This window comes from Grus americana, unplaced genomic scaffold (genome assembly GCF_028858705.1).
Source record: "Grus americana isolate bGruAme1 unplaced genomic scaffold, bGruAme1.mat scaffold_778, whole genome shotgun sequence".
Classification (NCBI taxonomy): Eukaryota; Metazoa; Chordata; class Aves; order Gruiformes; family Gruidae; genus Grus; species Grus americana.
The window spans coordinates 65,835-135,323 of record NW_026561988.1 but is presented as its reverse complement, the minus strand read 5'-3'; the positions used below and the strand labels follow the sequence as shown (position 1 = coordinate 135,323).

The 69,489-nt window shown below is 53.0% G+C and overlaps 4 protein-coding genes and 2 pseudogenes across 4 annotated transcripts; 2 read left to right on the top strand and 4 right to left on the bottom strand.

Annotated features, from left to right (window-relative positions):
* Window positions 1-11,894: 11,894 nt before the first annotated feature.
* LOC129201098 (olfactory receptor 14C36-like) lies at window positions 11,895-12,874 on the bottom strand (annotated as a pseudogene).
* A 19,039-nt stretch (window positions 12,875-31,913) lies between these two features.
* Window positions 31,914-32,852, bottom strand: LOC129201114 (olfactory receptor 14A16-like). Its single transcript, XM_054812277.1, has one exon. It carries the CDS (start codon window positions 32,850-32,852, stop codon window positions 31,914-31,916), a length of 939 nt encoding a protein of 312 aa, XP_054668252.1.
* Window positions 32,853-42,346: 9,494 nt separating this feature from the next.
* On the top strand, window positions 42,347-43,299 carry LOC129201097 (olfactory receptor 14A16-like; annotated as a pseudogene).
* Window positions 43,300-44,792: 1,493 nt separating this feature from the next.
* Window positions 44,793-49,037, bottom strand: LOC129201096 (olfactory receptor 14C36-like). Its single transcript, XM_054812262.1, has 2 exons — window positions 48,777-49,037; window positions 44,793-45,722 (listed from the first exon to the last, which is right to left on the bottom strand). Exons 1-2 carry the CDS (start codon window positions 49,035-49,037, stop codon window positions 44,793-44,795), a joined length of 1,191 nt encoding a protein of 396 aa, XP_054668237.1.
* Window positions 49,038-57,162: 8,125 nt separating this feature from the next.
* LOC129201115 (olfactory receptor 14A16-like) lies at window positions 57,163-58,098 on the top strand. The gene has a single exon (XM_054812278.1). The coding sequence runs from the start codon at window positions 57,163-57,165 to the stop codon at window positions 58,096-58,098; it is 936 nt and encodes a 311-aa protein (XP_054668253.1).
* A 5,475-nt stretch (window positions 58,099-63,573) lies between these two features.
* On the bottom strand, window positions 63,574-64,182 carry LOC129201095 (olfactory receptor 14C36-like). The gene has a single exon (XM_054812261.1). It carries the CDS (start codon window positions 64,180-64,182, stop codon window positions 63,574-63,576), a length of 609 nt encoding a protein of 202 aa, XP_054668236.1.
* Window positions 64,183-69,489: the final 5,307 nt, after the last annotated feature.

The window sequence follows — 69,489 nt, the reverse complement described above, 5'->3', positions numbered from 1 at the left end:
TGGCACAAGGTGCTGCAGAGTCATCTCAGTCAGCAAATTCACAGATTCACAGATTCACAGATTGGTCGGGGTTGGAAGGGACCTCTGGAGATCAGCTAGTCCAACCCAATGGCTAAAGCAGGATCACTTAGAGCAGGTTGCACAGGATTGCGTCCAGGTGGGTTTTGAATCTCTCCAGAGAAGGAGACTCCACAACCTCTCTGGGCAGCCTCTTCCAGTGCTCGGTCACTCTCAAAGTGAAGATGTTTTTCCTCATATTCAGGTGGAACTTGCTGTGTTCCAGTTTGTGCCCGTTGCCCCTTGCACGGGCACTGGGCACCACTGAAAAGAGACTGGCCCATCCTCTTGACATCCACCCTTTAGATATTTAGAAGTACTGATCAGATCCCCGGCAGCTCCCGGCAGCACCAGGCCGCACGCTGCTGCAGTGCCCCGGGGTAGCTCAGTCTGGGCAGTACAGGAGCAATTCCACCTCAAATGCACGACACATTTTGCATTTGGGGTATCACCTGTATTCTATCTGTTTCAACATCGTGAAACTGTCTCAGTGAAAGGCCTTTGGGGGCTCCGACTAGAAACGATGACTCTGATATGTGGCTATATATATAATCCTTTAGACATAAACCGTTGGTCAAGTCTGGGCCTAAGACTGGGCCCAGCTGAATAAGGGAAACTAATTAGTGTAGAACAATTTTAAAACAGAATATATAGTTTGGCAACACTTGAGTCAGGCCGCACAAACTCAGGCTTCGCCTGTCTCATGCTCCAGTACGAAAGAAAACAATTAGTAAAAGAGTTGGAATGTAGAAACAGGATAAGAGAAGCCGTAAATTAGGGAACAGTCCTTGGGTATGAACTAGAAAAAGACACAAAGTCTGAGGCATCCTGATAAAGGGGGCCCAATATGCCAACAAGTCTGGGACCGTCTGGGCAGGATGGATAACAAGGTTGCTGAGCTTACAAAACAGAGAGAGAGAAGAAGAGGTCACCCAACTGTGTACACTGAAGAAGAGGAGAAGAGGGGAACTATTGTCCCCTCACCGTCATGTCCTATGACCGCTACGTTGCCATCTGCAAACCCCTGCACTACGGGACCCTCCTGGGCAGCAGAGCTTGTGCCCACATGGCAGCAGCTGCCTGGGGCAGTGGGTTTCTCACTGCTCTGCTGCACACGGCCAATACATTTTCCCTACCCCTCTGCCACGGCAATGCTGTGGGCCAGTTCTTCTGTGAAATCCCCCAGATCCTCAAGCTCTCCTGCTCAGATGCCTACCTCAGGGAAGCTGGGCTAATTGTGGTTAGTGTCTGTTTAGCCTTTGGGTGTTTTGTTTTCATTGTGGTGTCCTATGTGCAGATCTTCAGGGCTGTGCTGAGGATCCCCTCTGAGCAGGGACGGCACAAAGCCTTTTCCACGTGCCTCCCTCACCTGGCCGTGGTCTCCCTGTTTATCAGCACTGCCATGGTGGCCTACATGAAGCCCCTGTCTAATTCCTCTGCAACCCTGAATCTCGTTATATCATTTCTGTACTCAGTGGTGCCTCCAGTCATGAACCCCCTCATCTACAGCATGAGGAACCAGGAGCTCAAGGATGCAGCATGGAAACTGAGGACTGGATGTTGTTTGGAAGCATTAAACTGCCCATCTTCTTCTGCATAACAGCTATTATTTAACTCATTACAGGCCCAGCCTGTCGTCTGTAATTTTTGTTGGTGGTTGTCACGTTTTACTCGGAATGATGTTGTCATCCCCTCTCTAATTCAGTCTCTGCTTTTCTTTTCTGACCGAGTGGCTGTGTAAACGAGGAGCCGTGCTCTCTGTGTGTTTAAGTAAAATAAAGGACCCCGCAGCCAGGTGGTTTTTTTTTCTGAGATCCTTCCTCCAAGAGCTTTTGGAGCTGCAAGGAAAGTTCCTGTGTGCAGAGGTGGCAGGGAAGAGAGTCCTGGCATGGCAGCGCTGCCAGGAAGCACTTGATCTCCCAGAGCTGTTCTCTTTTCACTTCCACACTCTCTTTCTGATCCCTTGGCTTTGGTGGAAGGCCTGATTGCTCTGCAGCTTGGTCACAGTCCTGCTGCGTGGTCATCCTGTGACTGCAGGCAGGGACAGGCAACGGGCACTTCTGTGACAGAGCTGGCCTCCGTAGGAGTGGTTCCATCATGAAAGGGCATCTCCTCAGGGCAGTGCATGAAGGCTTTGGTCTTCCTCCAAAGTTGCTCTCAAGAACATGCCCAAGAATGTGGCCCACAGATGAAAACACCAGTGAACAGCTAAAGTGTGTGGGTGTGCAGGGTGGGGGCACACAGCAGTGTCCTCGCACAGCCAGCCCTCCTGGGACAGACGTGAAGGCCCAGCAGAGCAGGGTCTGGCCTGTGCCCGTGGTCACTGGACAGCCTGGGGAAGCTGCCTGTGCTGGTCTTGGCTGGGATAGAGTTCATTTTCTTCAGAGTAGCTAGGATGGGGCTGTGTTTTGGATTTGTGCTGAAGACAGTGTTGATGATACAGAGATGGATTTGTTATTGCTGAGCAGGGCTTACATGGAGTCAAGGCCTTTCCTGATCCTGACACCACCCCACCAGCGAGGAGGCTGGGAGTGCACAAGAAGCTGGGAGGGGACGTGACCAAGACAACTGACCCCACCTGACCAAACGGATATTCCATACCATATGACATCGTGCTTAACGTTATAAAGCTAGGGAAGAAGAAGGAAGAGGGGGATGTTTGGAGTTACGGCATTTGTCTTCCCAAGTAACCATTACATGTGATGGAGACCTGCTTTCCTGGAGACAGTCGAACACCTCCCTGCTGATGGGAAGTGGTAAATCAATTCCTTGTTTTACTTTATTTATTTGCGCAGCTTTTGCATTACCTGTTGAAATGCCTTTACCTCAACCCACCACTTTTCTCACTTTTACCCTTCCGAGTGTCCCCCCCATCCCACTGGAGCAGGGAGTGAGCAAGCCGCTGGTGGTGCTTAGTTGGCAGCTGGGGTTAAACCACAACACTCCTGTGATCACTGTCAGTGTTTTCACATAAGCAACAAAATTCAAGTCATCATTTCTACCACCCCCAAAAGAGGTTCTTCACATGTGAAGTCATTGTTACAGTTTTAGATAAAGGTAAGGACATGCAGAAGGTCTAATCACCGCTACCAGGTGGGAGCTTCCTACACGCTTCTCATTACAATCAAATTTATTCTGCATCCCAGGGATAAGCTTGGCAGAACACGGCCTGAAGGCCAAGCTGTACGTAGAGCATAGTAGAGGCCTGGGTCTGCTCAGGTTTTCTGTGACACTGATCACTAACTCCTGGATGTACCATGGTCTGTACCATGTACCAATACTCCTCTCTGCTCACATTACACTTTCTGGATTGTGCCCTCAAACGTGTCAGAGCAATCAGAGAGGTTCTGGGATCCTCAGAAAAGGCAGACATCAAACATTTCTTCAAGAAGGGCAAGGAGGAGGACTGGGAGAATTACAGGCTGGTCAACCTCACCTTAGTCCCTCAGAAGGTGATGGGCCAAATACACCTGCAGGGATTCACAGGCACTTGAAAGAGAAGGAAGGGACTGCTGAACCCACATGGGTAGGGACAAAAAGGGCATGTTTCGTACCTGGACCTTAGCAAGGGCTTTGACATGGTCTCCATAGTCTCTATACAGTCGGATTGGGCCAACCCTGTTGAATGTCTTTATTAACTCCCTGTATAATGTGACAGAGGGCATTTTCAGCTCCTTTGTGGATGATGCCAAACTGGGCAGAGCCTCTGAGCGACCTCATCAGGTTAACCCTGCCTTGAGCAGGATAGCCGGACAAGAGGAACTTCAGGGCTCTCTTCCAACCTGAGTTATTTGATGATTCCATGAGTCTCTCCCTTGGAGTACTTTTGGAGACAGAATCGACAGAGGAAGAAGACAAAACAAAGAGGCCGAAGTAGAGATAGAAAATGCAGCAGTAGAAATACAGCAGTTCCTCTGAGGAACATTTCTCCACTCAAATTGTTGGTAGGAAATCTACTGGATAAATTTGATGAAAGCAGCTTACTTTTACCTGCTCAGGTACTGGGCCACAAAGAGGGTGATGGTTGGATATGGTATGATGTGGTCAATTGTGTATAAGTACCTCATAATCCAGTAGGAAGCAAATGGGGAGGTGAGGTCAGTTCTGCCTCTGGAGGTGATAGGCCAGCAGCAGGAATGTGGCTGAGAAAGGGACTCTGAGGTCACTTCATTCTGAAATAGCTGATAGGCCAGACCTTGGCCCATGGCTGGGATATGTGCTTTAAAGCTCACATCTGCCAGTGTCTCTGACAGGCCAGCAGAAGGCACCGGGTTGGCACATTGTCTGTGAGATCCCATCTGCCAAAGGACCTAGGCTTAGTCCAGGAAGGGGGCTTATATCTTGGTGGTCATGTCTGTTCTGCCTGAGAACATGATGGGACAGCAGCAGGCACACGGCTTGGTCGTGTCTATCTGAGAACCTGAAAGGCTAGCAGCCTTGGGAGATCATGGTGAGGTTACTTCTGTCTGCTCAGCTGAAAGGCCTCAAGAAGACTGGTGGGTTGGGATGCCTGCCTGAAGGGTTGTTTCTCAGATGGTGGAGCTTTCCTTGGAGGTAGGAAACAACAGGAGAGAGAAACGCTGCCACACAGTGCAGCGTGGAAGGTGGAGACTGGACATGAGGAGGAAGAACTGTCACTCCAAGGGTAGTGCTGTGGTACAAGAAGTCATCCCGAAGGAGTATGAGATCAGTCCATCTCTGTGTGTTTCAAGGAACAGAGCGTGAGGGTGGACAGATGTCCGTGAATGTATGGAAATGCCAGGGTGAGAGCAAGGTGAGGTAGTAAGAGGGGTGTCTACAGTGTGCAGGGAAAAGAAGCAGCTGTGGGACAGCGTAGGACACGTGTGGTGGAGATGGCAAAGGGTGCTGGCAAGGCTGGAAGTCGCCAAGAGAACCCAAGTCTGTGTCCCCTTGGCAATCGTCTCTGCCACCAAGGTCTGTGAGGAGACATGTTGTCCTAAGGCACTGGGGGGGCCTCGTTGCCTCCTTGCACACCCCCAGTAAGGCTGGGAACTGCCATCCCGTTGTCCTTCACTCAGCATGACACCCCCCACATCCCACTGCCCCAGGAAGAGCCCTGAGCAAGGCGTGAAGGACAGGATCTGCCTTCCCAGGGGCTGGGGGTCAGGCCTTGGCCCTTCTGCTTCATCAGACAAAAGCAGGGCTTTCTCTGCATCTCAGCTGCCTGCACATTACCTTTGCCTACCTGCAATCATGGCCTCCAATTATCCCTTCTAACGAGTCCTCGGGGAGCCTTTGCTGGTCATGGTGCTCAGTGGGACTCAATGCTTCAAGGTACTCTGGGTTTTTTCCTTTTACACTGAGTCTTTGAGAGGTTTGTGCAATCTCCTCTCAGTACCTGAGGTTCGTTACCTAGCACCAAATACATCATGGGACTCATTAAAATAAAGCAAGTCTTAATGAGCCATCTCTCTCCCTGTGATTTTCTTCAAGTCTTCAAGAGTTGTACAGATAATTGGAGCTGTTTCCCAGTGTAGTTGTGGAGAAAGATTTCAAAGAACTGTTAATAAAGAGGAGGTTTTATTTCCAAGGGTGTATTTTACTACTTTTCAGTTTAGAGAAGAGGTGATGGCAGCATTCCCCAGTAGATATTGCTCCAGGGTCTCTCCTAAGGACGCCTGGACAGGAGGAAAAGCACTCCCTTGAGGTCTGACACAGCATGGACAGCCTCCACCTCAGCTCCCCAGCCCCACCATTTCTCTCATTGGCCACCGGGGACTTTCCCTTACATCAGACTTCTCCACTGAATTCTGCAGCTGGATGTTACAGCTCCTTTGTACCAACCCGCACTTGCTTTCCTTAGAGAAATGGCTGCACATATTATTTTTTTTTTGCCTATTTGCAAGCAAAGAAAAGTCAAGCACGATAAAGTTTCATCGACAATAAAACACACTCTGCACCATACGCTTACTACAAGCTGCCTCTAATGACGTTGCATTTCTCCAAGGGATAATCTTATGAGGAATGTTTGAGACAGGTAGGTGCCAAAAGCTAGATATAAACACAGCTAAAGAGTTGGCTAAAGAGCAAATTGGACTAGTGTCGTGATTTAATCTGGTCGGCACCTAAACCAACCCCACAGCTGTTCTCTAACTCCCCTTCCTGGGATGGGGGAGAGGACTGAAAATGGAAAAAAAGTAAATCTCTATGGGTTGAGATATAGACACTTTGATAGGACAGAAAGGGATGATGACGATGTTAATAATAACAACAATAATAACAGACTATACAAAACAAGTGATGAACAGCACAATTTCTCACCGCCTGAAGTCGATGCTCAGCAAGATCCCAACCTGCCCCGTCTCCTGGCAAGCCCCCAGTTCTATATGGAGCATGATGTCATAAGGTATGGAATATCCCTTTGGTCAGTTTGGGTCAGCTGTCCTGGCTGTCTCCCCTCCCAGCTTCTTGGTGCCCCCCAACTTCTCGCTGGCAGGCCATATGAGAAGATGAAAAGTCCTTGACTGCTTGGCAACAACTAAAACCATCAGTGTGTTATCAACAATACTCTCCAAAACACAGCACTATCCCAACAGCTAGGAAGAAAATTAACTCTATCCCTGCTGAAACCAGGACAGCTACTTAATCACAGGGCAAGCATTTAACTCCCTGATGTCAAAACAGCAGCTTGGGGTGGGTGACAGGAATGTGAAGGAACAAAGAGTAAGGGGAGGCGAAAACTGGAGCATAATGGAAAAGGCCTTTGTCTAGACAGTCTGCTGGAAAGATGACTTTAGAAATGGTTGTTGTTATCAGGAGAGGTGAAAATATAGGAAAGATCAGGGAAATTAAAAACTCCATATAATGGGCAGAGTAGTGATGATGAAGGTACAGGGGAAGATCAATATTTCTTTTGAATATCCCTTTTCAAAGTTCACAGGCTTGGTAGAGGTCTCTTGTGAGTGAGGATGTGCAAAAACTGCACCCGTCTTGGAAAGTGGCCAACATTGCAACCCAGGGAACCCCAGGCTGCACCAGCTCACTTTGGTGAGGAGTGTGCCATCAGGTAGAGTCTTCTCAGGTGACATACCTGGGCACCCAGATGAGAAGAACGTGTCCACAAGCCGTCAGCATGGACTTCCCAAGGGTATATCATGCCTCACCAACCTGGTTGCCTTCATGACGAACTAACTGCAGTTATGCATGAGGCGAGAAGAGGGGCCATCGTTTACGTCAGCTTCAGCAAGACACATGGCATGATCTCCCTCACTATTCTTGCTCCCACATTAGGCCATTACAGTCTGGAGGGGTAGACAAACAGATGGGTAAAACACCAGCTGGATGATCAGGCTGAGAGCGCAGTGGTGAAGGGGTCATACCCTACGTGGAGGCCAGTGAGACATCCTGGGGCATCGTGGGGCAGCACAGGGGATGCTCCTGGGCCCTGTGCAATTTATCACCTGCATCCATGACCTGGAGGAGGCAACTCTCACCACGTGTGTCAATGACACTAAATGGGGGGGGGGGATCGTTCCTGTGCCTTAGCGAAGCCGTTCAGGGGAAACGTGCCAGGCAGAAGGACTGTCCTGTCAGGAACTTCATGACAGAGAAGACAGACAAAGGCCAGGTCCTGCACCTGGGACAGACTGACACCAGCAGTGGCCGGGGCTGAGGAATGCCTGGCTGGGGATCAGCCCTGCCTCAAAGGCCCTGGTGGTGCTGGGGGACAAACGACAACGATCGATCCCACCGTGCGACCTGCTAGCAAAGGCCACCAGCGGTGTCCTGGAGTGTGTGAACTGGACTGTCAGCAGGAGAGTGAGGGAAGCGACTGTGTCCCCCTGCTTATCGCTCTGTAGACCATCTGTACGCTGCTGTGTCAAGTTTGGGGCCCCCCCTGGGGAGGAGGAGGAGGGAGTGAGCAGCTGTGTGCCTGCTGGGCTGTTGGCCAGTCAAGCCACCCCATGGAGGAAGATGTTGATAACTGGGAGCGAGCGCAGTGGGAGGCCTCCGAGATGCTCAGGGGCTGGAGCACATGCCTGGGAGGAGAAACTGAGGGGAAGAACCTTGTTCAGCCTGCAGAAGAGGCGGCCTCAGGAACCTCGTAGCAGCCTGCCAGTCCCTACGGAGACTTTTTCAGGAAGATGGAGCCAGTCTGGTCACCATGGTGCTCGGCAGGGGGAAAACAGACAAGAGTTAGATGATGGAATAAGGCAGGTTCAGCACAGAGATAAGGAAAATCATTTTCTCCATGAGGACATCCAAACATTGGAACTGGTTTCACAGCAACGTTGTGCCATCTCTGTCCTTGGGTGTTTTCCAGCCCCCAATGGATAAAGCCTCGAGCAATGTGGCCTGACTCCACATCTGATTCTGCTGCGAGCAGAAGGCCAGAACAGACACCTCCTGAAATCCCATTTAAGAAAGTCAAAACCAAAAAGATGCAGCAGTTTCTTGTCCTCAAGGTCTGCATTTGATGACAGCAGGGAATGTTCTCAGGTTCCCTGTGACCATGGAAGTAAGTCAGGTTCTTAGTTTAGTCAGAGCAGCTGCAGCTGTCATGCCTTGCTCCAGGCACTGCTGCTCAGGTGCAGGCCTGCTTGACAGGTATCCCCAAACTGTCCTGACCATTTCCTTTGCTTCACCATTCATTCCCTTGTCACTCCCTTCCCACTTCTCCAGCTCTACTCTATCAGCATTGTTAGACCCTCCCATACAAAAAGACAACCCCTTTTATCCATTTCCTCACAGGCCCTGCACGTGCTCACTTTGTGCCCTCAATTTCGTGTTTCTGAGATGGTTATCATGGTGCTTTCTGCCTTGATTAGCAACTACACTACACTAGTACTCTTTTTCTCATCTGTAGTGTCCTGTAGCTACCTGAGTTATCACCTTGTTAGAGGCACCATGACTCAGGATGAACATCAGCACAGGTACTTTCAGTGTTGGAGGTTCATTCCAGAGGGACCTCGATACACCTGGGGATTAGGCCAACAGAAACTTGAAGGTTTAGAATGAAAGGTCATCTCATGGTGCTTGACTGAACATGATGACCCTCAGCAGTGAGCATTCTCCAGCTCCTAGGCATGCACACAACATGGAAAAATCTTTTTCATCCCTGACTTGCAGAAGAGATGTCTTCCTTCCTGACATCTTCCCAGGACAAACCTCCTCCTCTTCCCCATACACAGGTACCAGCTGCTTTCATTTCTGGGCTCAGATATGGTTTCAGCATTTACTAAAATCATAAGCCGTCTCCTTGTTTCTCACTAACATCCCTTGACCTTCTCTCTGAGACCTACACATGGACAACCACTGCTGCTCAGGGTTTCTTGCTCTTCAGAAGAGGCCTTCACATTCCTGGTGCTTATTAACTATCTTTCTGGCTCCCTCCAGAGCTCATGGCAAACTTTTGTCTGTAACAGGGCCTTTATGAAATCGTTGTCCTTTTAAGAGCTTCTGTGCATAAAGAATAGCCACAGAAAAGCACCAAATACACCAAAACAGGTGTGGAATGAAGTGCCAGTGAGAAGGAGCTGAGCAACACCCAAGGCTGTGGCTTCCTGGCAAGGAATCTCTGCGGTTTGTCACTTTTTCTCATGAAAGAAACAGGGAAACAGTCTATCCCATAGAGCTCTGCAGAAGGAAGATGGAGCTGTACGTAGCGTGAGGTGATACGAGTGGGATCAGCAGGTAGAGAAGATTTTTGTAGGGAAGTCTTTACAAAGGAGTACCCTGACTTCACCCCAATAGAAAACAGAGACCAGTGCTGATGTGATGGGGAGAAGTGTTCTGGGGTAAGTGCGGATGAGAGAAGTTTGGAGACGTTTGGTTTGAAGAGATTTGAGGTAGTACTTTCCCGGTCTGAGCAGCCTGAGCTTTGGAGCCGAGGGAAAACAAAGAAGCTCTCAAGGATGTTTTGGACTTAGTGGTACTATCGCTGACGGCAGCAACAGGACAGTGCTGTAAGAGACCTCCTTCATATTGTTGCTGGTCAACCAATGCTCTTTAATTTAGGTTTTACTAAATTAGTTCAGAGTGGTTAGCCTCTGGCATGCAATTTTTAGAACAGTGCTTTAAGTTTGCACGGCAAGGTTTTGGTAGCGGGGGGGCTACAGGGGTGGCTTCTGTGAGAAGCTGCTAGAAGCTTCCCCTCTGTCTAAGAGAGCCAATGCCAGCCGGCTCCGAGATGAACTCACTGCTGGCCAAGGCCAAGCCAATCAGTGACGATGGTAGCACCTCTGGGATAACATATTTAAGAAAGAAAAAAAACCCCCAAACCAACAAAAAACCCCCAAAAACCGAAACAGAAGCAATTTTTGCAGTGAGAGAGATTGCAAATACGTAAAAAAAAAGAACCCTGCAGACACCCGGGTCAGTGCAGAAGGAGGGGGAGAAGGTGCTCCAGGCACCAGAGCAGAGATTCCCCTGCAGCCCTTGTAGAAGACCATGGTGAGACAAGCTTTTCCCCTGCAGCCCATGGAGGTTGATGGTGGAGCAGATATCCACCTGCAGCCCCTGGAGGACCCCACAGTGGGGCAGGTGGAGACACCTGAAGGAGGCTGCGACCCCATGGGAAGCCCGCGCTGGCTCAAACTCCTTGCAGGACCTGTGGCCTCGTGAGGAGAGGAGCCCACACCGGAGCAGGTTTTCTGTCAGGACTTGTGACCCCGTGGGGGACCCACGCTGGAGAAGTCTGCTCCTGAAGGTCTGCAGCCCGTGGAAGGGACCCACGCTGGAGCAGTTCGTGAAGAACTGAAGCTTGTGGGAAGGACTCCCATTGAAGAAGTTCACGGAAGACTGTCTGCTTCGAGAGGAACCGCACGCCAGAGCAGGGGAAGAGTGTGAGGAGTCCTGCCCCTGAGGAGGAAGGAGCGGTAGAGACAACCTGTGATTAACTGAACATCAACCCCCATTCCTCGTACCTCTGTGCTGCACGCGGGGAGGAGATAGAGCAATCGGGAGTGAAGTTAAGCCTGGGAAGAAGGGAGAGGTGGGGGGAAGGTGTTTTTAAAATTAGGGTTTCTTTCTCATTCCTCGACTCTGGTTTGATTGGTCAAAAATTAGATTAATTTTCCCGAGTTGAGTCTGTTTTGCCCATTATGGTAATTCCTGAGTGATCTCTCCCTGTCCTTATCTCGACCCACGAGCCTTTCCGTGTATTTTCTCTCCCCTGTCCATCTGAGGAAGGGAGTGACAGAGTGGCTTTTGGTGGGTACCTGATGTCCAGCCAGGGCCAACCCACCCCAGTCTCTCACTGCTAACTCCTCCTTTCTGCACTCTTCCCCATTCTTCCTACACTCAGCCCCAACCAGGTCCAATGTGTGGCTTCAGAGGCAGCCTTGCTCCAGGGTCTGCCAGGGTCTGGGCCAGAAGAGAGCCCAGGCAGAGCTGGTCATTTCCATGATACAGGCTCTGAGCCCAGCAGGATGGTGGAGATGGCCTCGTAGCAAGACTAACCCATAAACGTGGGGTGAGCAGCCAGTGCTGGAAATGGCTGATGAGAGAGGCTGGGGGGTGATGAATTCCCTGGGACACCTTCCTGTTCAATCCATGCCACCAAAGGCACAGACTGACCTCCTCTCTCCTGCGCCTGAATGTCTTAGCTCCCAACCATGAGTCCTGGCTCTGTACGATCCTGCAGATCCAAAAAGGTCTTGGAGGAAGAATCTCAAAAAAAAAAGATAAAAGAAGGAGCTGCAGGGCCCTTTTTATTTGTTTAAACACACAGAGAGCAGGGATCTTCATTTACACAGCCACTCAGAAAAGAAAAGAAAAGCAGACAGTAAATGAGAAGGGGGATGACAACCTCATTACAAGTAAAACACTACCACCAGTAGCAAAAATTACAGCTTACAGGCTGGGTCAGTAATAAGTTACATAATAAATGCTATGCAGAAGAAGGTGGGCAGTTTATTGGATCGGAATAACATCCGGTCATCAGTTTCCACACTGCATCCCTGAGCTCCTTGTTCCTCATGCTGTAGATGAGGGGGTTCATGGCTGGAGGTACCACCGAGTACAGAACTGACACCACCAGGTCCAGAGAAGGGGAGGAGACAGACGGGGGCTTCAGGTCAGCAAACGTGCCAGAGCTGATAAACAGGGAGACCACGGCCAGGTGAGGGAGGCACGTGGAAAAGGCTTTGTGCCGTCCCTGCTCAGAGGGGATCCTCAGCACGGCCCTGAAGATCTGCACATAGGACACCACAATGAAAACAAAACACCCAAAGGCTAAACAGACACTAACCACAATTAGCCCAACTTCCCTGAGGTAGGCATCTGAGCAGGAGAGCTTGAGGATCTGGGGGATTTCACAGAAGAACTGGTCCACAGCATTGCCGTGGCAGAGGGGTAGGGAAAATGTATTGGCTGTGTGCAGCAGAGCAGTGAGAAACCCACTGCCCCAGGCAGCTGCTGCCATGTGGGCACAAGCTCTGCTGCCCAGGAGGGTCCCGTAGTGCAGGGGTTTGCAGATGGCAACGTAGCGGTCGTAGGCCATGACAGTGAGAAGATACAATTCTGCTGAAATGAAAAAGACTGACAGAAAGAGCTGTGCAGCACATCCTGTGTAGGAGATGGTCCTGGTGTCCCACAGGGAGTTGGCCATGGCTTTGGGGAAAGTGGTGGAGATGGAACCCAGGTCTAGAAGGGAGAGGTTGAGGAGGAAGAAGTACATGGGGGTGTGGAGGTGGTGGTCACAGGCTATGGCGGTGATGATGAGGCCGTTTCCCAGGAGGGCAGCCAGGTAGATGCCCAGGAAGAGCCCGAAGTGCAAGAGCTGCAGCTCCCATGTGTCTGCGAATGCCAGGAGGAGGAACTGGGTGATGGAGCTGCCGTTGGACATTTGTTCACTCTGGGCTTGGGGGGCTGTTGAAAGAAGACATTGACAAGTCAGGGCAGACTTCTTTGAGCCAGTCCTATGCTGTTTCTCAAAAAAATCCCCTCAAAATTGCTTCTCTTTTTTCGGAGGGAACTTTGTTCAATTCCTTTTTCTGAGCTTACCTTTGTGCTGCTGAGTGAGGGCACCTTCCCTGAAGGGGCAGAAATCCTCATCTTTCACCTTGCTCTCAGCCTGGACACTGGTGAGCCCTGAGGGACAAAAGGGCTCCCTGATCCCTAATGCAGAGTCAGGAGAGCTGGTCTGCCCACGAGTGACCTGATGGTCACCAGGCAGGTGCCCTGTGCTAATTATACACCTCTCTCCGTTGGAGGATGATCTCACACACAATGGACTTGAAAGAGAAACTGGACTTGAGAGCTTGGAAGAGTCCCGTTTCAAAGTCCATTTCTCACAACTCTTGTCTCTTTCTCTAAGCAGCTGAGCAGAGAGTGATGCCGAGGGGTGGCCTGGCTCTCTGCTCCCTGGAGTTGTCCCTGCCGGGAGCCGTTTCTCTGTCTCCAAGTCTCCTCCCTGTCAGTGCTCACAGACCCCATCCCACCTGCTCTGTGCTCAGCTCTGCCCTGAAGACACCTCCTGGCAGCAGGGCTCTGCCCAGGGCACCTCCCTGTTAGCAGCTCCGCAGGAGTAGGTCAGAGAAGCACTGATGCTGCAAGCAAAGGTGATGGTGGTGCTGTCTGCTGGTAGAGGAGTGGGTGAAGGCACTTAGGAGGCTTCTGGCAGCTGTGTTGATCCCTCAGTGTAAGGGTTCAGGAGTCTCAGTGACTTCTTCAAACTTGACAGCTCCTCTCCCCTTTCCCTTAGAAGAAAGCTAAGAAGGTAGTCCCTGCCTTGGCCTTCCTCTTGAAATGCTGCTTCTCCCAATGTCCAGAGTGTGATCTTTGAACAGCCCTGACCGACACAGCACCGTCTCACCACCAAAAGGACCCTACCCTGCCCTGTGTTTCCACCCACAGCTTCTCCCCACAGCACCATGGGGATCTCCCCAGGCAGGCTGAGTGCTGACCTTGGCAAGGACTCTGCTCTGAAGGACAGCCCTGGGCACCCCTGGCTGCACACCCACCTGCACACCTCTGCAGCTCTCCCTCTCATGCCCTGACCCTCTGATGGTGCAGCAGGAAAACCCTGCTCTGGAGCACAGCCTCCTCTATAGAAGAGAGAGATCCCATAGGCTGTGGGTTATTTCAGCTTTAGGAGATCCCTCCACGAACTGCAGCTGCATTTCTCTGCACCCAGAGCCTGACCTTGTCAAGGGCTGTGATGATTTCTTCTCTTCTGAGCTCTCAGCATCCTCCCAGCCCCATCTGCCTTTAACCCCTCTCTCACTACACTTGACTGCCGTCACTGTCTGCAGGCAGTGCCCTCAGCCCTGCTGCTCTTTGCAGAGGAGCTGCTCCTGAGCAGAGCTGTCTCTCTGCAGCACTGCCTGCTCACCATGAGCTCCCTCCGTCCCAGGAGCCCAGCCCAGCTCAGCAGCAGAGCATCAGCCCAAGGTGGCACGTTCTCTGCCCTCCCAGGCTCCCTGGAGATGTCCCTGGGGCTCCCAGAGCTTACAGCTCTTGAAAGGCAGCAGGACCTCTCCTGGGGTAGACTCAGGCTGAAGTAATCACTAACTGGACTCTGAACACTGGAAAGACTGATTTTAGAAGTGGCATTTGTCCTGCCATGGATTTGACCTGTATGGCAGGTGTAAATGTTCCCCTCCCTTTACCCCTCTCCCTGTCCCATTGCCAGGCAGGACAGCGCAGCAGTGAAAGGCAGGGATCATTCCCCCCTTCCACGGAGGGCAGGGATTCAGCTGAGTACATCAAGCTTCTCCTCTCTGCTGAGTAGCCTGGAGAGCGGAGTGGGGTTGAGCTCTCCCTCATGCACCCCACAGACTCACAGGAGGTAGGATTCCTCTTGCTTCAGCTCCGTGGGCACAAAATAGGTGCCTGCAGGCCAGCTCCTTCCCTGAGCTCCCACGGGGATCCATGGCGATGAAGGGTGGCAGGCAGCTGGTCACACACAAACAGCTGGTGGCATTTGAGGTGCCAGGGGTACTCCAAGACTCGTGGATGTGTTTGTGGGCTCTGATGGAGCACACCTGGGACACCCACACCTGCCTGAGCATCAGCTGTGGGGTCTTGGGGACGGGTCCCTTGGTCGCCTCAGCCTACACCAGATGTTTAGGGCATCTGAAAGCCTGCATCATGGTTTAACCCACGCAGCTAAAGTAACCACACAGCTGGTTGCTCACTCTCCCCTAGTGGGATGGGGGAAAGAATCAAAAAGAGACAAAAAAGGTAAAATATGGGCATTGAGAAAAAGACAGTTTTATAGGACAGAAAAGGAAGGAAAAAAAAATACAATAACAAACAAACCAAGTGATGCACAGCACAATTGCTCACCAACCGAAGCCGATATTCAGTTAGTCCTCAAGCCGAACTCCCTCCTGGCCCACTCCTCAGTTATACACGGAGCATGATGTCATAGGGTATGGAATATCGTTTGGGTCAGCTGTCCTGGCTCTGTCCCTTCCCAGCTTGTTGGGCACCCCCGCCTTCTCGTTGGCAGGCCAGCATGAGAAGCTGAAAAGTCCTTGACTGCCTGGCAACAACTAAAACCATCCGTGTGTTACCAACATTGTTCTCATCCTAAATCCCAAACACAGCACTATCCCAGCTGCTAGGAAGAAAATTAACTCTGTCTCAGCCAAAACCAGGACAGTCCATGGGACTCACATTTCCGTGGTGGCTGCTGCACTTTCAGCTGACCAAATGGAGGAGTGCGCCAGAAGGAGGGTCAGATCTTTCTGTAGGCGCTCTCCAGTGCACTCACTAGAGCTCAGCTCACTGCCAAACTCAGGCCCAAGCCCATCCCTGCGTTGCAGGCACCTACATGATTTCAAGGAAATAATTGCAGTGGGGGATGGGCAGACACAGCATGGCCTCCTAAAGGGATCGGGTGTGCCAGAACCTGAATGCCAGCATCACGGCAAGATGGCAAGGTCCACCTTGTCTATGCACCCAGGTGTGCCGCATGACTGGGAGGCACAACACACCAGGGTCTCCACTCATGTCGCTATGCTCTCAGCCCCTAATGGTCCTCCTCTCCATTGTCCTCTACCCCCCTCCCTGATGATATGAAGAAAAGCCATGCCACTGATGTCCACAGTCTGGCTGGATTGCAAGCTGACCTCACCCAGGGCCTTTCTCAGTGGTACCTTGTGTTCCTGGAGATTGGCACAAGGTGCTGCAGAGTCATCTCAGTCAGCAAATTCACAGATTCACAGATTCACAGAATGGTCGGGGTTGGAAGGGACCTCTGGAGATCAGCTAGTCCAACCCAACGGCTAAAGCAGGATCACTTAGAGCAGGTTGCACAGGATTGCGTCCAGGTGGGTTTTGAATCTCTCCAGAGAAGGAGACTCCACAACCTCTCTGGGCAGCCTCTTCCAGTGCTCGGTCACTCTCAAAGTGAAGATGCTTTTCCTCATATTCAGGTGGAACTTGCTGTGTTCCAGTTTGTGCCCGTTGCCCCTTGACCTGGCACCGGGCACCATTGAAAAGAGACTGGCCCATCCTCTTGACATCCACCCTTTAGATATTTAGAAGTACTGATCAGATCCCCGGCAGCTCCCGGCAGCACCAGGCCGCACGCTGCTGCAGCGCCCCGGGGCAGCTCAGTCTGGGCAGTACAGGAGCAATTCCACCTCAAATGCACGACACGTTTTGCATTTGGGGTATCACCTGTATTCTATCTGTTTCAACACTGTGAAAGTGTCTCAGTGAAAGGCCTTTGGGGGCTCCGACTAGCAAACGTTGACTCTGATATGTGGCTATATATATAATCCTTTAGACATAAACCGTTGATCAAGTCTGGGCCTAAGACTGGACCTAGCCGCACCTAGGGTCCTCTCTGAGAAGGAGTTCAGAAAGCAAGGGGGTCCTTTCTGAACCTGGGGACTCAACAGGAGGGCCTCCCTCAGCCACGCATCAGACTCTCACCCTTTACGTGACAGTGGGTCAGGTTACTTTGCCATGAACTCTCTGGTCAGCATGCCTGGGAACATTCCATCTCTCCAGGCGTTTTGGTTTTCCCTCTTTCTAAGTCCTTTGCCTGGTGATGAATGTCTTGACTGGTAGTTTGTTGGAATGGTCTCTCCTCTTCCTCCCTCCTACCCTTCTCCCTGGACGTAGCTCTTTGGTAGAGAACCCAGGAGCAGTCAAATGGGCCTTGAAAACAACATTTGCCATATGACAGCATTTTTTATGGTATCTTGTCTTTCAGGGCCTAGATTCCTCATAGGGGAGCCCGCTGCAGACATCTCTCTGGCTGTCTCATGCTCTTCTAACCTCCTTCCCCAACTCCTTCCCCATGCTAGCTGCTGATTAAGTGGCTTTGCTGGAGCCACGATCTCTCACGCCAACCAAAACTGCTGCTTTGATTCCACTTCTCTGCATCGTCACAGCCACCCGGAATAACGAGCAACTCTCACAGTCAAGGCAGATCCTGCTGGGGTCCCTCCCAGACCTGCAGCACGACCTGCGTTGCTTCGTGTGTCCTTGGAAGACTTGAAAAGGGAGAGGGCAGGAGGTGGCAATGTTTGCTGCTGTTAGGAAGCTGTTTCAAGCAAAGTAAACAGGAGGTGGCCGGGAGAGAGCCACCCTGCTACAGCCACCAGCATTCCCATAGACTCCTCCCAGGCTGGTGTCATCGGCCAACTTGCTGAGGGTGCCCTCTGCCCCATCACCCAGACCAGTAGTTAAGGAAGATGTTAAACAGGATTGGACCCAGTACTGAGCCCTGGGAGATGCCGCTCGTTCCTGGCCTCGCACTAGACTTGGTGCCACTGAGCAGCACCCTCTGGGCCCGGCCGTTCAGCCTGTTTCAGTCCCACTCGCTGTCAGCTCCTCCAGCCCATTTCTGTTGGAGTGACTTGAACTCCACATTGAAAAAGAAGAAAATGCAAGATGGGCAGAGGCAAGCAGACTGCTTTCAAAGTCCCAAGTCATAAACCTCTCACACTGGGTATTGGCACCAAGTGCCTCAAAACCTGCAGAGAAGAAAACAGCCCACGAATGACATAGGCAAGGCCAACAAGTGGTTTTAATTTTGGCTGTGGCAAGGGGATCCCAACAGATGAACAGGGATTAAAGCTCTTCCTCAAGGGACCTGTGGGCAGGTGGGCCAGCCGGCAGAGCTGTCCAAGTCTCTGGAAGGTGTGTCTGAGCTCTTCCTGGCCAGAGGCAGCCCTGGGAGGAGGGCCAGGGTGGGCTGCTGGTGTCCTTTGTGCAGCTTGGCCCCTTGCTGGGGGCAGTGCTGGTGCTTCCTGGCTTCCTCCTCCTTTTTCTTCTCCTGCTCCTCTTGTCTGGCACAGCAGAGGAAAGATGGTGTTCTTCTTCACCCAGGATCACATTCTGCCCCCATCACCACAGCAGCGCCCTGAGCGTTTCTCTGAAATGCGTCTTGGGGACGCTGAAACCCTCCTGCTCCCTGCTGAGGGCTCATAATCCATGGTGTCAACAAACCGGCTGCAGAGATCATAGTCCCGCTGCGGGGATCTGCTGCGCTCTCTCTGCCTCAGCACGGTTTGCTGCTGAGCAGCCCTGGGTGCGGGAGCCACCTGGGAGGTGGTGTTGGAGGGACCGGGAGCTGCGGCAGCCCTGGGAGTGCGGTCACGCCTTGGAGAACTAGTTCTCCTCCTCCTGCCTGCTGACAGGTCATTTTTGTTATTGTCCATGAACCACCGACGGAGTTCATCACCCTGCCGTGGGGATCTGCTCCGCTCCCTCGGCATCAGCTGCGATTGCTCCCGAGCAGTCTTGGGCATGGAAGCCACCTGAGTGCGGGCGTTGGAGTGCCCTGGAGCTGCATCATTCCTTGGGGCTCGGGAACGATGTGGAGGACTTGTTCTCCTCCTTCTTCCTCCTGAGGGCTCATAGTTGGTGGTGTCCATGAGCTCATCACCCCGCCGCGGGGATCTGCTCCGCTCTCTCTGCCTGGGCAGAGTGTGATGCTGAGCAGCCCTGGGTGCAGGAGTCAACTGGGTGTTGGTGTTGGAGGGCCCAGGAGCTGCAGCAGCCCTGGGAGTGCAGTCACGCCTTGGAGGACTAGTTCTTCTCCTCCTCCCTGCTGAGGGCTCAGAATTGGTGGTGTCCATAATCCAGCTCTGCAGTTCATCACCCCACCATGGGGATCTGCTCCGCTCCCTCTGCATGGGCAGGGATTGCTCCCGAGCAGCCCTGCGTGTGGGAGCCTTCTTGGAGCTGGTGCTGGAGTGCCCTGGAGCTGTGCTGTCCCTTGGGGCTTGGGAACGATTTGGAGCACTCGATCCCCTCCTTCTCCCCACTGAGGGCTCATGGTTGGTGGTGTCCATAGGTGAGCCGCAAAGATCATTGCCCCACTGTGGGGATCTGCTCCGGGTCCTCTTTCTGGCACCGTTCCTCTGGCAGTGGGAAGAAGGGCTGAATCCATGCTCTGACAGGGAGCAGCCTTGGGGCCGTGAAGTCAGCTGCAGTGTGAGAGGGAAAAGAGAGCAATGTCAAGATCTCAGAAAGAAATCCACTGTCCATCTGGTGCCCTGAGCCACCCCCCAGAGTTACCTGAGTCCTAGGAGACAGACCCTGTGGTCCCACAGAACCCACCTGCTTGCTGTTGGCCACCCACTGGCTGAGGAGGGAATGGGCAGATGATGGTGCCGGTGAGGAAGAAGCCCTTTCTCCAATGTCCAAATCAGGGCACCTGGAGATAAAAAAGAGTGATCTCCTGTTAGGGCTGTTCTTGCAGCCTCCTCTGGGGCTCAGTCATTTTCTTGCAGCAGATTCTATCACAGAGAGAAGACGTCACCAAGACTACAAATGGGAAATTCGATGGGGGTCTTCCCAACACGTCTGCCCCTGTCGCAGCAAGACCTTGTCTTTATACCCCCTATGGCCTCCATTTCATAGAATCATAGAATTAAAGAATGATTTGGCTTGGAAGGGACCTCAAAGATCACCAAGTTCCAACGCCTCTGCCATGGGCAGGGGACACCCTCCGCTAGACCAGGATCTTCCTCACATCTAATCTAAATCTCCCTTCTTTCACTTTCAAACCATTACCCTTCATCCCATCACTGTACGCCCTGATCAAGAGTCTCTCCCCATCTTTCCTGTAGGCCCCCTTTACGTCCTCTTCTCTACAGAGGCCAGCTTCAGACAGCAGGCAAGGAGCAGTTTACACCAGGGCAGCAGCCTAAAGCCCAGCAAGGAAAGATAAGGACTGATGTGGGGTAGGGCAGGTTTGACAGCACTGAATGATGCAGGTAGTAATTGTCTCCTCTGACAGAAAGAGAAACACTCGGGAGGATGAGAAGAAAAACAGCAAAGCCATGAAAAGGAAACATCTGCTGAAGACATTTTAATACTGGTTCTTACCTGACATAGAAGAGCAAATAGGCTTGCTGCCTGAGAACTGTGTCGATGCCACAAGGATCCACAGACTTGTCGTCCATCTCGTACCACAGCCCATTGCTGGCCTGCAAAGAAAGGCATGGGTATCTGGAGATGAACTGCATGGTTTCTCCACAAAAACACAGGCAGAAAGCTGCAGAACCAAGAGTACGCCAAAAGAAATCCAATCCAAGCCGCTAAGGAGACCTTCTCCCCCAAAACCTTGGCTGCCAGTAACACTGCTAGGTGTGCCTTGTTAGGAAGGAAGCTGCTCTTTACCTTTGCGTAGCAGAAATAGTGTCCGACGTGACAGCTGCCACCGCTATGCACCAGGACGGCATACAAGGAGTAGAGCAGCGGTTCTCCAGCTGTCTGAGACATGTATGGCCGCAGATCCAAGCACTTGGGATAGTCCACAACCTACGGAGAGACCAAGAGGGCTCCGAAATGATCCTGGCAGATTTGATGAAATAGCCTTCCAAGGCCACATGCTAGAGATGTCTACACACTTCTTTTGGGCTCGTGAACACTTGGGTTTTCCCTAAAGCAATATGCAGTGGTTTGGGTGGCAGGAAACTGTTCCCAGCCAAAGCAGCTCTGTCGGAGCAGAGGACATGCTTGTCTTCCCACGGGAATTTTCCTCTCCTCTCCCCGGAAAGGAACAGGAACTTGTGAAAGAAAGAGCGCACTGCTTTGGGAAATCTCCTGCTCCAGGAAGAGGAAGCAGCACTCCGATTGTGTACACACCTTGCTGATCTTCCGGCCGGTGACATCTTGGAACCTTTTCAGACACAGCGTGAGAACCTTGGGCACGCCATGGATTGTAAACCCCTTGGAGGCGGCAACCCTCTTGTCACACCTTGAAACCAAGCAGAGAGCCACGTGCTGAAATGAGCCCTTTCTTCCCCCCAGAAGGACAGACAAGCTTTCATGTCTCACACATCCTTACGCTGTTTGGAGGCTATTTAGTACCACAAGGCCGTATTAAAAAAAGCTGCATCTCGTTATTGTGCATTAAAGCTATCTGACAAGATGACTTATGCTCGACGACATGCAGCACCCTCATGCAGGATCTCGTATTACTATGTCGTTAGTAATCGTCTTACTGGCTGCACTGAAAGCAGTTTTCGCCATCCAGCTGCTCGGGTTTCACAAAGTCCTCCAGAGCTGCGGTGACAGAGGAGGCTGCCTGGAGGAGTGAGAAAGGAGAGCACTGAGCTGCGGGAAATGCCCTCGCCCCAACACTTAGGAGGAGTCGACAAGCAGTGCCCAGGAGGAGGCAGAAAGAGGGTTTGATGCTGAACGTTTCCCTCCATTCCCAGGGATTCCCGGGGCGATCGAGAGCGACCTCTCTGTGGCACCGCTCAGTCCAGCTACCGATGGTGTGCAGGGTCATCAGTAATGAACAAAAATACACGCCATCAGCCCAGGAGCCAGACGGCTGTTGAGGGAGGGCAAAGGGCAGAAGGATGAGAGTACGTCAAGGGTGCCGAGAGGATAATGCGTGCTGGTTCAGCTTCAAGCCAGCACCTACAGGGAGCCCACTGCCACGGCCTCCCCACAAGGACACCGTCCATTCCCCTCCCACCCACCACCAAGCTCTCTTCTCTTCGCAGCAGACATTTTTAAGTCAACTGCGTCGATACTGGAAAGCTACAGGGGCCTTGGGACATCTTGAATCACAAACCCTCTTACTTTTATATCCAACGGGACATCCAGGAAGGCCTCATAGGAATCAGAAACCGCTCTGCAGCTCAAGCACGTGACTGGAATGCAAATCAAAATGCTCAGAGATCGGGGAAGTCAAGTGACTGTGATGGTTTATGCTCTTCACACCTACCACAGGCAGACAGAAGGGCACAGACAATTCCAAGGAGAGCAACACTTGTGGAAAAACGTACCTCTGGATCTCAGAGAGCCCCCAAATATTTGATGGACGATGGTAGTTTCTTGCAAAGAGAAGTCCAAGCTGGCAAAAAAAAAAATGGTACGGCAGAGAGTTACCTCCTCCAAGAGTTTTGCTTTGTCTGAAAGGCCAGGGCGTAGGTTTTCCTTGGTGGGAGTACATCAAGGAGTCCAAAGGGCTCAGGAACACCGAGAAGGTAATTTGCTTGTGCTTACTCGCTGCTTCCACTCAGACAAGCTCTCTGCATGGCATCGACAGTGGAGCGTAAGAACTCGTGGGCGTCTTCCTGCATGCCAAGCTGGAAATGTTCTCCTATTCCTGAGAAAGAAGAAGTTAGTTGTTCTCTCCTACAAGAACGGAAGAAAACCTCTACAAGCCCCTGAAATGACTTACGTGTGAGGACACTGATGATAGCCCTAGGCTCGATGGTAGAGCCTGAGGAATGCAGGACCTTGTTAACATGCGCTTCCATTACGCACATCATGCAGAAGCCTTCCTGACGACCTGAAGAGAGAGGGAAGCAAGCTTCTCAGGTTAGCAAAATATCCATAGTGATGGGAAACCTAATGGAGATCTTGAAGTGATAAGAACAGCCTCCACTCCTCCCAAGGTGACAACGTCCCAACAAGCCCCGGACGTTCTGGTGCACAGAAAACTTCCTTCTTTCAGAGGGATGCTTAGCGGACAGAAGTTTTCTGGGCCGTAAGCCAAGAGGGTTTAACTTGCAGGAATAGGGACCAGCAAGAGGTGCCTTTCTGAAGATGCACAGACCTCGATAGGGCAAGCGGCTTCTAGGCTTGAGTGTCCAAAGAACACCCACTCAGGGGGTTGACACAGAAGGGCTGCTTTTCTCCTAAGTGACATTCCAGATTCTGGGAATCTGGCAAGTGCCCAGCAGATTCCCAAGGAGATGTTCATAAAAGTACTCACACGCCCGGCTGTGCTCCCCAGAGAGCAGGTAGTTGGCCAGAGGGGGTGTGTACGTCAGGCACTGCAGGACAGCGTTGAGGAAGCACGTATTGCCCAGGTTGGGGAGTCCCGCTCCAGCTCCCTGTCGTTGCTGCCACTCCATGCAAATCTTCTCCGGGGGGAAGAGCATCCCTTGTGGTGCAGCCATTCCCTCGGCAATGACTGCAGGGAAATGACATTTGAAAAGAGATGACACGATTTTCTTGCACAAAAGCATATGTTAAACCTCAAGTTCTGTACAGGTGCACCCAGGAGACAGCCAGCTCTAACCTCCAAGACAGAAGCATCGGGGGAAGCCTAACACTGCCATGGAAATTTACTGCTCAAGACACAGCTTTGGAAAACACTCCGTTACTTTGCCAAAAGCCCAACAAACCCACACTGATTTCTGTGCCTCGGGCTACCTTCCTTTCCCTCCAGAGTCTTGAAGCTCCACAGCACACTCTTGTACCTTCTTGTCACACCAGCCTTCACAACAAGGCAAAACCATTTTCTTCCTGTGGTTACTCTCACGAGTGAAAATGTTTGGTGGCTTTAACCCTTCATTGTTGGCAAACTCAGTCCCCATGTCTTGCAACAAGCAGCTTTGTTCCAACTGCTTTGGAGCAATTACAGAAGACATCCTGTCATTAAGGGCTGTTGGCACCACAGGGTCTTCTCAAGGATTTTAACATCCATCTCCAAGGTGACACAGGTCAACTAACATTTGCTCAGACAGCGTTGCATTCTGCCAGGCACACACCATGGAGGATCTAGAAGGCCACAGCAACACAGAGACAGATGGGGGAACTCCTGGAACAGTGCTCCCTGTTGGCATTTCTTGGCAGGCACCTACCCTTCCAAGCAAAAAGGCTTCAGGAGAATTGGTCTGCAATCAACTGGTTTGATCCCAGTTCCTCAGAGCACTTCCCTGCTTCATCCAGCAGCACCTCACAAACCTGCTGCCTTCCAGCTCCCATTCAGCAGCAGCCCATCAACACAGAGAAGCAGCCAGTGCTGAGCAGAGGCTGCGTGAACTGAAGCAGAAACCCTTTGTACGAGCAGGTCTCAAAGCAGCAAGGTCTTCAACAGCCTGGCCTACATCCAGGCACGGCCCATTTCACTGGGCTACTCAAGCCCATGCCTAGCTTTAGGCAAGAATTCACTTTGTGCTGAAAGGGGACCAGCCTGTTCACCCCTTTGCAAGAGACCCTGAAGATCACCCAGCACACGCTGGGTCCTACAGCGGTGGGAAGTCTGAGAGCAAATGCATACCCACCTGCACACTGATCTTGGTCGGCACTGGAGCCTGAATCCTGTGGAAGGCTCACTGCAGCACTGCCGTGACACTCCGAGATCGGAGCGGGAGAGACACAAGCAGGGCCACTGCTTTCATCTTGAGATCCCGGTGTTTCTGGTTTCTCACTGTCAGCTTCAAGGGTGCTGGTCGGAGGTGGTGTTACCGACAGCTCTGGAAGGTCCTGAGAGAGATCTAGCCTCTCAGGAGTTTGGCACAGAAGAGAGGGTGTCGTCGACACTGCTGACGGCAGGGAGGTCGAGGTTTCCTTCTCAGGGCATTCCTCTTCCTCGATGACTGCCTCTCTCGCTGGAGCACATGCTTCTGTGGCGGGTGTTGAATCTTTCTCTGGCACTTCTTCCTGCTGCTCTTCTTCATCGGCTATTTCTTGTTGGTCAGAACAGCTTGCAAGCTTTTTTCTCTGGGAATAGATCCACCAGCAGCCAAGAAGTGCCAGCGCTCCAGGTATGGCATATGGGATGACTTTGCAGAAGTGCAAAGCCATTCTCCAGAGCCTCAGCAATTCTCTCTAGAAGGAGAAACAGAGACCGTGTGAAAATCGTCACAGGGAAGGTAACAGCAAGGCTGAAGTTTCATCAATGCCTTGAGGTATGTCTATTCCCATGAACAGGCTTGTTTTCCAGCCGCTCTGTACATTCACATCTCTGCTCTACCAGCAGAGTACAGGACAAGATCCTCACCTCAGACTAGGGATGTCGGGACATTTCTCACCATTAGACTCATCGATTTCACCTTACCTCACCTTGACACTTCAAACCATTTCACCTTCTTGTTCCTGCCCCACCATTGCAGGTCAGTACTACACGCAGGACAGCATGCAGCACTGCAAGGTTCTCCAGAAGAACCACAAGTCCCTCAACAAGGTTTCGCAGCAGTGAAGATGGGAAATATGCTCTAACACCCTTAGAAGAGTGGTATTTGTCCAGCTTTAAAAGCAGCCTGGATACAGACACTACTACTCTGGAACCCAGCTCCAAAGTTTGTTCTACATCTGCAGTGACTACTACGTTAACTGCTGCTACTCCTCTGACTTTGTAGAGCTGAAAGCTGTCTCATACTCGAGAGAGAGTGTGAACCCTTCCCCACTTGGATACTGCTGAGACTCGTGTCCTGGTCATGCTCCTCCATTTACAAGCCTCACCTGGGTTATACGAGGCAGGGCTGACATGCCTTTCCTTTTCCTTAAGGAAAGCCTACAGCTGGAACACAAAGCTCCACAGTTACCCACATCCCCAAACCAGCCTGGCTGTAAAGCGCTCCCAGCTTATCTTTTCATGGAGCAGAAATGAAAGCAAAACACCACGTGCCTGACGACGCTTTCACACGACAGACTTTTTAACCTGCTCAACCAAACGGTTGTAAGATGCAGCACAGACTTCTGGTCTGTGGCACCAGCCGCTTCCACTTCCTTCTGGCACGTCAGGAATCTGGTCGAAATGTCACACCTTCTATCCAGAGACGGCCATGGAGCTGCAGCTAGGACATGAGACCTTTCCACCTTGTTAAATCATCTGTCCTGAAAGTCCAGTCCGAATTACCTTTGCAAGAGGATGGAAGCTGAGGAGCAGTGGGCAGGAAACGAGAAATGGTTGAAAACAGTAGGTGTGCACGTGGCAACGGAAGGAGCCGAGTTACCCTGAAGGCCAGCTCAGCCCAAGTGGCTTTGGCTGGCCCGCTTTTCAGGATAGCAAGCCCTGGTCCGGTGAGGTCACAAGTGGTGGGCGGGTGCCGCATCACTGCCCCTTTGTGTCACGGGGCCGCACGGGGACGTGTCCCCTCAAGGCCACCCAGCTTCCAGTGTGAACTGGGACAGGGCAGGTCTGTGCTGGGAGGGGTGAAAGGGATCTAGTTTGCACTGGGACAGGGCCAAACCTGCGCTGGGGGGGTTAAGGGGATGTAGTTTGTACTGGAAGGGGGCCAGTCTGTTCTGGGTGGGGTGAAAGGGAACCAGTTTGTCCTGGGAGGGTGCCCAGGATGTAGTTGGAGGGGTTACACGGAACAGGTTTGTACTGGGAGAAAGCTCAATGTGTACAGGGAGGGGTGAAAGGGATCCAGTGCTCCCAGTCTGTCCTGGGAGGGGGCCAGGGGATCCAGTTTATACTGGACAGGGCCCACTCCTTATGGCGAGGCGTTAAAGGGATGCAGTTTGTACTGGGAGGGGTCCCCGCCTGCAGTGGGGAGGTTCAAAGGGATCCAGTTTGTACTGAGGCAGGGCCCAGTCCGGACTGGGAGGGTGAAAGGGATCCAGTTTGTACTTGGATGGGGCCCATTCTGCACTGGGAGGGGTAAGGGGATCCAGGTTGTAGTGGGAAGGGGCCCACTCTTACTGGGAAGTGTTAACAGGATCCGGTTTGTACTGGGACAGAGCCCAGGCTGTACTGGGAGCGGTTAAAGGAAGGTGGGGAAGTCCTACGTGTACCTCAAGGGGATTTGATTTTGGGTGAGAACAGCGAATAAATTACATTGGATTATGTTAATTGCTAGGTAACCCTGCCATTGGATGTCATCATTGCTACAATTTCTATGTGCTGTATCCTCCTGCTCCTCCTTTTCCTCCTTTTCCTCCTCCTCCTCCTCCCCCCCCCCCCGCCCCTGCTCCACAGAGTCTCCAGGGCGGGGCCGGGCCAGGGGATGGTGTCCCCGCAGGGTCAAACTGCAGGAAGGAGTGCCCCGGGGCATGCTGGGAGCTGTAGTCCTGGGGCAGGGGGCTGCCAGGTGGCCATGTTTGTTCCTGGAGCATGCCGGGAGCTGTAGTCCTGGGGCAGGGCACTGCTGGGCAGCCATGTTGGTTCCCAGGGCATGCCGGGAGCTGTAGTCCTGGGGCAGGGCACTGCCAGGCGGCCATGTTGGTTCCCACAGCATGCTGGGAGCTATAGTCCTGGGGCAGGGCACTGCCAGGCGGCCATGTTGGTTCCCGGGGCATGCCGGGAGCTGCCATTTCCCCACGCTCAGCAGCCAGGGCAGCCTGCACCGTGGGGATGGGATAAGGAAAGAAAATTACACTACGGACAGGGAGAGAGAGAGTGTGCGTGTGTCTGTGTGTGTGTATATGTATGTATATGTGTGTGTGCGTGCATGTGCACGGCTGTGTATCTTGGAGGCCTCATGTTTTAAGAGCTGTAAGACACCCGTGGGTTCTCTTAGGTGGAGCACAGGCCAGTGACTGGAGCTACAGAAGAGCAAGGGAGGAAAGGACAGGCAGAGAAAGAAGTGCTTGAACTCTAAAATTTGCTGGGCAGCGAAGAGAGCAGGAACCACGATCACCTGCAGGACAGAGAGAGAGAAAAGAAAAAGGAAGAGGGAGCAGGAAAGAGAGGTGATGAGGAAAGTAAATGGAGAGGTAGGATGACAGAGAAAGAGAGAGACTTGGGGAGAAGCGAAAGGAGGGACAGGGAGCAGAGCACAAGGATAGAGAGGAAGAGAGAGGGAAGTGAAAAAAGAGAGGGAACGGGGAGGGGGCAGGGAGGAACTGAGACGCAGCAGAGGGGTGACGTGACCCCAAGGCCCGGGACTCAACACAGTCAGAATCATAGAATGATAGAATGATTTAGGTCAGAAGGGACCTCAAAGATCATCTAGTTCCAACCCCTCTGCCATGGGCAGGCACACCCTCCACTAGACCAGGTTGCCCAAACCCCATCCAACCTGGCCTTCAACACTTCCAGAGAGGGGGCCTCCACAGCTTCTCTGGAAACCTGTTCCAGTGTCTCACCACCCTCACAAGGAAGAATTTTTTCCTCAGATATAATCTAAATCTCTCCTCTTTTAAACTCATTACCCCTTGTCCCATCACTACACTCCCTGATAAACAGTCCCTCTCCATCTTTCCTGTAGGCCCCTTTGGGAACCGGAAGGCCACAATTAGATCTCCCCGGAGCCTTCTCTTCTCCAGGCTGAACAACCCCAGCTCTCTCAGCCTTTCTTCACAGGAGAGGTGCTCCAGCCCTCTGATCATCTTCGTGGCCTCCTCTGGACTCGCTCTAAAAGCTCCATGTCCTTCTTGTCCTGGGGACCCCAGAGCTTGACACAGTAGTCCAGGTGAGGTCTCACGAGAGCAGAGTAGAAGGCCAGAATCACCTCCCTTGACCTGCTGGTCACGCTCGTTTTGATGCAGTGCAGTATATGGTTGGCTTTCTGTGTCTCAGATGTGCATTGCCAGCTCATGTTGAGCTTCTCATCAATCAACACTCCCAAGTCCTTTTCCTCAGGGCTGCTCTCAATCCATTCCTCGCCCAGCCTGTAGTTGTGCTTGGGACTGCCCTGACCCACATGCAGGACCTTGCACTTGGCCTTGTTGAACTTCATGAGTTTTGCATGAGACCACCTCTCCAGCCTGTCAAGGTCCCTCTGGATGGAATCCCTTCCCTCCAGCATGTTGACCACACCACACAGCTTGGTGTCATCAGCAAATTTGCTGAGTGGGCACTCGATCCCACTGTCCATGTCGCTGACAAAGATGTTAAACAGTGCTGGTCCCAATACCAACCCCTGAGGAACGCCGCTCATCACTGTTCTCCACCTGGACATTGAGCCATTGACCACAACTCTTTGAGTGTGACCATCCTGCCAATTCCAGTCCATCAAGTGGTCCATCCATCTCTCCAATTTAGAGACAAGGATGTTGTGCAGGACAGTGTCAAATACCTTGCACAAGTCCAGGTAGATGGCGTCTGTCACTCTTCCCTTATCCACCAACGTTGTAACCCCATCAGAGAAAGGCACCAAATTTGTCAGGCACAATTTGCCCTTAGTGAAGACATGTTGGCTGTCACCAATTGCCTCCTTATTTTCCATGTGCCTGAGCATAGTCTCCAGGAGGATCTGCTCCATGATCTTGCCAGGCACAGAGGTCGGACTGACCAGTCTATAGTTCTCCAGATCTTCCTTTTTTCCCTTTCAAAAAATGGGGGTTACTTTTCCCCTTTTCCAGACAGTGGGAATGTCACTGGACTGCCAGGACTTCCTCAAATATGATGGAGAGTGGCTTAGCCACTTCATCTGCCAGTTCCCTCAGGACCAGTGGATGCATCTCATCAGGTCCACCTTCATGTTCCTTAGATATTCTCGAACCTGATGTTCTCCTATAGTTGGTGGTTCTGCATTCTCCCAGTCCCTGCCTTTGCCTTGTGTGACCTGGCCAGCATGGTTCGAGCCCTTGCTGCTGAAGATGGAGGCAAAAAATTTGTTGAGTACCTCAGCCTTCTCCATATCCTGGGTAACCAGGTCTCCCGTTTCATTCCAGAGGGGCCCCACATTTTCCCAGAATGTCCACATTTCCCAGAAAGGATATCACAAGATCACAAAATTACGGTGAAGTCTGGGTTTGAAGGCACAGGACTGGACCCCGCACTGACTCCTGCTGTGTACCACTGGTGAGTGGCCTCCAGCAAGACCTCGTGCCGTTGATCACCATTCTCTGGGCTGACCATTCAGCCAGTTTTCAATCCACCTCACTGTCTGCTCATCCAGCCCGTGCTTCGCTGGCTTCTCTATGAAGATTTTATGGGAGACAGTGTCGAAAGCCTTACTCATCTACCAAGCCAGCCATTTCATTAGAGAAGTTTATTGGGTTGTCAGATAGGCATGACATTTCCTTTCATCAGATGGGCTCTGGGCCTCTGTCTATCAGTCACAGTCTGGCACTTGGAGGGCCATGATGTTACACCATTGTATACCCCATAAGGATTTGGCCAGTTCAAAAAAAAGGATGATAAGAGGGAAGTGCTACCAACTGTGGTCATTGCTTGATAGCAAAGAAATAGTAGTCAGCTCTATCCAACCTCTCCAACCTCCCTTGCTCTCAGCTCTGTTTAGATGAAATGTAGACATACAATGTTTTAATATAAACATGTCCTGGAAACAATTTCTTCGTTCAAAGTGTTCATAGGAAACGTATTTTAGAAATGGCTGCGTAAATCTAGATTTATAAAGAGGGCTGAGAGTCATCAGCTTGCTGGTGCATTCAAGGCTTGAGAAAGTTCTCCCCCCGCTTTATGATCCCAGTGAGAGTGCTCAGTTCAATGTCCCCCCATAAACACAACAAGACATAACCCCATGACATGACATAACTTTTGCAGCCTCCCCCAGTACCCGACCCTTTCCCAGCCCCAGCTGTGTCCTACGTGGGGCTTTACAGTCAGCCTTTCTCTGGGGCTGGCACTGAGTCCAGCAGGAGGATGGAGGAGCCTTTGCAGCAACTGACCCGTAAACCTGAAATGAGCAGCCATTGCTGGAAATGGCCAGTGAGAGAGGCTGGGAGCTGGCAAACGTCCTGGGCCACCTTCCCAGGCTGTCCATGCCACCGAGAGCACCGACCGGCATCCTCCCTCCTGCACCTTCATGTCTTTGATCCCTTTCGTGAGCCCTGGCTGTGCACAACAACCCTCCCTGGTGTGAGTGCTCACCCTGCGTGCTCACACAGTGCCAGCTGTACACTGGTAGTTTCCTCTCCCGGGCACTTTCCAGCCCCAACAAGACCCTCCCCAGCTCTTCCCAGCTCAGCCCAGAAGCCCAGTCTGGGCTGGCCCACGGCAGTGCCCACAGCAGGGTGCTGCAGAGTTCTGGGCGCTCACCCCACAGCCACAGCCTCTCTGAAGGGCACAGCAGCTCCCGGGGGGCAGAGAGGGCTCCAGCCTCCCCATCAGCCCCAGGGCTGGGGCCAGTCATGGCACGAGGAGACGGAGGACAGCATTTCTCTGTGTCTCCTGCTCTTCCCTCAAAGAGATCCTTATTGCCCATTGCTGGCAGCCCCTCTGTGCCCGTCCCTCTGCCGAGCGCAAGACTCCTGGCCTGGGGGCTCCCCAGGCAGCTCCTGCCGCACCAACAAGAGAGAAGCCTGCCCAAACTGGTGCATGCAGGAATAGGTCTCCTGCTCTTCTCCAGGGATGTCATCGTGGCATGGCCCCGGGCTGGCGGTGCTGCTCAGCAGGGCAGAGGTGCCCAAAAGCCACAGGGAGACAGTGCCAGGCAGATACCTGTGGATCATTCATCATTTCCTTTGGCACTTGGCACCCACACGTGAAGGCTCAGCTAAGGCCAATTCCCTGACACAGCACCCTGTGCCCTCCTGCTCTGAGCCCATGGACAGCCCAAGCACAGCAGCATGCTTGTAGGGACAATTTCTTCATCCTGTTCCTGACCTCAGCTTTCGAAGAAGAGGCCAACCTCCAGACACGGGCAGTGAGGAAATCCATTTAATTACAGAGATGTGACACAGTAGGTCAGCTATACTATCATGCAAGAAAACTGTACAAAGGCCTCTGGGGAGACAGGCTGGCTTCATGCTTCTGGGGAAATTGAGCAGCTGCAGGGATTCCTGGGAAAGCAGAATTGTCACAAATAATATGCCCAAAGTACAGGAAGTTCCATGGATGAGTTTGAAATAAATAGTGAAGAGACACGGGCATCTTATTCCTGCTGCAAGACAAGTGATTGAATCAGCTTCTGCAGGGCATCTTTGAGCTCCCGGTTCCTCATGCTGTAGATGAGGGGGTTCATGGCTGGAGGCACCACTGAGTACAGAAGTGACACCAGTGAGTCTAGCAATGGGGAGGAGCTGGAGGGGGGCTTCAGGTAGGCAAAAGATCCAGTGCTGATAAACAGGGAGACCACGGCCAGGTGAGGGAGGCACGTGGAAAAGGCTTTGTGCCGTCCCTGCTCAGAGGGGATCCTCAGCACGGCCCTGAAGATCTGAACATAGGACACCACAATGAAAACAAAACACCCAAAGGCTAAACAGACACTAACCACAAGAAGCCCAACTTCCCTGAGGTAGGCATCTGAGCAGGAGAGCTTGAGGATCTGCGGGATTTCACAGAAGAACTGGTCTACAGCATTGCCATGGCAGAGGGGTAGGGAAAATGTATTGGCCATGTGCAGCAGAGCATAGAGAAACCCACTGCCCCAGGCAGCTGCTGCCATGTGGGCACAAGCTCTGCTGCCCAGGAGGGTCCCGTAGTGCAGGGGCTTGCAGATGGCAACGTAGCGGTCATAGGCCATGATGGTGAGAAGACAATACTCCCCTATAATAAAGAATAGAAAGAAAAAGACCTGTGCTTCGCATCCTGCGTAGGAGATGGCCCTGGTGTCCCAGAGGGAATTGGCCATGGCTTTGGGGAGAGTGGTGGAGATGCAGCCCAAGTCAAGGAGGGAGAGGCTGCAGAGGAAGAAGTACATGGGGGTGTGGAGGTGGTGGTCACAGGCTATGGCAGTGATGATGAGGCCATTGCCCAGGAGGGCAGCCAGGTAGATGCCCAGGAAGAGCCAGAAGTTCAAAACTTGCAGCTCCCGTGTGTCTGCGAATGCCAGGAGGAGGAACTCAGAGATGATGGAGCTGCTGTTGGACATTTCCTTCCTCTGGGCATGGGGACCTTTTCAAGGAGGAAAAGGCAGTGACAAGTTAGAGCACTCTTCTCTAAGAAAAATCAAAGCCATTTCTCACACACCCTCCCCCTGCTAGACAAACACACACAGTCTTGTTGTGTTCTAGGAGCTACTTCTGCAGCTCCATTGCTGGAACTCTGCTTGCTGCTGGCTGAATGTGCCGTGGGAGAAGGGCCTCTGCATCCCTGAGGGCAACTCAAAGCTTGGAAGGACACCTCAAATATATAGCCCTAAATAAGTAAGTGCCCTAAAGATGGCGTCTCAGTAAGAGTCAGCTCATACTTGGGCTCTACAGGCTGCATTAAGCAGAGCTCCACAGGCGAGATGAAAGCTGGGACACTTGTTCCCACGGACACATTTGCGTGAATGGACCCACAAGATCAGCCCGTGACTCTGCAGCTGAACCTCCCATCCCCAGAGAGTCTGACAGCACCACCAGCATAACAACAGCAAGAACACAGACAAGTGGAGAAAGAAGGCAAAATACAGGGAGGGTCTGGCGCAGAGAGGCCAGGGCAGAGGCAGCCGGGCACTCAGGACAGCGTTACCCTGACCCAGCTGTGCACGCCACCTCCCAGACACCAACATTGCCGGGCAGCTGCTCTCAGCCCCTGTGCTCTGCAGAGGGAACTGGGCACGTGGCTGGAGAGCTGCCCCACGGCTCTGCTGAGCTCTGGCTGCAGAGGAGCTGGGTCATGCCTTGGAGCCCACGGCCCTGAGGGCAGAGGCTTTGCTGGGTGGGAGAGGAGGCAAGGGGGCTTGCTCAGAGGAAGGGGTCTGCGTTGGAGGAGATGACACACCAGCCTTCACACCCTGCAGCCATCCCCAAAACACTGGAGATGCCATGCCCTGTCCCTCTGATGGCTTGGCACAGAATTACTGCTCTGGAGAACATCCCACTCCTTTTCACCAGCCATGGGATATTCCAGCCCTAGGAGATCTCTCCAGAATACCCACGTGCATTGCCCTGCAGCCAAAGACTTACCATGTAAAGCGGTGTGAAGGCTTCTCCTCCAGTGAGCTCTATACATCTTGCCATTGCTGACCGCCCTCCACCTCTCTTCTCCTCGCTCCTCTGCCCTCGCTGCCTGCCGGCAGTGCCCTCAGCCCTGCTGCGCTTTGCAGAGGAGCTGCTCCTGGGCAGAGCTGTCTCTCTGCAGCGCTGCCCGCTTGCCATGAGCTCCCTCCATCCCAGGAGCCCAGCCCAGCTCAGCAGCAGAGGACCAGCCCAAGGCAGCACTTTCTCTGCCCCCTCTGGGCTCCCTCAGAGAATGTCCCTGGGGCTCCAGGGGAACCTGCTGAGAAACAGGCTGAAGCAATCACTGATGTTCCCTCCCTCGGCTGGGGAAGGACACCTCTTTCCAGCAGTGGCTTTTCTGTCAGAGACACACTTAGGTCTCAGCATCGCCTTTTTTTGTTCCGGTGTTAGAGCGGTCACCCAGACAGGGCCAGGGCAGCTGCTCAGCTTTATGGCCAAGCACAGGCCTGTCATGCTACCTCAGATGCCAAAGCTGCCCAGCACAAGGGTGGCTGACAAGGGCGTTTGAGGATCTCTCGCACAGCGATCCCCGTTCAGAGCTGGTAAATAACAGACACCTCTAACGGCATCTCAGACAGATTTGCTGCTGCTGAGCAAGTTACCGAACGCCAGCACTGCAGTGAGGCAATGTCTGTCCCGTGTCTACCCAGCAGATGCATGAGGCAGTGCAGGAGTACGGGGCACACCACGGCAGGGTCTCCGCTCCTGTGCCAACACTTTCAAATGCTGCTGGTTCTTCTCACCCCCATCCTTTGTTCACCTCCTTGATGATACAGTCACAGAACAGGTAAATGACTTTCACATGACTGCCCAGATGACAGGATGTCCATAGGCAAGGACATGTTCAGCAGCAACTTGTCCTTCTTGGAGACCGTCTCCCCCTCCACCACAGGCCCTGGGGGCTGCAGAGACACTGCAGACAGGAAAGCCCTCTCCTGCCAGGACCGCACAGTCCAAACCTGTTTCTCTGTGGCACTGGGGAGCACAGGGTTTGCGCTCTTTGTGGGCCCCCTCATTTCAGCCTTACATTGCCACCTGCCATCCACACCAGCATGTCTCTGCTCTGAAGCAAAGTCTTTGCTTGCACAGGATCTTGGACGCCAGAGCTGGTACGAGTCTGAGGTTGGCCCTGGTGGCACCAAGCTGAGGGGCTGCAGCCCCAGTGTGCACCAATGGTCTCAGCCTGGAGCACAGACAGGAGGAGCTGGAGCCCTGTGCGCTGTCACAGAGCCCTGAAATCGATGTAATACCTGCTGAGGTGCGGTGGCACAGGTCAGAACCCTTGAGGTGCTGCGATGGATGGATACAGGCTCCTCAGAAGGGATGAGCTGGAAAGATCAGGAGGGGGATGCCCTCAGTGTGAGGGGGCTGCCTGGATGTGTGGAGGTCCTCCATGGGATGGGCAGCATATTGGGTGAGCTCTTGTGGGTGGGGGTCACAGGAGAGACCAATTAGGGAGACATTGTGGTGGGAGATTAACACCTGGAATCAGGTGAGGAAGAGGACAAAGCCTTATTTAAGAAATGTGAGGAAGTCCATTGACCCCACATCACCCTCGGGGACTCGACTCCCCCTGACACTCACGGGAAGGGGAAACCGCAGGGTGCAAACAGTCCCGGAGGTTTCTTCTGGTTCCTGGGGCCAGCTTCTTAGCACAGCTGCCAGGTGTGCCAACAGAGGTGATGCTCACCTGCACGTGGTACCTGCAAAGAGGGAAAAGTGGATCCGGGATGTGAAATGCAGTGTCAGTCTGAGCTGAGCTACGCTGTGGGCATACTGGTCTCCAGGCACAGCCATGGGCACAGCCGTGCCTGGCCATGGACCTCCTTGGTTCTGACTCACAGACTCGCTTCCCAGCTTGATCCATTATGGATGCACAACAGCACAAGACCCTGTCCCTCAAGTGCCAGGCTCCGGCCGATACACAAAGGCCCAGCACAGCCGTGTCACTGCAGTGCTTGTACAGCCGGGCCCTGGAGGTGCTCAGCATGCCAGGGCCAAACACTTTCAAACAGTCGAGTTTTGGGGTAAAATTGACTTGAATTGCACCTGTGAAATCCAGCCATGTATGGACTGAAACAGTGGGAATGACCTCCTCCTCTCTCCTTCTTCTTCCTTTCTTCCCATCCCTCGGTCATATTTCAGAGGAGAGCAAATTAAAGGGGTTGATGCTTCTGGGTGCCAATGACTGAAAGCAGGGGAGTGAGGGAACGCATGGAAAAGGAGCTAAAAGTCTTGCTAGTTCAAAGCTGTTGTTTTCAGATCCTACCCCTGAAGACTTGAATCTGCAGCAGAGAACCTCTCTTTCAGCAGTTAAGTTGAGATTCCCCCAGCTGTCCTGGCTGTGTCCCCTCCCAACATCTCGCCCACCCCCAGCCTACTCACTGGCAGGGCAGCCTGACAAACAGAAAATAAACACCGTTCAGCAATCGCTAACACGTCATTGTGTTGCCAAGGCTGTTTTCATCGCACATCCAAAACATACAACCATACGAGCTACCACCTACCCGTGGCCAGGCTGGTGGCACTTTTGGGGAGGATAGCTGAAAACCTCCCAGGATGGGGATCACAGAGACACGCTGGGTGTCCTGCTGCAGTGCAGCACACACTCCTATGTTTTAGTAATTTTCCTGTTGCCCTGTGTGAAGCTCCCAAGAGGCCCCTCACACCTTTGTTGCCCTTGTCTGGATAACCAGTGGGGAAAGGGTTAAGAGAGGATGCTGTTCTTCTTGGAGAGTATGAGGAGGGTAAAAAAGATGAACTGGATGGCATCCGCTGCTGTCCCTTCACTCGGAAAGACAATCCTTTCATCTCAGAAAGCAGTGCAGATGGTCAGGCATGACGTACCTGAGTAAATGCAGTCACCCTCTCCTTCAGAAACACAGAAATGGGATCCAAGAGGACACACTCTGGGACGCATTCCTCAACCAAAAGGAGGGTGAGAAGCCTTCAGGTCCCCAGCTCATCCCTGGGGCCTTTTTGGAAGATGCATGCAATGTTTGCTTTTTGCAAGTCCTCAGGGGGTGCCCTGGATGACGTGTCCAAAGTGACACAGAGCAGTGTCACTGTGACTTCCTGGCCAGCACCCTTGGATGGAGTCCCTCTGGTCCCATGGACTGGTAAAGAGCTGAGTGTGCTCAGGTGAGCCCTGACTTGATCCCCACCCACTGCAGGTTGTTCTCCATGTACCTCAAGGCACAAAGGCCTGGGATGATGAAGGCAGAGCCAAAGGCAGCATATTGTACCTCAGACATATTGACACTTGCCCTTGGTAAATTCTGCAGTGGCCCCACGTAGTCTTTCTTTCTTCTTTAACTGTAACTTCAGTAGCAACAGCTCATCTTGGTGCCATTGAATTCCTTTATGAGAGTCAACTGACTGTCTGTATGCACCACTGCTGTCCTTGCAGGAGGTTGTCCTGAAACACCAGCTGTGCTGGGCTCTGCTGCCTATCAGTACTGCTGCTCATGAGATCCCTCCTGAAGGTCCCCAGTCTGCCCCTCTGACGTCCCAAGGGCCCATATATGCAAAGACGCGCTATGTTCATAGCAGAGACGCGCTTGGACTATGTGTTAGATGGCAATGTCAATGATGATATGAGCTGTAGACGTAGATGATGAGGTAGCTGACATGAGGTGCCCACAGAGCCAGCAAAACCTGCTGTCCTCACCAATGCCCGAGATAAGCAGGGCTGGGCTGTGCAGCCCTGACAGGAGACCATGAGACGTTATAGTCAGGGCAGACCTGGGAAATACAGCTGATGGGGAAGAGAAGGAGACATAGCCGTCCCTATGGCACATGCCTCCATTTGGTCAGAGGAACACCTCTATAGGTTGCCCTGAACCTACTGATCAGGGACAGGATTCTTTGTACTGAATGTCAGCATCTGCTGTCATGTCTGTTGGCCAAAGGAATTCCCCAACAGCCTCCAAGGTGATGCCCTCACATGCCGCCCTGTCCCTCACAATTGTTCCATTACAGCTTGCTGCCACCTGCACGTGCCTTGGACCACCTGTGGCACCTCAAATGGCACCAGGTTTTAGCATCAGAAAAGTTCACTTCTGGCCTCTCTCTCCATTATTAACATGGCACCTTAGATAAGGAGCTCAGACCTATTTGACTGAAAAAGGGGAAACATCAAATGCATTTTTAACAAGGGAAAAAAGGAAGACTCAGAGAACTACAGGCCGGTCAGTCTCACCTCTGTGCCTGGCAAGATCATGGAGCTGCCAAGGAGGTGACTGGTGACAGCCAACATGGCTTCACTAAGGGCAAATTGTGCCTGACAGATTTGGTGGCATTCTGTGATGGGGTTACAGCATTGGTGGATAAGGGAAGAGTGACTGACATCATCTACCCGGAACTGTGCAAGGCATTTGACACTGTCCTGCACGACATCCTTGTCTCTAAATTGGAGAGACACGGATTTGACAGGTGGACCACTCAGTGGATAAGGAATTGGCTGGACGGTCACACTCAGAGAGTTGTGGTCAATGGCTCAATGTCCAAGTGGAGATCAGCTACAAGTGGCGTTCCTCAGGGGTCGGTACTGGGACTGGTACTGTTGAATGTCTTTGTCGGTGACATGGACAGTGGGATCGAGTGCACCCTCAGCAAGTTTGACGACACCACCAAGCTGTGTGGTGTGGTCAACATGCTGGAGGGAAGGGATTCCATCCAGAGGGACCTTGACAGGCTGGAGAGGTGGTCCCATGCAAAACTAATGAAGTTCAACAAGGCCAAGTGCAAGATCCTGCATGTGGGTCAGGGCAATTCCAAGCACAACTACAGGCTGGGCGGAGAATGGATTGAGAGCAGCCCTGAGGAAAAGGACTTGGGAATGTTGATTGATGAGAAGCTCAACATGAGCCGGCAATGTGCGCTTGGAGCCCAGAAAGCCAACCATGTCCTGGGCTGCATCACCAGCAGCGTGACCAGCAGGTCAAGGGAGGTGATTCGGCCCCGCTACTCTACTCTTGTGAGACCCCACCGGCAGTACTGTGTCCAGCTCTGGGGTCCTCAGTACAGGAAAAACATGAAGCTGTTGGAGTGAGTCCAGAGGAGGCCATGAAGATGATCAGAGAGCTACCTAAAGGGGCTACAGGAAAGCTGGAGAGGGACTGTTTATCAGGGAGTGTAGTGACAGGACAAGGGGTAATGGGTTTAAACTAAAAGAGGGGAGATTTAGATTAGATATTAGGAAGAAATTCTTCACTGTAGAGGGTGGAGAGGCCCTGGAAGAGGTTGCCCAGAGAAGCTGTGGATACCCCCTCCCTGGAAGTGTTCAAGGCCAGGTTGCATGGGGCTTTGGGCAACCTGGCCTATTGGAGGGTGTGCCTGCCCATGGCAGGGGGGTTGGAACTAGATGCTCTTTCAGGTCCCTTCCGACCAAAGCCATTCTATGATTCCATGATTTTTTTGCAGCTGAGCTGAGGCAAGAGGAATCCCACCTCCAGTGGGTCTGTGGGTTGCACTGGAGAAGCTGAATCCCCTCTGGCCTCAGGAATACTGATGAGAGCTGAGATGCCTTCATTGACTTGGTTCCATCCCTGCCCTGCACAGAAGGAAATGATCCCCTGCCTGTCACTGCCTGTGTGTCCTGCCTGACAATGGGGCAGGAATGGGGGTTTCCAGAGGGGAACATGGACACCTCCTGTAGATCTGCACACCCTGGAAGAGCAATTCCCATCGCAGGAATCAGCCTGTCCAGTGCTTAGGGAGGGACACTGGGTGATTACTTCAGTCTGCTTCAAATTCTGCTCCCCAGGAGAGACCCTGCTGCCTTTCGTGAGCTGTCAGCCCTGGAGGCCCAGGGACACCTCGAGGGAGTCGGGGAGGGTGGGGAGGGGGCAGAGAAGGTGGCCCCTTGGGCTGTTGTGCTGCTGCTGAGCTGGGCTGGGCTCCTGGGATGGAGGGAGCTCATGGCAAGCGGGCAGCGCTGCAGAGAGACAGCTCTGCCCAGGAGCAGCTCCTCTGCAAAGCGCAGCAGGGCTGAGGGCACTGCCTGCAGGCAGCGAGGGCAGAGGAGCGAGGAGAAGAGAGGAAAGAGGCAGTCTGGGGTGTGAGAATGTTGCGAAGTAACAGGAGGAGAAATCTGCACAGCACTTGGCACGGTAGGTCTGTGGCAGCAGGACAAAGCAGCTGCAGTTCCTGGAGAGACCTCCAAAAGCTGGCACATACCACAGCCTGTGGGATCTATCAGGAGGACGCTCACAACGTCTCTGGTGTGGAGGAGGAGGAGGACGTGCTGCAGAGCAGGGCTTCCCTGCCACAGCGTCAGAGGCACAGGGCATGACGGCTGCCTTCTGCCAGGAACGGCCGCAGGGGTGTGCAGGTGGGTGTGCAGCCAGGGGTGCCCAGGGCTGTCCTTCCGAGCAGGGTCCCTGCACCCCAGGGGCTGTGTGCTGGCACAGGGACTCTGCCGCCTGCCAGGGTCACCCTCAGCCTGCCCGGGGAGCTCCCCATGGCGCTGTGGGGAGAAGCTGTGGGTGGAAGGAGCGACCTCTGTCAGGGTAGGGTCCTTCTGCTGTCGAGAGGGTGCTGCGTGGGTCAGGGTTGCTCACAGCTCCAGGGTAGCCCTGGGGATTTCCAAGGGGTCTTTTCAAGATGGTTTTCCCTGTAAGGGAAGGTGTCTGTCTTTTGAGGTTTCTCATCTTGGTCGGCTGGTTGGGCAGTGGGACATTTCCAAGGGGACTTTTGAATCCAGAGATCAAAGGAGGGTCTCCTGTATGGCTAAGGAGCTTTCCTCATCTGTGATTCAGTGTGCAGCTGTGGGGGCTACAGACAGCACCAGCATCACCTTTCCAGTCTCATCAGGCTTTGTGTGACCTTCTCTGTAGCCCCTGCACACACACAGAGAGGCTGCAGGGCAGAGCTGGGCACACAGGGGCTGGCATGGGGTCTGTGAGCAGAGAAGAGACGTGGGGCCAGAGAAAGAGCTCCTGGCAGGGACAGCTCCAGGCAGGAGAGATGGGCAGGAAAGGAAGGAACTGCTCATGGAAACCCTGTTGCAGGGGAGACAGGGGCACCTCCCGGCCACCCCTTGCAGTGCAGATGCCTTCCCTGAGAAACCCCCTTCATCCCTCCCACCCAGCACATCCTTGGCCCTCACGGACATTGGGGTCTAGGGTGGGAGTCACCTCTCTGTCCAGCAGACCAGCAGAAGAGGCGAAGGGCATCCCTCCTGCCACATATTTATTTCCCGCTGACCAGCAATCGGGCAGAAGGCAACTGTCCTGCAGTATCAGTCTCTGGGAGGTGACATGCACAGCTGGGTCAGGGTAACGCTTTCCCGAGTGCCCGGCTGTCTCTGCCCTGGCCTCTCTCAGCCAGACCCTCCCTGTGCTTTTCCTTGTTTCTCCCTGTGATTGTTTTAAAGTTACCTTTTTATTGCGGTCAGACTCCCTGGGGGTGGGAGGTTCAGCTGCAGAGTCACGGGCTGATCTTGTTCATCCATTCATGTGGGCATGTCCTTGGGAACAAGTGTCCCAGCTTTCCTCTGACGTGTGGGGCTGTGGGCAATGGAGTCTGTGGGGCTGGAGAATGAGCTGGATTTCCCTTAATCAGGTGCTGTCGTTAGGACACTTGGCTAAGTCCTTGGGGGGTCCCTCCAAGGTGTGAGCTGCCCTCCAGGATGCAAGCCTGCCCCATAGCACCTTTGTGTTATCTGAAAGCCCCATGGAGAAATGCCGAGATGCTACAACCAAGGAAAAGCTGTTGGGTTGGTGAAATGAGCTGCGTTTCTTCTTGTCTAGAAGTGGGGTGCTGAGTCCTTGAGAAAGGGTGAGACATTTTGTGGTCTGCGCTGGATGCCTCTGCTCTCAGCAGTGTCTGGTTGTATGACATAACCTAAGAGTGTGGTCACTCTCCACCTCATGAAGGTGCAAGCTGGGAACAAGACGGAGGGACAGACCAGCTCCCCTCACTCTGCTCTAAGCCACAGGCAATCCTCTTGCCTCACACGACTCACTCTGTGCTCCCTGAGTGCAGCAGAAATGCTGAGGGTTTCTGACATCCAAGAACACCTCCCGAATGTCTCAAGATGCCTTCTGCCATCCTAGTTCCTTAGTCCGCAGAGTGCAGATGCTGACAGGCCCTTTTTCGTTAGGAGCGGATTCACCTGACAAAGCCAAACCCCAGGACTGGCCCCTGTCCCCACCGTTCCCATGAACCCACTGCTGCAGAGCAGGGCTGACTCCTTGGCAGCCAGCGGGCAGAGGCTCTGCTCCTCACAGCAAAATCAGCCAGCACCAACCAGAGCTGCACCCATGGAAGTGTAGGAGGTCTCCTGGGAAATGAGAAGGGCTGTATGCAGTAGGGGCAGAGTCTATGGGTAATGGATTTCATTTTGCTCAGAGAAGTCTCTGCTAACTGACTGTGTTTTCCTCCTTGAACAGTTCCCCATGCCCAGAGTGAACAAATGTCCAACAGCAGCTCCATCACTGAGTTCCTCCTCCTGTCATTCGCAGACACACGGGAGCTGCAGCTCTTGCACTTCGGGCTCTTCCTGGGCATCTACCTGGCTGCGCTCCTGGGAAACGGCCTCATCATCACCGCCATAGCCTGTGACCACCACCTCCACACCCCCATGTACTTCTTCCTCCTCAACCTCTCCCTCCTCGACCTGGGATCCATCTCCACCACTCTCCCCAAAGCCATGGCCAATTCCTTCTGGACACCAGGGCAATTTCCTTCTCAGGATGTGCTGCACAGCTCTTTCTGTTTGTTTTTTTCATTTCAGGAGAGTATTTTCTTCTCACCGTCATGTCCTATGACCGCTATGTTGCCATCTGCAAACCCCTGCACTACGGGACCCTCCTGGGCAGCAGAGCTTGTGCCCACATGGCAGCAGCTGCCTGGGGCAGTGGGTTTCTCCACGCTCTGCTGCACACGGCCAATACATTTTCCCTACCCCTCTGCCACGGCAATGCTGTGGACCAGTTCTTCTGTGAAATCCCCCAGATCCTCAAGCTCTCCTGCTCAGATGCCTACCTCAGGGAAGCTGGGCTAATTGTGGTTAGTGCCTGTTTAGTCTTTGGTTGTTTTGTTTTCATTGTGGTGTCCTATGTGCAGATCTTCAGGGCCGTGCTGAGGATCCCCTCTGAGCAGGGACGGCACAAAGCCTTTTCCACGTGCCTCCCTCACCTGGCCGTGGTCTCCCTGTTTCTCAGCACTGGATCATTTGCCCACCTGAAGCCCCCGTCTGTCTCCTCCGCAACCCTGGATCTCGTGGTGGCAGTTCTGTACTCGGTGGTACCTCCATCTGTGAACCCCCTCATCTACAGCATGAGGAACAAGGAGCTCAAGGATGCAGTGTGGAAACTGATGACCGGATGTTATTCAGAAGCAAAAAACTGCCCCTCTTCTGCATAGCATTTATTTATGATGTAACTTATTACAGGTCCAGTCTGTCTGTATTTTTTGTTTTTTGGGGTGGTGTTTTACTTGTAATGATGTTGTCATCCCCTCTCTAATTCACTGCTTTCTTTTCTGACTGAGTGGCTGTGTATATGGAGAGCCTTGCTCTCTGTGTGTTAAAATAAAAAATAAATAAAAGGGCCCTGTAGTGCCTTTCTGAGATCCTTCCACAAACGAGAAAATTTTGAGCCTTAACTTCATTGTGCAGGGAGGATTTCAGGAAAGACAAAGGTCACCTGGGAAAGTCAAGAGTGAAAAGATGAGCTTTGATCACCTGTTAGAGACCCATTAGAGATGACCTTTAGGCTGCACAACTGAAATGCCAGCCTGCTGCTGCTGCTGAACAGGGAGGGTGATTTAATAACAGCAGGCACAGGTGGGGCTGAGGGACTCAATGCCTTCTGTGCCTGAGTGTTTACTGAAAAGGTCTCCAGGCCTCTGTGCTCAGGGAAATGGTTCAAGGAGGAGAAGAGCATCTATGGGCAAGAACCTCCTGAACTCCAGCAAGGGCAAGTGGCAGTTTCTGCCCCTGCAGGGGACTCACCCTGGCAATGGCACAGCCTGGGGGCTGCCTGGCTGGGAGCAGCCCTGTGGGAAAGGTCTTGGTGGGCAGGGAGCTGGACAGGAGGTGGCTGTGTGCCCTGGCAGCAAGGGAGGCCACCAGCATGCTGGGCTGTCAGAGCAGGAGCACGGCCAGGAAATTGGGGGAAGGGACTTTCCAGGTTACTGCATCCCAATTTCAGATCCCCAGTAGAGGAAGGATGTTGGCAAGCTGTAGCAGGTTGAGCAAAGGGCCCTCAAGAATGTCAGGACGCTGCCTATGAGGAGAGGTTGAGGGAGCTGGGCTTGTCCTGCCTGGAGAAGGGAAGTTCTTGCAGAAGCATTGCACCGTTCCCAGGAAGTCCGAGTCAGGCTCATGTGCATGGTACGAGACGTAAGGACAAGAGGCAATGGCCCGAAACAAGAGAGGGTCAGGCTGCATATAGGGAGAGAGTTTTCCAGCATGAGGATAGTCAAATGCTGGAAGCCATTTCCCAGGGAGTGTGCACCGTCTCTGCCCCAGAAAGCAAACAGGATGTGTTTCGATAAAGCTGTGAGTAGTTTGGTCTGAGCCTTCTTTGAGCAGGAGGTTCAGACACCTCCCGAGGTGCCTTCCAGCATGAATGAGACTGCAGGGTCCTTTGATTTCTTTAAATGTACAGACAGCCTTGCTTCTGATTAACACACTCTCTGGATCACACAGGAAAGGTAGATCCTGATGCAGAAGTGGCATGAATAATGACATTGCTTTGTGGACCACATTATCATCAGTAAAACAAAAGAAAAAAAACCGAAATCCCCCCCAAAAAACAACAGCAACAGAAACTTCAGAAGACAGGTTGGGGCTGCAATGAGTTATATTATGAGTGATATGGAGATGATGATGAACAGTTTATTGCTTCAGAAAATCATCCCGTCCTCAGTTTCCACACTGCATCCTTGAGCTCCTGGTTCTTCATGCTGTAGATGAGCGGATTCATGGCTGGAGGCACCACTGAGTACAGAACTGCCATTACCAGATCCAGGGATGGGGAGTAGATGGAGGGGGGCTTCAGGTAGGCAAATATGCAAGTGCTGATAAACAGGGAGACCACGGCCAGGTGAGGGAGGCACGTGGAAAAGGCTTTGTGCCGTCCCTGCTCAGAGGGGATCCTCAGCACAGCCCTGAAGATCTGCACATAGGACACCACGATAAAAACAAAACACCCAAAGACTAAACAGGCACTAAGCACAAGAAGGCCAACTTCCCTGAGGTAGGCATCTGAGCAGGAGAGCTTGAGGATCTGGGGGATTTCACAGAAGAACTGGTCCACAGCATTGCTGTGGCAGAGGGGTAGGGAAAATGTATTGGCCGTGTGCAGCAGAGCATGGAGAAACCCACTGCCCCAGGCAGCTGCTGCCATGTGGGCACAAGCTCTGCTGCCCAGGAGTGTCCCGTAGTGCAAGGGTTTGCAGATGGCAACGTAGCGGTCGTAGGCCATGATGGTGAGAAGACAATACTCTGCTGAAATGAAAAAAACAAACAGAAAGAGCTGTGCAGCACATCCTGTGTAGGAGATGGCCCTGGTGTCCCAGAGGGAATTGGCCATGGCTTTGGGGAGAGTGGTGGAGATGAAGCCCAGGTCTAGAAGGGAGAGGTTGAGGAGGAAGAAGTACATGGGGGTGTGGAGGTGGTGGTCACAGGCTATGGCAGTGATGATGAGGCCGTTTCCCAGGAGGGCAGCCAGGTAGATGCCCAGGAAGAGCCCAAAGTGCAAGAGCTGCAGCTCCCGTGTGTCTGCGAATGCCAGGAGGAGGAACTGGGTGATGGAGCTGCCATTGGCCATCTGCAGCTGCTGCTCACAGAGGTCTGTGCATGGAGGAAAAGACAGGGAGGAGTTAGAGTAGAGCTTAACCTACTGCATTTCTCATAGAAACCTCCCAAAGCGCTTTTCCCCTTTCAGGAAGACCTTTGGCAGGTGTCTTTGCTACATTCAGGTTGGTGCTGCTTGTGGGTGCCATAGGAGCAGGGAGCTCTTCTGGGGGCTCTGGAGGACTTTGTCCCGCTTACAGCAAGAGCTAAACAGGAACATAGGGTGATATCAGGTTAAGTCCAGTCATAATTGCAAAGAGCTTTTCAGGATTGTTGGTCCCAGTACACCCGACTGCAGAGTAGAGCTGTGGGCATTTCGGTTTGCTTACTTTGTTCTGTTTGCCTATCCACACCCGAGGGATTTTTTAAAGGCATAAACCCTTGGCATTTCTTCTGCGCTCCAGGGGAAACCTTGTGGGTTCTGAGAGACAAAGGAACTGCTCCTCAATACAGAGTGAAGAGAGTCGATCTGTCCATCAGCCCTGGTCTCGGCTGGCCTGCGCTGGCACCTCTTTGAGCTGGAGGACGATTGCACCCAGATGTTCCTCTGAGAAGAAACTGGACACTGGAGGATCTCAGCTCTCCCCTCCTAGGCAGGGACACAGAGGGCTCATTGCAGCTGCCTGTCTTCTCCATGGGACTGCTAGGTGACACAGAGATGCCATGGGAGAGCTAGGCCCTTTTGGAGGGCAGCCTGCAGCCAAGCAGGACCCACTCCCACCCATTCCCCCCAAGAAAATACCTGAATGTCATAAACACGAGGGGTCCTGCAGGAAGAGTAAGCTCACTCCCGGCCCCATACACTGCAGTGCCCAGAGCCCCAAACATTAGGAGAGGACGCGGATGCTTTTCCTCCATGGATCCATCTGCATGAGACAACATGCAGCACTGGTGTCTGAGCTGCACCCTAGTCCTCGCCCCTCACACCAGCGATTAACGGGGAAGAACAAGGGCGGCAGGGACAAGAGGGGAAAATGCCAAAGTACTCCTGCCAAGGGAGTCAGGAGAGGGAGACACAGCTGGACGCTTGAGTGTTTCTCCTCTTCGGTGGTTGGGCCGCTGGGAAGGAAACGCATGATCAAGTCCCTGTGACATTAAGGGTGGGAATATCTGCTGGGTGGGAGAGGAGACCAGGGAGTTGCTCTGGGGAAAGTGTCTGCACTGCAGGGCATGGCAGGGAGATGCCAAATGCCCCCTCCGTGGCATTTCTGGGAGCAGCTCCCTCTCACTCCCTGCCCATGTCACCACTGCCTGGAGCTGTCCCTGCTGGGACCCGTTTCTCTGCCCCCAAGTCTCCTCCCTGCCAGTGCTCACAGCTCTCATCCCACCCGCTGTGTGCTCGGCTCTTCCCTACAGACCCCTCCTGGCAGCAGGGCACCGGCCAGAGAAATCTCTGTGTGTGCAGGGGCTAAGGAGCAGCTCAGACAAGTGCTGAAGTGATCCCGGAGTCGCTCTGGGGGACGCATCTGCCCCCGTGGGTTCGAAGGGGGCTGGGGCACCTCACTCCCATGCAGACCCCTGCCTAGCAGGGCTTCAAGGGTCACTGTCTGAAACTCCCCCAACCCCACAGAGCCCACGAGCAGGAGCAGGAGCAGCACAGACAGGCGGGAAGAGGAGGAGCAGCACCACAAACAGAAGGAAAGGCACTTAAGACAGTCGTCACCTTCACCAGCCGTGCAGGCAGCCTCCCAGACAGCGATGCTGCAAGGCAGTCACGCTCAGCCCCTGTGCTGCGCAGAGAAAAATGGGCACAGGGCTGGAGAGAGGCACCGCTGCTCTGCTGGAGCTCTGGCTGCAGAGGGGGCAGCTGATGCCTTGTGCCCCACGGCCACGAGGGCAGAGACTTTGCTGGGTCAGACAGGAGGCAAGGGGGCTTGCTCAGAGGAAGGGGTCTGCACTGGAGGGGGTGACAGGGAACTTTCCCAATTCTCCTTCCCATGACATTGCCTTCTCAGTTTCATCTTCTTCCCTGCCCACCCCTCGGCTTCCCGGTCCTTTTCAACCTGCTGCTTTGCCCCACAATGTTTTCCTCACAGAAAATTCTGAGAGACCCCATCCCACCGTTGGTGCACTCAGTGTTGCCCTACAGAAAACTCTCCCCGGGAGGGCACCGCCTAGAGACATCTCCCTGCTTCCGACGGGTAAAGAGCAGGTCAGACGAACCGTGATGTTGCCAGCCAAGGTGATGCTGGTGATGCCTGCAGGCTGAGGGGTAGGCGAAGGCATTTTCTGAGGTTCCTAGAAGACCTTCTGATCATGCCACGTAATGGTTAAGAATCTCAGTCACTTCTCAAATGTGAGCAGCTCCGTTTCCCTTCACACCCCCAAAGCATGAAATTGAAGCCTGAGGGAAGCACCTTTGTTTCCAGATAGCCCCTGCCTGGACCCTCCAGCCCTGGGAGGATCTGGAGCTGTGAGCGGCCCTGATCCATGCAGCAGCCTCTGAACAGCAGAAGGACCCTGCCCTGTCATGCCCTGCCGGGTGTCGCTCCTTGCACCCAGACCTTCTCCCCACAGCACCGTGGGGAGCTCCCCAGAAAACCTGAGTGCTGCTCCTCGCAGGCAGCACAGTCCCTGTCCTGGCACAGAGCCCCCTTGGGCTGCAAGGACCCTGCCTGGAGCCCAGGGCAGCCCCACACCCAGCCTGGCACCCCTGCAGCCATCGCTGGGAGGAGGGACCCATCATGCCCTGTCCCTCTGAGGATGCAGCAGGGAAGCCCTGCTCTGGAGCAGATCCTTCTCCTCCACACCAGAAAAGCCAGGAGAGCCATCCTGACAGGTCCTATCAGTTGTGGCATGGGCCAGGTCTAGGAGACACTTCCAGGCACTCGTCTGCATTGCCCTGCAGCCAGAGACTTACCGTGTCAAGGGCTGGGAAGATTTCTTTCCCTTGGTGAGCTCTCACTTGTCCTCCCAGCCCAGACTGCCTTTAACTTCTCTCACTCCTCTTGTCTGCTCTCAGTGCCTGCAGGCAGCGCCCTCAGCCCTGCTGCGCTTTGCAGAGGAGCTGCTCCTGGGCAGAGCTGTCTCTCTGCAGCGCTGCCCGCTTGCCATGAGCTCCCTCCATCCCAGGAGCCCAGCCCAGCTCAGCAGCAGAGGACCAGCCCAAGGTGCCACTTTCTCTGCCCCCTCTGGGCTCCCTCCAGGTGTCCCTGGGTCTCCAGAGGAACCTGCTGTGAAACAGGCTGAAGGAATCACTGACGTTCCCTCCCACAGCTGGGGAGAAACACTTTCCGGCAGAGTCTTTCCTCCTAATAAAAAAAGAGTTGGGCATAAGAATCTCCTTTCCTTGTGTCGGCATTAGACGGGACACCCAGGTAGGGACAGCGAGGGCTCTCCTTTACCCCTGCTGAGGGAAGGGACTCAGCTGACTCAGTTGAGGCATCTCATCCTTGGTTTGCAGTCCTGGGGCTGGAAGGGGACTCAGCTCTCACCTATGGCTCCCACAAAGCCTCAGGAGGTGGGATTCTTCTTGCCTCAGGTCAGGTGGGCACCAAATAGGCACCTGCTGCCTGGGAGCTGCTTGTCTCAGTTCCCATGGGAATTACTGGAGATGGAGGCCAGGAGTCACCTGTTCAGACTCAAACACCTGGTGACATCTGAGGTGTCAGGTGTGGTCCAAGATATGTGCAGGGAGCTGCAAGCTCCAATGGAGCCGTTCATAGAGACAGGGCAGTATCTGGAGGCATGGTCTTGGAGCTTAGAGGGGAATACCTTTGGCCAACAGCAGATGCCCACATTTTGGACAACTGAACTTTTCCCTACTCCTTACGTCCAGGGCAGCCTACTGAGGTAGTCAGGGGGCCAGAAGGAGTCTTTGCCATAGCCATCAGCCATCTTCTGCATCAGCTGTAGATACTAGATCACCTTTGACTGTAATGGCAGATGTCTCATGGACATCCCTATGTTGCCCAAGCCAATTCAGGGCAGCTACTCAACAGCCAAACACAGGCCTGCAGTGCTATGATGTGAGATGCCGGGGCCCTCCAGCACAAGTGCATGTGGCTGGCAGGGACCGCACGGGACCTACAGGAAAGGCATCTGCGTCCAGAGTGGGTGTGAGACAGACACTCCAGATGGCATGTCCGATTGCATCAGTTTCTGTTGGCCAGCTACTGAATCCCACCACTGCAATGAGACGGGGTCTGACCCAGCTCCATCCAGTTGATGCAGAAGTTCATGCACAGGACGCACATCCCACTGGGATCTCCACTCATTTGCCTACTCCCAAAGTCTGCTGGTTCTTCTCCAAGACCTCCTGTGGAGGGTTGAGTCTGGCTGGGGGCCAGGTGCCCACCAGAGCCGCTCTCTCACTCCCCTCATTCACTAAACAGGGGAGAAAAGGCATAACGAAATGCTTGTAGGTCAAGATAAGGACAGGGAGAGATCACTCACTAATTATCTTCACGAGCAAAACAGACCAAACTTAGAGAGGGAATTCATCTAATTTATTACTAGGCAAAACAGAGTAGAGGAATGAGAAAATAAAATCGACTCTTAAAACACCTCCCCCCACCCCTCCCATCTTCCCGGGCTCAACTTCACTCCCGCCTTCAACCTTCCCCCCCTCAGCGGCACAGGGGGACGGGGAGTGGGGGTTACGGTCAGTTCATCTCACGGTGTTTCTGCCACTTCTTCATCCTCAGGGGGAGGTCTCCTCTCATCGTTCCCCTGCTCCAGCATGGAGTCCCTCTCACGGGGTGCAGACCTTCAGGAGCAAACTGCTCCAGCGTGGGGTCTCTCCCACAGGGTCACAAGTCCTGCCAGCAAACCTGCCCTGGCGTGGGCTCCCCTCTTCACGGGTCCACTGGTCCGGCCAGGAACTTGCTCCAGCGTGGGCTTCCCACGGGCCGCAGCCTCCTTCAGGTGCCTCCACCTGCTCCGGCGTGGGGTCCTCCACGGGCTGCAGGGGGAATCTCTGCACCCCCTCATCCTTCCTCCATGGGCTGCAGGGGGACAGCCTGCTTCACCATGGTCTTCACCACGGGCTGCAGGGGGATCTCTGCTCCGGTGCCTGGAGCACCTCCTGCCCCTCCTTCTGCACTGACCTGGGTGTCTGCAGAGTTTCTTACATCTTCTCACTCCTCTCTCCGGCTGCAAAAGCTCTCTCTCTAAGTGTTTTTCTTCTTAAATATGTTATCACAGAGGCGCTGATTGGCTTGGCCTTGGCCAGGGGCGGGTCCGTCTTAGAGCCGGCTGGCATTGGCTCTGTCAGACACAGGGGGAGCTTCTAGCAGCTTCTCACAGAAGCCACCCCTGTAGCACCCCCCCGCTACCAAAACCCTGCCACGCAAACCCAAGACAAGCATCATTCCCCACGCTGTTCTGGTGTCCCAGTAAGGTCATTATGGTCTACATAGATGAACAGGTAGATGGTCAAAAAAACAGTTGGACTTTCAGGCTTGGATGGGTGTGGTCAATGCGTGCTACTGTGCCTGGTTGTGTCTATCTAACAGGGTCCTGCAGGTGTCTGTCCTGCAATCTGTCCCATTTAATGCCTTTTTAATGATGCAGAGAAGATGAGAGAGTATTTTTTCATATGATTTCTAGATGACAGAGCGCTTTGAGGAGAGCAGACACTACACTGGGGGACAGGGCTGCCGTCCCAAGGGACCTAGACAGGCTGGAGGCACAGAGGTAACCTCGCGATATGCAGTCAGGACAAATCCAAAGTCCTGCTCGTGAGGTGGACTGAGCCCCTGCAAAGCCAGAGGCCTGTGACTGCCGAGGTATAGGAAGCAGCTCTGCAGGAAAGGCTGTGGTGGTCTTTGGGTTACAGTAGGCAAACCATGAGCCGTTCAGCAAAGGCCAACAGCACCCTGGGCTGTATGAGCAGGAGCACAGTCAGTGGCAGTGATTATCATCTTCCTCTACTCAGCACACGTTAGACCGCATCCAGAACACTTTAGCATGTTTTGATGCACTGTAATGCCAGAGAGACATTGGCCAACTGGAGCCAGTTCAGTGGAGGGCCAGAAAGATGGTCATGGCTAGAGCACCTGCCCTGTTAGGAGGGGCTGAGGGAGCTGGACTTGTTCAGACTGGAGAACGGAGGGCTTTTGGGGGAGGATGGAACAGCCTTGCACTGCCTCGGTGCAGTTTCCAAGAAGACATTGCGGTGCAAGGCACAAGGACAAGAGGCAACGGGCAACAAGAGAGGCTCAGGCTCGATATAGGGAGAAATTTTTGACGCATGAGGCAAATCAGACCTGGGAAGACCTTTTGAAGAGAGTGTAGACTGCCTCCATCCCTGGAAGTTTCAAAGAGACATCTGGATAAAGCCACGAGCAACCTGGTGTGACCCTGCTTTGAGCACAATGTTGGTCTATAGACATCTTGCAAGGCCACTTCCAGCCTGAATGGAACTTTTGTCCCTTCCCCTTCATGTTGTCAACATTAGGGAAAGCACTCCGTACAGCTATTTATGTTTGACGGTGCTTTTCTAGACAGTCTTTAGCACCTAAAAAGGGAATCACACAATATCAGAACACTTTCAAAAACCACGCTTGGTAGCAAAAATCCAGCTGTGTATGGACTGAAAAAACAGTGAGTATCCTCTCTCATTTCATCCTTCTCTTCTGACCACTTGTTCAGGCTTTTAGAAGACAGGAAGTTAATAAAGTTGAAATTCCTGGGTGCCCATGAGTGAATTCTCACCCTCAGCTTCAGCTGAATCCTTTCTACTTGGGCAACAGTGAAAGGCACAAGCTGTTTTGGTACGTGGGCAGATGCCCGATCCTCGACCCACCACAGGAGGGTCCAAAATAAGAAAATCACGGCCAATGGGGAAAGGATTAGCAGGTGTGCAGAGCAAAAGGATGTCATCAGGGCTGTGTGGGGTTCCTGTGATGCAGCCCTTTGCTTATTTTGCTTATTTTGCTTATTCACTCTCTGTGGAGTTCCTGAGATGGTTGCTGGGGTATTTTCTTCCTTGGGCAGCAAATCCATGAAATAAGTGCCCCCTTTCATCACCTGTAGTGTCATGCAATTGCTCACATTGCTATTTTGATAGAGGATCGGGCAATCAGAAATGTCCTAACATGGAGACAAGGATATGGTGGGAAATGGTGTTGAAAGCCCTAAGGAACTCCAGGTAAATGAACCCCGCTGCTGCTCCCGTATCAAGAAATGCAGTCCTTTCATCTTAGCAAGGAATGAGGACAGTCAAGCGTGATCTGCCCTGGGTTCATCCAGTCACCCTCTCTTTCAGATACACAGAAACCAAATCCAAAGGCACGCTCTGTGCCACACAGACAACACAGGCTGACCTCACTATGATATCAGCTGGCTCCCTCAACACCCTTGGATACAGCCCTGCCAGTTCTGTGGACTGTTAATACTTGATCAAGTAACCCCTGGCTTGGTCCACATCCACTGCTGGTCTTTCTCCTCCAGAGTCCTGCTTCAAGGCACAAAGTCCTTGGAGACCTTGTTGGTGAAGACAGAGGCAAAGAGGACAAAGAGTACCTCAGACAGTTCTGCATCTTCTCTGGCAAAATTCAGCAGTGCCCACACATTAATTTTGTTGATTCTCCTTGAACTGTAACTTCAATACTAACAGCTCATCTTGATGCCCTTGGACATCCAAGCAAGTATCAACTCCACAGGAGCCTTGTCTTTCCTAAAGCCCTCCCTGTTTCTAAATTCCTCCTTTGAAGTGAGGTCCTCTATCCACAACCTCTGTGCTTCCCTTTTTCGATGGAGCATCCCGACAAGGTGCCTGTTTAGCCAAGCTGCTGTCCTGAGACGTCCACTTGTTTGCTGGACTATCGGCATGGACGCTTTATGTGCTTAGAGGATGCTGCCCCTGAAAAGCCGTTGCACTGAATGCTGCTCCCCTTGAGTGATACTGCCCACTGAACGTTCCCGGAACGGGCCAAAATCTGCCACTCTGCCACCTGGCATCTGTGCTCTGCTCCTCTCCTTCCTCACTCCCCTTGGGAGCTGAGACTCCAGCATTTCTTAGCTATGAGAGCCAAGGCTGACAAGGATGACACAGCTTTTCAGATCCAGGTGAGCATCACGTTTCTTGGCACATCTGGCAGCTGTGCTGAAAAGCCGATGCAAAGAACCTCCAGACACCAAAAGCAGCATTTGCACAGTGCTGTCCTGTGAATGTCAGGGGGTGGTGGGTTGACTTTTGGCCACCAGGTGCCCACCCAGCCTCTCTCTCTCATCCCCACCTCATTCTTCACTCTCCTTGGTGCCTCCAGGGTTCTTTCTCTCTTACAGCTGCTGCACACTGGGTTTTACCCTTTCTGCAAGAGGTTATCACAGAGATGCCACTGCAACGGCTTATTGGCTCAGCTTTGGGCAGTGGCTGGTCCATTTTGGGGCAGCTGAGAGTGGCTCTCTCCGACATGGAGTCAGCTCTTGATCGCTCCTCACCTAAGCCTGCCATAACTGTCAATGAAGGTCTGGTGGAGAAGGGAGAGAGCCTTAGCTCTCCCAATGGCAATGACTCCGTTTGCTCAGAGGAATACCTCTATAAGCTGTCCTGGCCATACTGAGCAGGGACAGGCTTCATTATTCTAAATGTGGGCATCTACTGTCACTTCAGCTGGCCAAAGGAAAGTCCCACCAGCCTCCAAACAATGAACCAAGATGCTGCCCTGTCCTTCTGAATCGCTCCATCAGAGCTCAGAGTTACCTGCACATGTCTTGCACACCCTCTGGTGCCCCAGATGTCACCTCTGGTTTCCATGGGTACAGGAGGGACAGGAAATGTCTCCCTTTGAGTGTCTGGGTATTCTGTCCATAGTGGGACAAGAAGAGGGGATTCTTTGACCTAACTCTGTCTCTTCCCCAGCTCAGGGCAGAAATATCAGTAATGACTTCAGGTTTTTTCACAGCAGGTTCCTCTGGAGCCCCAGGGACATTCTCTGAGGGAGCCCAGAGGGGGCAGAGAAAGTGCTGCCTTGGGCTGGTCCTCTGCTGCTGAGCTGGGCTGGGCTCCTGGGATGGAGGGAGCTCATGGCAAGCGGGCAGCACTGCAGAGAGACAGCTCTGCCCAGGAGCAGGGCTGAGGGCACTGCCTGCAGGCACTGAGAGCAGACAAGAGGAACGAGAGAAGTTAAAGGCAGTCTGGGCTGGGAGGACAAGTGAGAGCTCACCAGGGGAAAGAAATCTTCCCAGCCCTTGACACGGTAAGTCTCTGGCTGCAGGGCAATGCAGATGAGTGCCTGGAAGCCTGTACTAGACCTGGCCCATGCCACCTCTCATAGGACCTGTCATGATGGCTCTCCTTGCTTTTCTCAGGTGTGGAGGAGGAGGACGTGCTCCAGAGCAGGGCTTCCCTGCTGCACCATCAGAGGCACAAGGCAAGACAGCTCCCTTGTCTTGACGATGGCTGCAGGGCTGTGAAGGTGGCTGTGCAACCAGGGTTGTCCAGGTCTGTCCTTCTGAGCAGGGTCCCTGCACTCCCGGGGACTGTGTGCTGGCGCAGGGACTCTGCTGCCTGCCAGGGAAAGGGAAAGGGAAAGGGAAAGGGAAAGGGAAAGGGAAAGGGAAAGGGAAAGGGAAAGGGAAAGCTGTGGGTGGAAGGAGAAAGCCCCAGCATGGCAGGGCAGGGTACGGTCCTTCTGCTGTCAAGAGAGTGCTGCATGGGTCAGGGCTTCTGAGAGCTTCAGCTCTCCCTTGGGACATTTCTAAGGGGACTTCTCAAGAAGCCCATCAGGTTAGTGGCTCCTGGAAAGAGAAGGGCTTTCCTGAATCTTTGTCTGGTTGTCTGGGGTTGGCACTGGAGATCAAACTTCCTGTTTCTGCTTAGAAGAAGGCTTTGCGACTCCTAGACTCTTAGCCTGAGAGACAAGTAAGTCTGGGAGAAGCACCTCAAAGCACTGTTCCCAGCTGCCTCCAGCCAACGCAGCAGCAACAACTTGCCCTTCGCAGCCCCATCAGGTTTCTGAGATCTGGTCTTTAGCCCCTGCAGAGGCAGAGAGGCCCCTGGGCAGTGCCCTGCCCCTGGGAGGTGTTTGCAGGCAGAGGTGAGCACACAGCAGGAGGGATGGGGTTTGTGAGCACTGACAGGGAGTTGGGCTGGGGACAGGGAGGTGACGGCTCCTGGCAGGAGCAGCTCCAAGCAGCAGAGACATGGGCAGGGAGTGAGAGGGAGCTGCTGCCCGAAACGCTGGGGAGGGGGATGTGGGCACCTCCCCGCTGTCCCTGCACTGCAGACACCTTCCCCTGAGCAACTCCTCCCTGGTCTCCTTTCCCAGCCTCAGCAGAGCCTCTGCCCTCAAGCCCATGGGCTCTCGGGCGTGCATTGCCTCTGGAGCAGCCAGAGCCCAGAGAAGGACAAACCCCTGATGTCCAGCAGTCTTGGTGTGTCCCTCCTCCCTTGGCAGCAGCATGGTGGCATGTCACTGCCCACCCCTCCTGCCTGTGCTGCCCTTCCGCTCACCCTTGGATTTGCCTTCTCGGTGCGGAAGGGGGTGGGGGCTGCGGTGGCAGGTTCATCTCCTCTTGGGACACTGACCCTTTGGGTCCTGCTATGCAGATGTGTCTATGGGAGCAAAGTGCCCAAGTCTCCTCCGGGCAACCTCAGGACCTTCAGCTGTTTCCCTGGGGTGTCCTGCTGGGCTGCAGGGTGCCCTCCAGAAGGGCACAGCTCTCCCATAGTATCTCTGTGCTCGCAAGGATCCCCATGGAGAAGACACCTCAGTGCTAAGGCTGTAGAAATGCTTCTGGGCAGCTGTACGTGGGCAGATGGAATGATCTCTTTGTGTTCCTGCTTGGAAGGGGAGAGACGAGATCCTCCTCAGGTACCCTGAGAAGAGGTGAGGACTCTCTCAATCTGCTTGGTGAACCTGGATTTCTTTGCTCTCAGCAGCACCCTGTTTCTTTTCAGAGGAACACCTGGGGTGATCATCCTCCAGCTCCAAGCTGCCAGCACAGGGCAGCTGAGAACAGGGCTGATGGGCAGAGCAGCTCTCCTCTCTCAGCACTGTGGGGGAAAGTCCCTTTGCCTCGCAGGACCCACAAGATTTCACTTGGAGTGCCTTAGAAATGTCAGGGATTTCCTCCATCCCAAACCACTCCACTTGCAACTAGAACAAGAGAAACAACCCCAAATCCCCTCAGCCCTCTTCTGCACTTGGGCAAATTGCAAACCACAGTGCTGAAAAGCTTTTTGATATATCATGAGTGCATTTAATTGGACATCCCCCTGCATTCCTAGTTCCCTCTCGCTGCACGGCAGGAAGGACTCCTCGGGAGCCCATTACAGAGTCCTTGCTCCCAATGGCACCCTCAGCCAGCAAAAGCCAGAGCTCAAGTAAGAGAGCTGCAGAGAGGTCTTCCAGAAAAAGAAAGAGTCATAATGTGGGGTTGCAATGAGACGTACAATATGTTTAGTTTGGAGCAGTCTGGCTGAACTCAGCACTGCCTTCTCCTCTTCTACAGATAAGCTTACCCAGAGGAAGCAAATGTCCAACGGCAGCTCCATCACTGAGTTCCTCCTCCTGGCATTCGCAGACACACGGGAGCTGCAGCTCTTGCACTTCGGGCTCTTCCTGGGCATCTACCTGGCTGCCCTCCTGGGAAACGGCCTCATCATCACTGCCATAGCCTGTGACCACCACCTCCACACCCCCATGTACTTCTTCCTCCTCAACCTCTCCCTCCTCGACCTGGGATCCATCTCCACCACTCTCCCCAAAGTCATGGTCAATTCCCTCTGGGACACCAGAAGCATCTCCTACTTCGGGTGTGCTACACAGGTCTTTTTCTTTCTCTTCTTTATTGTAGGGGAGTATTGTCTTCTCACCATCATGGCCTACGACCGCTACGTTGCCATCTGCAAACCCCTGCACTACGGGACCCTCCTGGGCAGCAGAGCTTGTGCCCACATGGCAGCAGCTGCCTGGGGCAGTGGGTTTCTCACTGCTCTGCTGCACACGGCCAATACATTTTCCCTACCCCTCTGCCACGGCAATGCTGTGGACCAGTTCTTCTGTGAAATCCCCCAGATCCTCAAGCTCTCCTGCTCAGATGCCTACCTCAGGGAAGTTGGGCTTCTTGTGGTTAGTGCCTGTTTAGCCTTTGGGTGTTTTGTTTTCATTGTGGTGTCCTATGTGCAGATCTTCAGGGCCGTGCTGAGGATCCCCTCTGAGCAGGGATGGCACAAAGCCTTTTCCACGTGCCTCCCTCACCTGGCCGTGGTCTCCCTGTTTATCAGCACTGGCATGTTTGCCTACCTGAAGCCCCCATCTGTCTCCTCCACAACCCTGGATCTCGTGGTGTCACTTCTGTACTCGGTTTTACCTCCATCTGTGAACCCCCTCATCTACAGCATGAGGAACCAGCAACTCAAAGACGCACTGAAGAAGCTGTTTCAATCAGTAGTCTTTCAGAAGCAATAAGCTGCCTGTGTGTCTTCACAAGGCATTTCCAATATATCTGGGGAATCTACTGTGCTTTGGTTGTTTTATCTAGGATAATTATATTTTCCCAGGAACATATACATCTACGCCACTTCTCCAGAGGCACCAACGCAGTCTTTCTGACCCACATGTCTTTGCACATGTGTCTGGCACAATGGCCCAGCGGGCCTCCCTTCTCACATCTCTGTAATAAAAAGGCATTTTCACAACGCCAGGGTCTGGAGGCTGGGTTCTTCTTCCAAAGCCCAGGTCAGGAACAGGCTAATGAAATTGCCCCCACAAGGCCGTGCTGCTGTGCTTGGTTTCTCCATGGGCTGAGGGGAGGTGGGCATGTGGTGATGTGTTAGAGAATGAGACCAGAGTGAGCTTTCACTGGTGGCCTCACTAAGCCGTGTCCTGGAGTCGGCTGGCATGGAATTAATTTTCTTCCTAGTAGCTGGCATAGTACTGTGTTTGGGATTTAGGATGAGAATAATGCTAATAAGACACACATGTTTTGGTTGTTGCTAGGCAATGTTTACACCAAGGCAAGGACTTTTCAGCTTCCCATACTGGCCTGCCAGTGAGGAGGCTGGTGGTGCAGAAGGAGCTGGGAAGGGGACATGGCCAGGACAGCTGACCCAACCTGGCCAAAGGGATATTCCATACCATATGACATCATGCTTATTATATAAATGGAGGAAGCTGGCCGACAGCTGGGACCACGGCTCGGGAACTAGCTGGGCATCTGTGGTCTGGGGGTTGTGCGCAATTGTGCTGTGCATCACTTGGTTTGTATATTATTTTTTATTGTTGTTGTTGTTGTTATTTGCTTACTTTTTCTGTCATATTAAACTGTCTTTATCCAACCCAGAAATTTTACCTTTTTTTCCTGATTCTCTCCCCCATCCCACTGGGTGGGGGCAGTGAGCAAACAGCTGTGTTGTGTCTTTAGCTGCCTGCCAGGTTAAACCGCAATCGGCCACTTCCAGCACTGCCCGCTCTGCACAGGTCTATGGGTGAGTTGTGCTGCACGGCCATTTCCTTCCTCCTGCTGGGCTCCGTGCCTGCACGGGGGGAATAACCAGACCTGCTCGACATCTCTCCTTGTCCAGACCCTGGCAGACCTGGAGTAGGGATGTCTGCTAAACCTCACATGGGATGCGGACAGGGTTGGGTAGGTTCCAGGACCTGGAAGAGGCTGTCTCAAGTAGGAGAGTAGTTCAGCCCACTGCTGAACGAGGACGGTGATCTCATGAAGAGGAGACACGGATGGGGTTCAGGGACCCAATGCCTTTTTTGCTTGAGTTTTTACTGTCAAGGTCTCTGTGCTCAATGAAGGGGTTCATGGAGAAGGACGGCACGTATTGGCAGGAGCCTCATGAGATCCCAGAAGGACAAATGCCAGTTTCTGCCCCTGCAGGAGACTCACCCTAGCAATGGCACAGCCTGGGACCTGCCTGGATGAGACCAGCCCTGTGGGAAAGCTCTTGGTGGTCAGCGAGCTGGACAGAAGGCAGCCGTTGTGCCCTGGCAGCAAGGGAGGCCACCAGCTGTACAACCAGGAGCATGGCCAGAAGACTGAGGGCAAAGAATTCTCTGGAATACTCCATCCAGATTTCAGATCCCCAATTCAGGAACGATATTGCCAAGCTGGAGTGGGTTTAGCAAAGGGCCCTCAGGACAACCCGGGCCTGAAGCACTTTGCTGTGAGGAGAGGCTGAGGGAAATGGGCTTGTCCAGCCCAGAGCAGGGAAGGCTGGGAGGGCCCTCATCCCAGCCTGCTCGTACCTACAATTAGGTCATGCAGAATGCGGAGCCAGGCTCTTAATGATGGTGCATGTTGGGAGGAAAAAACCAATGAGCGTTCAGCCTGGAGATAAAGACAAAGATTTCACCGTGAGGGTGAACTCCTCACTCCTGGGCTCTGCCTTCCAAGCGAAACCCCCTCCAAGATGAAGTCCCAAGTGGGGTTCTGAGGCTAACTTGGCCCAAGATACCCTCCCGACAGTGAGGTGCAGATACATCCAAGCAAGATTCAATTACTTTAACCTCCAGTGAGTCCAAAAAGGCCTTGCACAGACATGGAAGAGGCTGAGGATCACATTGCCACACATCCCTCCTCCTTTCCTGGTAGGATCTTTCCCCAGGTCTCCCTGGTCCTTGAGTCTCCTAGCAGCCTCTGTGGCAGCAAAGCTTCACCCATGTGAGAGCAAGATGCAGCTGGGGAGCACTAGTGCCAGTTGGACACAGGCGAGTGCATGGGACCAGAGGGGATGCACCCGAGGGGTCTGGGGGAAATGGCTGGTGTCATTGCAAGGCCGCTGTCCTTTGTCTTTGAAATGTCATGGCAATGGCGGGGGACACACACACATAATGATCATTGTTAGAAAGTCCAACCGACGGCCAGTTTCTAGAGGCATCCCTCACTGAGAAGTGCCGGGGGCAATGCTGTCTGACCCCTTTAGTGATGGCCCGGACAATGGGACAGAGTTCAGTCTCAGCATGTTTGTGGATGACACTGAAGTGGTGGGAGCCCTCCATTGAGTAAGGGGTGTGGGGGGGAACTAGATGATGCCCAGAAATATCTCCCACATTTAATTACTCAATAAATCTTTACCTGGAGTTCTCTATAAAGACAAAACAGGTAGAGGAAAGAGAAAGGGCAGAGAGGCTGAAGAAGAGATGGGAAATATGTCGATATAGTATATTTTCAGAACAAAATTTCTCCAACCAGAGCACTGGCAGGAAAAATATTTTGATAAACAACTGCATATAAATATGCTGGCATGGGAAATTACTGTAGTGTACTCATGTGGTCCTCCCAAATTAAAAAAAAAAAAAAAAAAAAAAAGAAAAGAAAAAAGAACTGAGCCAAAATAGCTGACATTCTGAAAAGGAAGATTGTTTTCAGGTATTTTTAGAATAATTTCTAAGTAGGTTTCAACTCGAGACTAAGACCTACATTCAGGTCTGGATTCATTTGCCCACATAGAGAGGCCGTTGCTGTCTGAGCTGCCCTGGCTTACAGAAGTGCCCATAAGGTGCTTGGAAATGTGATCCAGGGCTCCCTTCTGGAGCATTAGCTGGTCACCAGGAAATCTCCAGGCATCTCGGCTGAGACAACTTCTTTCTCTCCATTTACTCCAAAGGCAAGTCTAGACATCTGCATTGAGGTGCCTGGTGTTGGGTAAGGACAACCTCGTCCCGTTCTTCACCTAAAATAGAGCGCCAATCCACATACCCCCGAGGGAATGTGAAGGCAGTGGGTCTTGCTGATTTAGGGACTCCTTCCAGAAGTGCTGGAAACACAGATATGTTGGCCATGGAGAAGCAGAGCGTTTCACTGAAGATGGTCACCCTTCTTCTCTGTAACAGTCGAGAGAGCTCAACCCCTCAGAGTGTGACTGGCTGTGTGAAAGGGCGAGCAGTGGCAAGGAGAGTCCTGGGCAGGGAGGTTTTAGGGCACTGAACTCCACGTGAGACACAGATATATTGTTGTTAATGTTAGAGGCCTGATTATGGCAGAACGGTTCAGAAAATGTCCAAAATTAAAATGAAGCAACAAAGAAACTAAGGAAACAATTTAAAGACAAGGAAATGTTCTGCTTCTGTGGTGTGTTGAGCCTGGCTGGAAGGCACCTGCCCACCAAGCCCCTCTATCACTCCCCCTCCTCGTGGGTGGAGATGAGGACAGGGAGATCACTCACCAATTACCATCACAGGCAAAAGAGACTCAACTCAGAAAATGAATGTCATTTATTACCAATCAGATCAGAGTGGGATAATGAGAAATAAAACCAAATCTCAGAACACTTCCCCCCAGCCCTCCCTTCTTCCTGGGCTCGACTTCACTCCTGATTTCTCTGCCTTCTCTCTCCAAGTGGCACGGGGGGATAGGGAATGGGGGTTGCAGTCAGTTCATTGCATGTTGTCTCTGCTGCTCCATCCTCCTCACATTTTTCCCCTGCTCCAACGGGGGGTCCTTCACACGAGGGACAGTCCTTCATGAACTTCTCCAATGTGGGTCCTTCCCATGGGCCACATTTCTTCATGACCTGCTCCAGCGTGGGTGCCTTCATCAGGGTGCAGTCCTTCAGGAGCAGACTGCTCCAGCATGGGTCCCCCGTGGGATCTCAAGTCCTGCCAGAAAAACTGCTACAACTTGGGCTCCTGTCTCCATGGGGTCACAGGTTCTGCCAGGAGCCTGCTCCAGCACGGGCTTCCCATGGGGTCACAGCTCCTTCAGGTGTCTCATTCATGCTGGAAGGCACCTCGGGAGGTGTCTGAACCTCCTGCTCAAAGAAGGCTCAGACCAAACTACTCACAGCTTTATCGAAACACATCCTGTTTGCTTTCTGGGGCAGAGACGGTGCACACTCCCTGGGAAATGGCTTCCAGCATTTGACTATCCTCATGCTGGAAAACTCTCTCCCTATATGCAGCCTGACCCTCTCTTGTTTCGGGCCATTGCCTCTTGTCCTTACGTCTCGTACCATGCACATAAGCCTGACTCGGACTTCCTGGGAACGGTGCAATGCTTCTGCAAGAACTTCCCTTCTCCAGGCAGGACAAGCCCAGCTCCCTCAACCTCTCCTCATAGGCAGCGTCCTGACATTCTTGAGGGCCCTTTGCTCAACCTGCTACAGCTTGCCAACGTCCTTCCTCTACTGGGGATCTGAAATTGGGATGCAGTAACCTGGAAAATCCCTTCCCCCAATTTCCTGGCCGTGCTCCTGCTCTGACAGCCCAGGATGCTGGTGGCCTCCCTTGCTGCCAGGGCACACGGCCGCCTCCCGTCCAGCTCCCTGCCCACCGAGACCTTTCCCACAGGGCTGCTCCCAGCCAGGCAGCCCCCAGGCTGTGCCATTGCCAGGGTGAGTCCCCTGCAGGGGCAGAAACTGCCACTTGCCCTTGCTGGAGTTCAGGAGGTTCTTGCCCATAGATGCTCTTCTCCTCCTTGAACCATTTCCCTGAGCACAGAGGCCTGGAGACCTTTTCAGTAAAGACTCAGGCACAGAAGGCATTGAGTCCCTCAGCCCCACCTGTGCCTGCTGTTATTAAATCACCCTCCCTGTTCAGCAGCAGCAGCAGGCTGGCATTTCAGTTGTTCAGCCTAAAGGTCATCTCTAACGGGTCTCTAACAGGTGATCAAAGCTCATCTTTTCACTCTTGACTTTCCCAGGTGACCTTTGTCTTTCCCGAAATCCTACCTGCACAATGATGTTATGGCTCAAAATTTTCTCGTTTGTGGAAGGATCTCAGAAAGGCACTGCAGGACCCCTTTTTTTTTTTTTTTAATTGTAACACACAGAGAGCAAGGCTCTCCATATACACAGCCACTCAGTCAGAAAAGAAAGCAGACAGTGAATTAGAGAGGGGATGACAACATCATTACAAGTAAAACACCAACCCAGAAAGCAAAAAATGCAGACAACAGACTGGACCTGTAATAAGTTACATCATAAATAAATGCTATGCAGAAGAGGGGCAGTTTTTTGCTTCTGAATAACATCCAGTCCTCAGTTTCCACACTGCATCCTTGAGCTCCTTGTTCCTCATGCTGTAGATGAGGGGGTTCATGGCTGGAGGTACCACCGAGTACAGAAGTGACACCACGAGATCCAGGGTTGTGGAGGAGACAGACAGGGGCTTCAGGTGGGCAAATGATCCAGTGCTGATAAACAGGGAGACCACGGCCAGGTGAGGGAGGCACATGGAAAAGGCTTTGTGCCGTCCCTGCTCAGAGGGGATCCTCAGCACGGCCCTGAAGATCTGCACATAGGACACCACAATGAAAACAAAACACCCAAATCCTAAACAGGCAATAACCACAATTAGCCCAACTTCCCTGAGGTAGGCATCTGAGCAGGAGAGCTTGAGGATCTGGGGGATTTCACAGAAGAACTGGTCCACAGCATTGCCGTGGCAGAGGGGTAGGGAAAAAGTATTGGCAGTGTGCAGCAGGGCATGGAGAAACCCACTGCCCCAGGCAGCTGCTGCCATGTGGGCACAAGCTCTGCTGCCCAGGAGGGTCCCGTAGTGCAGGGGTTTGCAGATGGCAACGTAGCGGTCGTAGGCCATGAAGGTGAGGAGAAAATACTCTCCTGAAATCAAAAAGAGAAAGAAAAAGACCTGTGCAGCACATCCTGAGTAGGAGATGGATCTGTTGTCCCAGAGGGAATTGGCCATGACTTTGGGGAGAGTGGTGGAGATGGAGCCCAGGTCGAGGAGGGAGAGGTTGAGGAGGAAGAAGTACATGGGGGTGTGGAGGTGGTGGTCACAGGCTATGGCAGTGATGATGAGGCCGTTTCCCAGGAGGGCAGCCAGGTAGATGCCCAGGAAGAGCCCGAAGTGCAAGAGCTGCAGCTCCCGTGTGTCTGCGAATGCCAGGAGGAGGAACTGGGTGATGGAGCTGCCGTTGGACATTTGTTCACTCTGGGCTTGGGGGGCTGTTGAAAGAAGAGAATACATTGACAAGTCAGGGCAGACTTCTTTGAGCCTGTCCTATGCTGTTTCTCAAAAAATCCCCTCAAAATTACTTTTCATTTTTGGGAGGGAACTTTGTTCAATTCCTTTGTGTTAGCTCACGTTTGTGCTGCTGAGTGAGGGCACTTTCTCTGAAGGGGCAGAAATCCTCATCTTTCACCTTGCTCTCAGCCTGGACACTGGTGAGCCCTGAGGGACAAAAGGGCTCCTTATGCCCTAATGCAGAGTCAGGAGAGCTGGTCTGCCCACAAGTGACCGGATGGTCACCATGCAGGTGCCCTGTGCTAATTACACCTCTCTCCATTGGAGGATGATCTCACACACAATGGACTTGAAGAAGAAACTCAACATTTGTGAGCTTGGAAGAGTCCAGTTTCAAAGTCCATTTCTCACAACTCTTCTCTCTTTCTCTAAGCAGCTGAGCAGAGAGTGATGCCGAGGGGTGGCCTGGCTCTCTGCTCCCTGGAGTTGTCCCTGCCGGGAGCCGTTTCTCTGTCTCCAAGTCTCCTCCCTGTCAGTGCTCACAGACCCCATCCCACCTGCTCTGTGCTCAGCTCTGCCCTGAAGACACCTCCTGGCAGCAGGGCTCTGCCCAGGGCACCTCCCTGTTAGCAGCTCCGCAGGAGTAGGTCAGAGAAGCACTGATGCTGCAAGCAAAGGTGATGGTGGTGCTGTCTGCTGGTAGAGGAGTGGGTGAAGGCACTTAGGAGGCTTCTGGCAGCTGTGTTGATCCCTCAGTGTAAGGGTTCAGGAGTCTCAGTGACTTCTTCAAACTTGACAGCTCCTCTCCCCTCTCCCATAGAAGAAAGCTGAGAAGGTAGTCCCTGCCTTGGCCTTCCTCTTGAAATGCTGCTTCTCCCAATGTCCAGAGTGTAATCTTTGAACAGCCCTGCCCACGCAGCACCGTCTCACCACCAAAAGGACCCTACCCTGCCCTGTCTTTCCACCCACAGCTTCTCCCCACAGCACCATGGGGATCTCCCCAGGCAGGCTGAGTGCTGACCTTGGCAAGGACTCTGCTCTGAAGGACAGCCCTGGGCACCCCTGGCTGCACACCCACCTGCACACCTCTGCCGCTCTCCCTCTCATGCCCTGTCCCTCTGATGGTGCAGCAGGGAAGCCCTGCTCTGGAGCACAGCCTCCTCCTCCTCTATAGAAGAGAGAGATCCCATAGGCTGTGGGTTATTTCACCTTTAGGAGATCCCTCCACGAACTGCAGCTGCATTTCTCTGCACCCAGAGCCTGACCTTGTCAAGGGCTGTGATGATTTCTCCTCTTCTGAGCTCTCAGCATCCTCCCAGCCCCATCTGCCTTTAACCCCTCTCTCACTACACTTGACTGCCATCACTGTCTGCAGGCAGTGCCCTCAGCCCTGCTGCTCTTTGCAGAGGAGCTGCTCCTGAGCAGAGCTGTCTCTCTGCAGCACTGCCTGCTTACCATGAGCTCCCTCCGTCCCAGGAGCCCAGCCCAGCTCAGCAGCAGAGCATCAGCCCAAGGTGGCACGTTCTCTGCCCTCCCAGGCTCCCTGGAGGTGTCCCTGGGGCTCCCAGAGCTTACAGCTCTTGAAAGGCAGCAGGACCTCTCCTGGGGTAGACTCAGGCTGAAGTAATCACTAACTGGACGCTGAACACTGGAAAGACTGATTTTAGAAGTGGCATTTGTCCTGCCATGGATTTGACCTCTATGGCAGGTGTAAATGTTCCCCTCCCTTTACCCTTCTCCCTGTCCCATTGCCAGGCAGGACAGCGCAGCAGTGAAAGGCAGGGATCATTCCCCCCTTCCACGGAGGGCAGGGATTCAGCTGAGTACATCAGGCTTCTCCTCTCTGCTGAGTAGCCTGGAGAGCGGAGTGGGGTTGAGCTCTCCCTCATGCACCCCACAGACTCACAGGAGGTAGCATTCCTCTTGCTTCAGCTCCGTGGGCACAAAATAGGTGCCTGCAGGCCAGCTCCTTCCCTGAGCTCCCACGGGGATCCATGGCGATGAAGGGTGGCAGGTAGCTGGTCACACACAAACAGCTGGTGGCATCTGAGGTGCCAGGGGTACTCCAGGACTCGTGGATGTGTTTGTGGGCTCTGATGGAGCACACCTGGGACACCCACACCTGCCTGAGCATCAGCTGTGGGGTCTTGGGGACGGGTCCCTTGGTCGCCTCAGCTTACACCAGATGTTTGGGGCATCTGAAAGCCTGCGTCATGGTTTAACCCACGCAGCTAAAGTAACCACACAGCTGGTTGCTCACTCTCCCCTAGTGGGATGGGGGAGAGAATCAAAAAGAGACAAAAAAGGTCAAATATGGGCATTGAGAAAATGTTTTATAGGACAGAAAAGGAAGAATATAACAATAATAATAATAATAATAATAGAATAATATACAAACCAAGTGATGCACAGCACAATTGCTCACCAACCGAAGCCGATATTCAGTTAGTCCTCAAGCCGAACTCCCTCCTGGCCCACTCCTCAGTTATACACGGAGCATGATGTCATAGGGTATGGAATATTGTTTGGGTCAGCTGTCCTGGCTCTGTCCCTTCCCAGCTTGTTGGGCACCCCCGCCTTCTCGTTGGCAGGCCAGCATGAGAAGCTGAAAAGTCCTTGACTGCCTGGCAACAACTAAAACCATCCGTGTGTTACCAACATTGTTCTCATCCTAAATCCCAAACACAGCACTATCCCAGGATGAAAATTAACTCTGTCTCAGCCAAAACCAGGACAGTCCATGGGACTCACATTTCCGTGGTGGCTGCTGCACTTTCAGCTGACCAAATGGAGGAGTGCGCCAGAAGGAGGGTCAGATCTTTCTCTAGGTGCTCTCCAGTGCACTCACTAGAGCTCAGCTCACTGCCAAACTCAGGCCCAAGCCCATCCGTGCGTTGCAGGCACCTACATGATTTCAAGGAAATAATTGCAGTGGGGGATGGGCAGACACAGCATGGCCTCCCAAAGGGGTCGGGTGTGCCAGAACCTGAATGCCAGCATCACGGCAAGATGGCAAGGTCCACCTTGTCTATGCACCCAGGTGTGCCGCATGACTGGGAGGGACAACACACCAGGGTCTCCACTCATGTCGCTATGCTCTCAGCCCCTAATGGTCCTCTTCTCCATTGTCCTCTACCCACCTCCCTGATGATATGAAGAAAAGCCATGCCACTGATGTCCACGGTCTGGCTGGATTGCAAGCTGACCTCACCCAGGGCCTTTCTCAGTGGTACCTTGTGTTCCTGGAGACTGGCACAAGGTGCTGCAGAGTCATCTCAGTCAGCAAATTCACAGATTCACAGATTCACAGATTGGTCGGGGTTGGAAGGGACCTCTGGAGATCAGCTAGTCCAACCCAACGGCTAAAGCAGGATCACTTAGAGCAGGTTGCACAGGATTGCATCCAGGTGGGTTTTGAATCTCTCCAGAGAAGGAGACTCCACAACCTCTCTGGGCAGCCTCTTCCAGTGCTCGGTCACTCTCAAAGTGAAGATGTTTTTCCTCATATTCAGGTGGAACTTGCTGTGTTCCAGTTTGTGCCCGTTGCCCCTTGCACGGGCACTGGGCACCATTGAAAAGAGACTGGCCCATCCTCTTGACATCCACCCTTTAGATATTTAGAAGTACTGATCAGATCCCCGGCAGCTCCCGGCAGCACCAGGCCGCACGCTGCTGCAGCGCCCCGGGGCAGCTCAGTCTGGGCAGTACAGGAGCAATTCCACCTCAAATGCACGACACCTTTTGCATTTGGGGTATCACCTGTATTCTATCTGTTTCAACATTGTGAAACTGTCTCAGTGAAAGGCCTTTGGGGGCTCCGACTAGCAAACGTTGACTCTGACATGTGGCTATATAGTTAATCCTTTAGACATAAACCGTTGGTCAAGTCTGGGCCTAAGACTGGACCCAGCTGAATAAGGGAAACTAATTAGTGTAGAACAATTTTAAAACAGAATATATAGTTTGGCAACACTTGAGTCAGGCCCCACAAACTCAGGCTTCGCCTGTCTCATGCTCCAGTACGAAAGAAAACAATTAGTAAAAGAGTTGGAATGTAGAAACAGGATAAGAGAAGCTGTAAATTAGGGAACAGTCCTTGGGTATGAACTAGAAAAAGACACAAAGTTTGAGGCATCCTGAATAAAGGGGGCCCAATATGCCAACAAGCCTGGGACCATCTGGGCAGGACAGATAACAAGGTTGCTGAGCTTGCAAAACAGAGAGAACGAAGAGGTCACCCAACTGTGTACGCTGAAGAAGAGGAGAAAAAGGGGACTATTGTCCCCTCACCATCATGGCCTACGACCGCTACGTTGCCATCTGCAAACCCCTGCACTACGGGACCCTCCTGGGCAGCAGAGCTTGTGCCCACATGGCAGCAGCTGCCTGGGGCAGTGGGTTTCTCACTGCTCTGCTGCACACGGCCAATACATTTTCCCTACCCCTCTGCCACGGCAATGCTGTGGGCCAGTTCTTCTGTGAAATCCCCCAGATCCTCAAGCTCTCCTGCTCAGATGCCTACCTCAGGGAAGTTGGGCCTTCTTGTGGTTAGTGCCTGTTTAGGATTTGGGTGGTTTTTGTTTTCATTGTGGTGTCCTATGTGCAGATCTTCAGGGCCGTGCTGAGGATCCCCTCTGAGCAGGAACAGCACAAAGCCTTTTCCACGTGCCTCCCTCACCTGGCCGTTATCTCAATGTTTCTCAGCACTGGCACGTTTGCCTACCTGAAGCCCCCCTCCATCTCCTCCCCATCTCTGGACCTGGTGGTGGCTGTTCTGTACTCAGTGGTGCCTCCAGCCATGAACCCCCTCATCTACAGCATGAGGAACCAGGAGCTCAAGGATGCAGTGTGGCAACTAATGACTGGATGATTTTCAGAAGCAATAAACTCTTCATCATCCTCTGCATATCTGATAGAATC

What these genes read in the sequence shown, in the direction of transcription:
- LOC129201115 (XM_054812278.1), top strand. Translation starts at nt 57,163, where the DNA reads ATGTCCAACGGCAGCTCCATCACTGAGTTCCTCCTCCTGGCATTCGCA.
- LOC129201096 (XM_054812262.1), bottom strand. Translation starts at nt 49,037, where the DNA reads ATGCCGACACAAGGAAAGGAGATTCTTATGCCCAACTCTTTTTTTATT. An exon ending in GAGCTCATGGCAAGCGGGCA is followed by an intron (nt 45,723 to 48,776) that starts GCGCTGCAGAGA and finishes GACCTCTGTGAG; the next exon opens with CAGCAGCTGCAGATGGCCAA.
- LOC129201114 (XM_054812277.1), bottom strand. Translation starts at nt 32,852, where the DNA reads ATGTCCAACAGCAGCTCCATCATCTCTGAGTTCCTCCTCCTGGCATTC.
- LOC129201095 (XM_054812261.1), bottom strand. Translation starts at nt 64,182, where the DNA reads ATGGCCTACGACCGCTACGTTGCCATCTGCAAACCCCTGCACTACGGG.